The 72,089-nt window shown below is 36.9% G+C and overlaps 1 protein-coding gene across 1 annotated transcript; it reads right to left on the minus strand.

Annotated features, from left to right (window-relative positions):
• Nucleotides 1-26,840: 26,840 nt before the first annotated feature.
• Nucleotides 26,841-56,244, minus strand: LOC106085593 (uncharacterized). Its single transcript, XM_059360681.1, has 2 exons — nucleotides 55,750-56,244; nucleotides 26,841-29,303 (listed from the first exon to the last, which is right to left on the minus strand). Exons 1-2 carry the CDS (start codon nucleotides 55,907-55,909, stop codon nucleotides 27,100-27,102), a joined length of 2,364 nt encoding a protein of 787 aa, XP_059216664.1. The 5' UTR covers nucleotides 55,910-56,244; the 3' UTR covers nucleotides 26,841-27,099.
• Nucleotides 56,245-72,089: the final 15,845 nt, after the last annotated feature.

The raw sequence follows: 72,089 nt of genomic DNA on the forward strand, positions 1-72,089 counted from the left end.
CTATCGAAAGCTGTTTTAAAGTCTACGAAGTAAGCATAAACCTTTTTGTTTTCGCTTAATTTAAGACGGACTACTGCTGCAAGGTAAAGATATTATCGACAGTGCAATAGCCTTTTCTGAAACCCACCTGGTACTCATTTAATATATGATATCTGTTCATCCATTCTGTTATTCTGCCGTTGATCATTCCAATCATGAGTTTTCCAATACAATTCATGAACATGATTGTAAAATGTTAATGAAATTGTTCTTTAATCATTGTTATTTGTGAAGTGTTTCAAAAAAGTAATAGCGAAAAACATGGGTTTTCACGGTGAAAAACGAACATAGTACCAGCCATTAAAGGGTAGAAAAATACCCAAAATACCAGCCATAAGTTTGTATGGAGAAAATGCCATCCCCGATTACCTAAGCGGCTAGGGAGCATACAACAAACAGCTGAGTAAATTTTTTCTCGCGAAGTACATTATCTGTCAACAAGTTTTGATTGTGTGTGTGTGCATTATAGTTAAGAGCCATAACATACCCAAATAAAGGAAAATCGATAGTGCCATAGATATTTTGCCAGATCTACCAATTACACTGTGGAACAGGGGATCGTGGTCTTAGGTGTGGTAAATCTCGACTTTGGGTGACAAAAGGACCCAAAAGCTCAGCCCTAAAAGGGTTTAGCCTCTAAACTTTAGAGTTCTTAGAGCAAACATTTGTAAATCGTTTTTAATCAAATCTTTACTCAAATGTAGCTCGAGAATAGCTGATCAGCTTCTGTACAGGTATGTAGTGGGTATTCAAAGCTCGGCCTGGTCAAATTTTTCGATAGTTAAGAAGAAAAATATCGAAACTATCGAATAGAGCCTTATGAAATCAGCTGGTTTTGGCATAAGACCGAACGAAACCCGCTCATTTTCAGTAACACAAACCAGTGGAACAGGAAGAAGTGTTTTTGGATGCATAAATAGGAAAGTTTTATAGGAAATAATAAAGATGCTGAAAGAACGTTTTACGCTTTTGGTCAATTAATTGCAACAGCATTATTTTGATAAAATTGGCTGGCAAGGGCTTATGAAAAGTTGTGAATACCAAATAAAAGCTACATTCGTTTCTTTTTAAGTAGTTTTGTGTTTTATTATACCCACCTCCATAGGATGGAGATAAACTAATCTAGTCTTTCCGTTTGTTACACATCCAAATATTGATTTGCGATCCCATAAAGTATATATATTCTTAATCGTCTTGACATTCTTAGTCGGTCTAGCCTTGTCCATCCGTCTGTGCAAAACACGGTAGCGGTCGAACGTGGAAAGCTACACGCGCGAACAGATTTTGCACAGATACTTCTTCTTGATGTAGGTCCATATCGGCTCAAATTTGGATATAGCTCCCATGATTTTTTGGTCTCTAGAATCTGCAATTATTTTTCGATGGGACTGAAATTTCGCATTTAGGGTTATGTTACAACTTTCAACTAACATGCCGGGAATGTTCAAAATCGGACAACAACCTCTCATATAAACCGGTCTCCCGATTTGGTATTTTGATCCTATATAAGCCGCAGTTGTTATTTCTTACATCTATGGTAGAATCGTACAAATCAGTCTACAAGCTGGTATAGCTCCCGATTTCACATTTTGAGCCCCTAGAAGCCGCAATTATTATTCGATTGGGTTGAAATTTTGCACGTAGTGCTCTATTATGACTTCCAACATCCATGGTAAGTATTGCCCTCGTGGTGTGTTCGCAAGATTCGCCCCAGATTAACTTAGGATATTTGAACTAGTTATTTATTTATTCAGAAGGGTTGGGTTTTGGTTGAAACACATGCATACATGAATTTAAATACGAGCCAGAAACTCGCATGTGTGTATAGTCATGCACATAAGCGGCTGATAAATTGGTGGGTGCCATATTAATATGTATGCGTTAATGGCAACATTTTGGTCAAAGAAAGCCAAAAACAATCAGACCAGCGAAAGAACGAATTTCGAAAATTTTCCGCTAATTAAAACAGTGTTTTAATTTTAGACCATGATGACAACCCACTACCATTGGATAGGGGGTATATTGATTTTGTTACGTTTGCAACACATTGAAATATACATTTCCACATATACATGCTACAAAGTATATATATCCTAAATTGTTTTAAAGTTCGATCTAGCCATGTCCGTCCGTATGACTGCCTAATCACGCTATAGTCTTTAAAAATAGAGATATTGAGTTGAAACTAAGATTCTTTTTTGGCCACATGCAGGTTATGTTAAAGATGGACTAAATTGGACCATGTATTCAGGAGTTCGACCTGCATGTTTAAATCAGATTATTTTGATTGAATCTTCAAGCTCGAAGACAAGGGTTAATTTTGATTTTTAGACCATCGATATATGTATCAAGTTTGGTCCCCATCGAACCATATTTGCATATTAGTCTAATTTAGATTAGGTTTGAAAAATAAACTCTAAGTTTGGAATTCAATGTTAAGCTGGGTGTGCGCCTCTAGCGAAACTTTCGGTTGCAGCCAAGACATTTATGTCGCCACTGAAAAATACAATAGTTGTGGAGAATACAAAATGGCGACAAACATCGATTTATAATTTTGGCCGAATTTGAATTATTTTTGGCTAACGAAGTACATATGGACTAAAATTAATCTTTTTTTTGCAAATAACTCAATTTCATATTGCTAGGGCTTATCAAAACTTACATTGTTAATCGTAATGGCAAGAAAAAATGCACCAAAGTCTGTTATGCCACCCTGTTACCCAAAGAAAATTTCATTCGAGATGTGTACCTGCAATCGAATTTGTCGGTATCGAAAATTTCGCTTAGCATATGTCAATGCATTTCTTATGCTAACGAAAATTTCGCGTGAGGTGCATACTGGCCGTTACTTACAAAATCCCTAATTGTTTTCCATGCCCCAAAGCTGGTTCATGGGTGATATTGTGTCCCTACCTAAGTGCCGGTGTCTGTTAGCTGCGGAAGCCTGGCAACAATTTTGAGTAGTCCTAGTTTTGATACCGAAAGCTACTTCCTGACCTACTTCTTACTTTCTCTATATAGCTGCCATATTTATCGATCTCCCAATTTAAGTACCTGGACCTATTAAAGGTGCGTGTATTACTCCATTCCGCAATTTGATACAATGAGTTACGCTAGGCCTCTCGACACACGTACTGTACTGCCGATTTAGGGTCTTAAGCCCATAATTTAGTATGTAAAAGTTTTCATGAATATTCCATTGATGAACAATGGATGTTTCTCTCATATCTATGAGTGCAGTCCTATTTAAGTTTTAACTCAATGATAAGGGGCTTCGTTTTTTTTGGCGAGCCTGAACGTGGTGCACTTAGCGACACCACTTGGCAGAGAAGTTTTAACACGGATATCTCACAAATGTAGCCATCATTGGCAAGGAGAAAACCAGCGCTGAACCATTTTTTTCTGATGTTCCACACGGATTTGAACCAAGGCGTTCGGCGTCAAATGCGGCAATTCTAACCTCTGCGTCATGGTAGCCTCCATAAGGGGAGCATTTATTGCCCGATTCAGCTGAAATTTGAAACAGTGGTTTTCAGTCCTTCGATTCGCATAATATTTAGATATACACTGATAGATGTACACTGATAGCAATTCTTATCCATTATCCTTTGTTTGCTTAAAACGATTCGATCCATGGTGGAGGGTATATAGGATACGGTCAGGCCGAACTTAGCACGCATTTACTTGTTATACCCACCACCATAGGATAAGGGGTATATTCATTTAGTCATTCCGTTTGCAACACATCGAAATATCACTTTCCGACCTTACAAAGTATATATATTTTGGATCGTCGTAAAATTCTAAGACGATTTAATGATGTCCGTGTGTCAGTCCGTCTGTCCGTCCGTCTGTTGTAATAACTCTACAAGCTTCAATAACTGAGATATTGAGCTGAAATTTGTCACAGATACGTCTTTTTGATGCACGCTGATTAAGTTTTTGAAACGGCCAAGTCGGACCATATTTGGATATAACTGCAATATAGACCGATTTTCCGATAAAGGGTCTAATGCCTATAAAAAGTGATTTTTTTATCCGATTTTGCTGAAATTTGAAATAGTGAATAGTTTTAGGCCTCCCGACATTTGACCCAAATATGGTTCAGATCGCACTATATTTACATATAGCTGCCATATAGGCCGATCTGCCGATAAAGGGTTTGAGGCCCATAAAAGCTTTATTTATTGTCCAATTTCGCTGAAATTTGAAACAGTGGGTTATTTGAACCCTCCCGACATCTGACCTAAGTATGGTTCAGATCGGACTATATTTAGATATAGCTGCGATATAGACCGATCTGCCGCGAAAGGGTCTGAAGCCCATAAAAGCTTTATTTATTGTCCAATTTCGATGAAATTTGAAACAGTGGGTTAATATAAGCCTCCCGATATTTGACCTAAATATAGTTCAGATCGGGCTATATATAGATATAGCTGCCATAAAGACCGATCTCTCGATTAAGGGTCTGAAGCCCATAAAAGTTTTTTTTTATTCAATTTCGGTGAAATTTGGGAAAAGTGGGCAGTTTTAGGTCTCTCGACATCCGACCCAAATATGGTTCGGATCGGACTATATTTAGATATAGCTGCGATGTAGACCTATCTCCTGTTAGAGAGTATGAAGCCCATAAAAGCTTTATATTTTATCCGATTTCGCTGAAATTTGAAACAGTAAGTAGTTTTAGGCCACCCCTCATCTGATCCAAATATTGTAAAGAGCAGACTGTATTAAGATATAGCTATCATATAGACCGATATGCCAATTAAGGGTCTGAAGTTCATAAAAGCTTACCCGATTTAGTTTAAATTTGAAATACAAAAATTCAACAGTGATTTAAATTTATTAGCCCACTCAATATCAGTGCCGAATTTGGGTGCATAAGTTGTCCAATTTTCACAGGATTGTGGCGAAAGGGGGTTGACATATATACCCGAGATGATGGGTATTCAAAGTTCGGCCGGGCCGAACTTCTTACTTATTGGTATTACGTTTGTCGAAATCGCCTATCAAATTTTGCAAAAACTGTCGATCGGAATTTTCATTAGGCCTGGTTTTAAAAAGAGCAAAGTGCCTACTTCATATCACGCACTCGCGTAAGCAATTAACATGAGATGGTGCCGCTGGCCTCATTTCTTTGAAATTCCCAAAAAGATGTATATATTTCAATTTTACAAAAATAAAATAATGGTACTAATCTATACACAGAAAACAGTTATACATATCAGAGGACTTGGGTTTATGAGCGTATAAATTATTTTACGACTGAAAATCGGGTGATCGCTCTGAGTTGTATATTCCGTGTGATACATACGAAACTAACATATGAAATTCCCTTTTCAATATAGCACACACAATTTTCTTTCGTTTGAGGTTGGTACTATGTTCGGTTTTCGCGGTGAAACTCCATATAAAAAAAAAAATTTTAAAATATTGATGAAAAGTATTCGTTTCGCTATAACTTGTTTTTCCACCTTCCACCTAGGGAAAATTTACATTTCACGACACCCAAAAAGAGCACAACCACAGTTGCTACGTAACAAGTCGTTCTCGTACATAAAACAAACGCGATCACCAAACTTCGATTTGTAACTTAGTGTTACTCGGGGTGGAAAGAATTTAGTATTTGTGAATGCATAAATAAGAAAGTTTTTGTATACAAATAAATATTCTCGTAAAATTAATACAAAATTGATGTGCCTTTCATAAAAAGCTATTGCAATAAATCAGTACGAAGTAATAACGATGGTGAAGGAACGTGTTTTGCTTTTGGCCTTGCAATCACAACGACATTATTTTGTTACAAGTGGAAGATGCTGCCAAAGGCTTTTGGCAAGTTGTCCCAATTTAACTTATGCCAACGAAAAAAAACACAAAATATAATTATATTTACAAATAAAAGATGTATTCGTTTCTTTCTAGTTTTTTGTTTTTCATTATTTATTATTTTCGAAGTGGTGGGTTTTGTTGAAGTTACGACAACACATACATATGAATTTGAGTACCGTTCACACACTCGCATTTGTGTGTACACATGCTCGTAAGCAGCTCATAAATTGATATTTGATTGGGGCCGTATTAATTTTTATATGTAAATGGCAACATTTTAGCCAAAGAAACCCAAAAAAACTAAAATGTGGCAACCTTATCAAACCACCGAGAACGACTTTCGGATAAATTTCCGCAAAAAAAAAGTAGTACCAGCCTTTAGAGCGTGCTCTATTCCTTCTGACAAAGAAATCAGCTGTTTTTGAAAACAGCTCTCTTTCATTCGTGGTTGCTATTTAAATTGTTAAATTAAATTGTTTTCACAAATTTATGATTTAACCAGCTTTCTCACAACTTTAACAATTATTGCGCATAAAAAATTCATATTAAAAGATTGTAGAGTGATTACACCTGCCAGGCATACGGACAAGGCTAAATCGCAAAGAACGTATACGACCAAAACATACGGTCTGCTTGGTCTTCCTAATATCATAAAAGTGGCACAGATTAGATTCATGCAAGTTGGCATGTCGAATGCTGCGTTTTAACCAATTCCTCTTTTGTTCCTTCGTAAATAGAAAATTAATTTGCAAACTATAACGAAATTGTGCTCAATTGTGTTGAAAAAATTTGATAAATATACAAATAAAAATTTTTAACTCGTAAAAGTTAAACAATTTGTAACTTAAAACTGAGTATTCTGTTTGGCTTTTCAAGCGGAATCCTGTCAAACTCCGTATGAAAAAAAAGTCGTCGAAACGTTGGCTAAAAATAGGCGGAAAGGTACATTGCTTATAGTGAGGAAAATGTTAAAAAAATCAATGTGGCAACACTTGAAAGCATTGCGGGCATCGTTTTTCTATGTTTTATTGGTTTCAATGGTTCGCTTTTCTTCATTTACTTGCGATAAAATATATTAAATGGAGAATGCAATAAGTGCAGATAAAAAATATGTTTTGGTATGGAAACAAAACCATTTGATTGCTGTCAATTTCCGCTCGCGGATCAATTAAAAATTTTAGTGACTATTCAGAAAGCAGAATAGAATACCAACTCTTAACGACCAAATACACTACTTCAAGTGTGGCAACACCGAATGCCGCTCGGTTTCAAGCGTAAAGGTTAGGTTAGTTTGAAAAGAGGGTGCAGATATTAATCCGCCCTATGCCACTATGGACATACACGGTCTAAAGACTATAAAGTAAACTCTAAAAAGAAAATTTTAGGTTAGGAACTCCGTGCTACTTACAAAATCTTTAATTGTTTTCCCCTAAGTTGGTTCATGTGTGGTATTGTGTTCCCACCTAAATGCCGGTATCTGTTAGACGCGAAAGCCAAGCAATGACAAAGGAAATGCTGCAACGTCTTATTATTTGCCCTGCATGCCCTACTATGCTATCACTTGCCGCACCGATCCTATATAAGTGAGCTCGTTCCACAATGAACATTCGTCGCTCACGCCCTTAACTCGGACTGCGTCGACCCGAAAGGCTTCGGGTTAACCAAGTTTATTGACGGCAGACCACAGGCCTTCACTGCCAAATCATCTGCCCTTTCATTCCCCTGGCAAAATCCGACATCCAATCGATGCGGATTTTGCCATCCTCAGAGAAGACGTTAATCTCCTTCTAACAATGTAAGACTGTTCGTGACCTAACCGTCCTGATCGTTATTGCCCTTATGATAATTTTAATGTTCGGAAAGATGTTCACACTCGACGTCGCGTTAGCACCGCACCACTTCACAAATTCCTTGATCGCACGGATCTCCGCCTGCAGGACCATATTATGGTCAGGCAGTATAAAACAGATCTCAGTCCCTGGCTTCTCAATGTAGACCCACTTTGTCCTCTAGCTTTGATCCATCCGCGTAACATGACTTTCCAGATGGATACACTAGGGATCCGTCAATCCAAGACTGGGCCGATTCCAGCAGTGCCTCGCACTAGACTTCAAGGTTCATCTCAAGCATCCGATCGGAAACCTCTTCCCTTCCTTCGAGGTTTCCTAACGTCGCCTTGATTATACCGCGATGGTATGAGCTGCTCCCATCCTCAATCCATTCTCCCATCGCCTTAAATCTGGGTGGGTTCCTCACACTTAATCTGTATGTCAAAGGGTCGGATATCTAGAATAGTCTCTAGTGGGAATGGTCCTCATCGCTCCGCCTATACCAAGACAACATGTTCTCTGAACCTGTTGTATGGTCCTTATGTTGCATTTTTTCTCCATAGCAGTCCACCAGACTACTGCGGCGTAAGTCTTTATTGGTCTTATCACGCTCCTGTAGAGCCAGTGGACTATCCTTGGACATATAGAGGATCGGCCCATAGTGCCCAACATTTTTTAGCCTTCTCAGTACGCTCCTGAATGTGACACTTCCAATTCAGTTTACTGTCCAAGATTACACCTAAGTATTTGACCTTGTCAGATATCGAAATCGTCTTATTGGGGAAACGTGGTGCGTTAAATTGGCCCTCCTTCGGCTTTCTCGTGAACAGGCATATTTCAGTCTTCTCTGGGTTAATATTGAGACCTCTGGGTCCAGCCCAGTCATATACCATATGCAAGACCCTTTTGGCCCTTCTGCATAGCTCGTTCGAATCCTTACCCCTTAGAAGTATTAAAACATCGCCTGCGTAGCAGACGGGCTCAAATCCCTCCTCAGTCAGCATCCGTAATAGGTCATTTATGATGGTCCCCCTAGGAGTGGCGATAAAATGCCCCCCTGTGACGTGCCTTGTGCCACTTGCTCCCTTATATTTATGCCATGGGACACACAATTTATCCTGTTCCTTAGCATATGGTTTATCCAGTCTCTAAGGACCGGATCCACCCGGTACTGGTCTAAGGATTGAATCAGTGTGTCGGTTCGCACTTTGTTAAAAGCCTCCTCGATGTCAATGCATACCGCTAGTGTGTACGTTTTCGCATCGAAGGATTCTCCTATTTTATGCACAACCTCGTGCAGGGCAGTCTACACCGACCTTCCCTTGACATAGGCATGCTGTTTGTATTTGAGCAGTTCGCTGGATGTCATACTCTTTATCATGATGTCCACAATACGTTCTATGGTTTTGAGTAGAAAGGATGTAAGGCTTATGGGTCTGTAGGCCTTTGGTGCCTTGCTGGGCTTAGGTATAAACACCACCCTTGCCTTTTGCCAGGCTTTCGGAGTATATGGAAGTCCTAGGTACGCTGTGAAAATTTTGGTCAGGTGAGGCGTCAGATAGTCTGCCCCATATCGTCCACCAAAGTTTCAGTTTGGACATGGATTTTTGAGAGAAACTTTTTTATACCCTGCACCATAGGACGGGGGGTCCTATGGTGCAGGGTATATATATATATATATATATATATATAAAGTATATATATATATATATATATTTTTTTTTTTTTTTTTGATCGTCGTGACATTTTATGTCGATCTAGCCATGTCCGTCCGTCCGTCTGTCTGTCGAAAGCACGCTAACTTCCGAAGGAGTAACGCTAGCCGCTCGAAATTTTGCACAAATATTTCTTATTAGTGTAGGTCGGTTAGTATTGTAAATGGGCCACATCGGTCCATGTTTTGATATAGCTGCCATATAAAACGATATTGGGTCTTGACTTCTTGAGCCTCTAGAGTGCGCAATTCTTATCCGATTAGAATGAAATTTTGCACGACGTGTTTTGTTATGATATCCAACAAGTGTGCCAAGTATGGTTCAAATCGGTCCATAATCTGATATAGCTGTCATATAAACCGATGTTGGGTCTTGACTTCTTGCGCCTCCAGAGGGCGGAATTCTTATCCGATTTGAATGAATTTTTGCACGAAGTATTTTGTTATGATATCCAACAACTGCACCAAGTATGTTTCAAATCGGTTCATAACCTGATATAGCTGTCATATATAAACAGATCTGGGGACTTCACTTCTTGAGCTTCTAGAGAGCTCAATTCCTATCTAATTTGGCTGAAATTTTACATGACGTATTTAATTTTTACTTTCAACAACTGTGTCAAATAAGGTTCAAATCGGTTCATAACCTGATATAGCTGCCATATAAACCGATCTGGGATCTTGACTTCTTGAGTCTCTAGTCGCAATTATTATCCATTTTGTCTGAAATTTTATACGACGGATCCTCTCTTGACCATCAACATATGTGTTTATTATGGTCTGAATCGGTCAATAGCCCGATACAACTCCCATCTCTCTATTTTACTTCTTGAGCCCCCAAAGGGCGCAATTCCTATTCGAATTGGCTGACATTTTACACAGTCTCCAACATAAAATTTAATTGTGGTCCAAACCGGACCCTATCGTGATATCGCTCTAATAGCAGAGCAAATCTTTTCTTATATCCTTTTTTTGCCAAAGAAGAGATGCCTGGAAAAGAACTCGACAAATGCGATCTATGATGGAGGGTATGTAAGATTCGGCCCGGCCGAACCTAGCCCGCTTTTACTTGTTTTATCTTGGCGGCGTTTTTAACGCTATCGACCTGTTCGCAGAAAAGCTTCCAGGAGGCACGTTTTGCCGCTCTGGAAATCTTATTATATTCCTTGAGCAGTGTGTATGTAATACACATCCCAATAAACTTCCGCCTTTCTACGACGTGCTCTGTTAAAAAGACTGCGGACTTCTTTCCCAATATTGCGAATCTCCCCGGTCATCCAGGGTTTTTCTTGAGCTGATTTCCTTTCCCGAAGAGGACAACTATCTTCGAAGGACCCCACCAGTGCAGTCGTAATCCTGTTGACATTTTCGTCAATCTCTTCTATGCTTGGACAATCTTAATTATCTTGCCCAAGTCTTCTTTTGAGTAGCCTTCCGAATTTTGTCCAGTTGGTTTTCATCTTATTCCGGAAGCTTATCGGATTCAGCGGTGTCTTAGAGTCGAAAGGCACATAAAGTCTCCCTGTCTCACCATTGTTGCATCCGACGTTGACAACTCTGGGGAAAATATATAATTCAAATTTTTATGATAAATACAGCAGGTCCTCGGCCGAGTATCATTGTTAGCATAGAATAATTGGTAGTTGATATGGTTCCAGAAACTTTGTTCCGGGTCGTCCGTGGCTCCTGAATTAAGACAATATGAATCTTGCCCTTGCTGATTTTGTCCATCAGGGCGTGTGCAGCAGTCTCGCGCCGGTGGAGGTTTATCTGGACTACCACAATCATTAGTCCTCCAGTAAATGGGCATCTTGGGAGTAGGTGATGATCTCATCGTCTGCTCCCTGTTCTTTAGTCTGCATTGACTTTCCTGTCACTGCACTGCCTGATGTCATCGTTTTAGGTTTTTTGCCTTGTCTAGTCTTTCGACTGTTTATAAAGTCGGTAATGGTTCCATCGTCGGGTTTCTGTTAGTTAAGCTGTATGGGGTTTCCATTCCCTGTACTGCCTGATGTTTCAATACTAGGATCTTTGACTATCTTAGCCTTCCAAATCTTAAGTAAATGGGCTTCTTGGGCGTAGGTGATGGTACCATCATCAGCTCCCTGTTCGTTTGGTTGGTTTCAATATTAGAATCTTTACCTATCCCAGTATTCCGAATCATGAAGTCGGTGATGGGTCCTTCGTCGGGTTCCAGTCACCTGCCACTGCACGGCCTGATTTCTCAAAATGAGAACTTCTGCCTATACTAGTCTTCCCAATCTTGAAAAAGAAAGCTTTGCTCCCGTAGTGCGCCATGCCTTTAGTCTTAGCCAAATTCGTTACGGAGATGTTCGAAAATCCGATCGTTAACTAGATCCTCCACTTGGGACCAATGACTTGGTGGAATCCTACCGGATGCACAGCCGATATTAATGACTGCATAAGTCAGCTCACCTCTGTTATACTTCCTTGTCACTCTGGCTCCTTACCATTCTCAGCGACCATCTTCCCTTTCCGTAATGCCTGTGGCATCCTATTGGAAGTCACAGTCCTCCATGAAGACTCAGGGGCAGGTGCGCGCTTCCTTCGTTGTTGTACGGATTTTGTCTACCTCCGCAGGACACTGTCTGGAGTCTCCATTACGGGATGGCTGGCTTGGTTTTCCCAGAGTAATTGAAAGCGGGGAGCTTTTTTTCTTCTTCAGCATTTTAGCAGTGCTATGCTCGTCGGGAGATCTGACTCTTTTTCCAGCTTCCGTAGAAGTGCTTGGAATGTCAGTTCTATCCCTTCCAGCACCCTGCACTTTCGCCCGATTGCCGGTACATACTTCGCCGTGCACCGGATCGCTTTCTCGGTCTGCTTGTGAGCTTAGCAAAGGCATCGCTCACTTCTGCCGTCATCCCGATGCACTCATCTCTCGATTCGGCTGCGATGACTGTTTCATTGACACCGTCGCTGTGTAAATCCGAGTCAGAAACACCACCTTTACTTAAAGCCTGGGGACGAACTGTGCATCCCTCTGGTATATCCGTCTCTTCCTCATGAATTAGTCTGACGACTACTTGTGCGCTTGAAGTATTACTCTCGACTACAGGTGCCAAGGCACACACGCCTATAGGAGGGGAGGACAACACGCTACGGTCTGACGCCAACGCCGCAGATGTTAAGTCTTTGGAGTCCATTTCTAGCCAAAAGGCTTTTTATCTTATCCGAGATACGGATATATTTTTATTTCTTTGAGGAGCGAAATAAAAACACGCCCGCTCCACTCAACGGCTACCTAATAGAGCCGTCAAAGTTAAAAATAGTTTAACTTTTCCGCGTTGCTTTTGCGAAATTTGTGTGCAGTTGCTTTTTTGCTACGCGACGCTCAAAACCAAAGCTCAACGCGCTTATTCTGTTTTGACCTTAAGTGTTTTCGCGTACACTATTTGCCAGCAGAAGAGAGCGTAAATGTTTTGATATTGAAAAGTTTGAAATTTCTACTAGGGGGTTTAAAAAATGTTTTACTTTTGTGGGATTTACTTGCAGAGTTGCATTTTCCAAAGCAATGCTCAAAAACAAAGTCCAACGCGCTCATTCTGTTTTAGCCCTAAAGGTTCTTACTCGCCTGCACATTTTTACTGGAAAACATGACGAGCACACCTCCTGCCCATTTACAAACATATGTTTTGTGTTTTGATTGATTGGACATTCTTTTTCACTTTTGGTTATTATGTTTTTACTACTAAACCGTCGAAGGCAATAACTTGACGTGAAATTCGCCATCAACTGCGACTGCGGTCGATTTTTGCCTTCGACAACAGGAACAAGAGTGAAAATTAAATTCAGAATCTTCAACAGTAGTGTGAAACCTATTTTATTATATGGCTGTACAACTTGGAGCTTGACACAAGCGACTACCCGCAAAATCCAAGTTTTAATAAATCGCTGCCTACAAGAAATACTTCGGATTTCCTTGCCAAACCGTATTTCAAATGAAGAATAGGAAATTAGAACAAACCTTCCCCTCGCGGGACGCCCGAGAAAAACATGGATCCGCAGAACCAAAAAAGAGTTGGAATCAACCCATATATCGTGGAATGATAGAGCTAGATGGAGAAAGCTTGTTTATGCCCTATGTGCACAGTGAACATTTTGGTCATATTTTATTGCTATTTAATTTAATATACTCCTATTGTAAGTATAAAAAAAACTAATTTATTATTGTTAAACGTGTACTCGACACAGGTCAATGAAAATTACCAGACGACTTCTGCACCAATGGAAGTTTGCATCTCTAAAAAAAATTTCCGCGTTTTGTAGCTATGTTGGCCCATAAGCCTAGTACTGACTTTGCCGTTTTACAACTGTCAATATGCACTATAAAAAAATGGTGACGAAGATAATACGAACACATTCCGTACAAGTGGTACTGAGTTCTATGAGGAAAATAGTAGCGACATGTCGCTGCATCAGGATAAGTGTTGCACAATTTGAATTGCAAAAAAATTTGCACACATTTTTACTGGAAGTCGTTCGCGTACTTTATTTGCCAGCAGATGAGAGCGCGAGAGAGAGCAAATTTTGACAGTTCGAAAACAGAAAACCTGCAAATACCTACTGGGACTTTTTTTTGCCAGCAGAAATTTGCAACTTTGAACAGATGTTTGGTAAAGGTCAGCTGTTTTATGAAACGCAGCCGTTACGTAAAAATACAAAAGCTGAAACCAAAATGGACCCAAAAAAGGGAGAGGTAAGTAAAAAAATAAAAATATTGTTTAATGGTAATTATTAAATTTGTTTCATTATACCCACCACCGAAGGATGCGGGTATATTCATTTTGTCATTCCGTTTGCAACACATCGAAATATCCATTTCCGACCCTATAAAGTATATATATTCTTGATCAGCGTAAAATTCTAAAACGATATAGACATGTCTGTCCGTCCGTCTGTCTGCTGAAATCACACTACAGTCTTTAAAAATAGAGATATTGAGCTGAAATTTTGCACAGATTCTTTTTTAGTCCATAAGCTGGTTAACTTCGAAGATGGGCTATATCGGACTAAATCTTGATATAGCCGCCATATAGACCGATCGGCCGATTTAGGGACTTAGGCCCATAAAAGCCACATTTATTATCCGATTTTACTGAAATTAACGATAGTGAGTATTGTTAGGCCCTTCGACATCCTTCGTCAATTATATAGACCGATCCTCCGATTTGCGGTCTTAGGCCAATAAAAGCCACATTTATTATCCGATTTTGCTGAAATTTGAGACAGTGAAATGTGTTAGGCTCTTCTACGTTCTTCTTCAATTTGGCCCAGATCGGTCCAGATTTGGATTTGGCTGCCATATAGACCGATTGGCCGATTTAGGGTCTTAGGCCCATAAAAGCTATATTTATTATCCGATTTTGCTGAAATTCGAGACAGTGAGTATTGTTAGGCTTTTTGACATCCTTCGTCAATTTGGCTTAGATCGGTCTAGATTTGAATATAGCTGCCATTGCCGATTTCTCGATTTAAAGTTTTGGGTCCTTAAAAGACGCATTTATTGTCGGACTTCGCCGAAATTTGGGATAGTGCGTTGTGTTAGGCTCTTTGACATATTTCTGCAACTTGGCCCTAATCGGTTCAGATGTGAATATAGCTGCCATGTAGACCGATATCTCGATTTAAAGTCTTGGCTCCATAATCGGCGCATTTATAATCCGATTTCACTAAAATTTGCCACAGTGACTTATGTTAGGCTTTTCAACATCCGTGTCGTATATGGTTCAGATCGGTTTATTTTTAGATATAGCTACTAAAAAGATTAATAATTTGTCATACACAATTGAACAATGACTTGTTCTTATTAGTATTTGGTCCAAATCGGAACATATTTCGATATAACTGCTATGTGACATAAGGTTTGCAATTTTCACCGGATTTTGATGAAAGGTGGTTTACATATCTAACCGAGTTGATGGGTATCCAAAGTTCGGTCCGGCCGAACTTAACGCCTTCTTACTTGTTTTTATTTACTTCATGGCAGCAGCTAGTATTCAGGTACAGAAAACTCGACAAATGAAGTTGTAATTTTACCTCAAGTCGGTTGTTTTACATAAGAAGCTAAATGCAAAATTTGTGGAATTGTTTGAAAAATTAGAACATTGTATCTTTCCAGACACCAAGAAAATAGCAATGAACGGTTTCGTAAGTGTTTTGATGGAATCACCCTCATCAGAGAGCTACGATGGAACCAACACCATTCCTTTGATTTTGTTAAGGAGGGAAGATACTGCCAGTTAAAAGTTAAGCACAGTGGAATTGAAAAAAATTAGTGGAAACTAGTCTGCCAATTGTAAACGGATACAGATATATTCAATGATAACGCAGTATCCGTATTCGTCACATTAAAAATTGAAAGCTCGATTAGCCTCACATCAGTGGTTGTAGCAATTTGTCTAGCCACTATATCCAGAAGCTTAGATGGTTAGTCCAAGGTTTCTTTGTCAGCACAACAAGTGTACTTTTGTACATGGTGATAGAATGTAAAGCAGTAGTTCAATGCAGCCTTCGAAATTCATGCTGAAACTCGACGAAGGGGAATTGTCCAACGGGAGGATCGGAAGGAGTAGTCCCTCATGGGTCTTGGCTACTGATGAAAGAAGACAGATCGGTTTGTACGACTTTCCCATGCTCGTGTCCTTTCCAGGTTTCAGTAGCGAGATCACACTGCTCATCTTCCAAACATCGGGTACTCTAATAGTGTTCTGACAGGCTGAGAACAGTTGTAAGGTTCTTGACTCCAGTCAAATCCAGATTCTTCAGCATCAGTGTAGAGCTTCCGTCTGGGACCAGCGCCTTGCCCGACTTGACACTACGGATGAAATTCGTAGCTTCGTGCACTGTAAATTGTGATGGCTGTCCAGCGACACGGAGATCACGGACATTACGAATGGATCCCCTTCCGGCCTTGTCACTCTCGGGCCAATAAATTGAGGTTTATCTAAGGAATATACCTCACAAGAATTGTTTTCCTAAGCAAGCAAATAAAAAAACCCAACCAAAATAAAAATCAGCTGTTGTTCTGCGAATTTTTACTGGAAGCCGTTCGCGTACTTTTGCTTGCAAATTTTTTAAAGAGAATAAATGGGCTTCAAGACTGTTGTGTGTTGTTGTTTGCCAGTTGTTTGTGTTCTGACAAATAAAAGAGTCCGTCGGATTTCGCAATAATTTAATAGGCTGAGAATGAAATCAGAACTAGGCCAAAGATGTAAAAATATGTGCAAATAGTCCAAAAATGAGTGTGCAAAACAAAAGCAACGCTTTATACTTTTAGTATAGGTGAAGAAAAAATTTAATGATTTTAATGAAATTTTTATGAACAATTTTATTCTAAGGATTTTTGAGCAAGGAGTTACACAAAATGTCCCATGTCTTTTTTACATTTGGCAAACAATTTATAAGTCCCGATAAAAACGGTTGAATTTTGTCGAATTTATTTCGATCTTTGAGTTCAAAAAATTTAATTCTCATACGAAGCAGTAGAATATTCGTCAACATCTTATTTGTAGTCGTAATTGTAGTGATATTTGTGTGTATACCGCAAAAGTAAAGCAAGTAGGACACACATACGACATAACAATGTATCCGAGAAGAAGTTATTGTTCACAAACTGTCCTATTACCAAGTTTGATGGACTTCGGTGGACGTTTTCAGATGGCTTATTAAACAATCCGTATCAAATTTCGAGCAAATATGTTCAAACTGTAATAAATCCAGTTGACAAATGACAACATTATTGCAAACTAGTCAAAATCTGACGAACATATATATGGGAGCTACATCCAAATCTGAACCGATTTTGACCAAACTTCTTAGATATTGTGGTAGGCATTGAGGAAAGAGTTGTGCACAATTTTAGCAATGTTTGTCAATAATGCGCTTGCAGTGACCTAATTCCAATAGGCTTCGCCTCTAGGCCGAAAAACGTACCAAATTTGAAGACGATCGGATGAAAACTGCAACCTGTAGTTTGTAAACAAATTAACATTGACAGACGGACTTAGCTAAATCGAATCTGATGGTGTTTCTGAGTTGATGGGTATACTTATCAATGGATCTATCTCTCTTCTTTCGGGGCGTTACAAAAAAATGCACTAAGTAATAATACCCTGTACCACAGTAGTGGTGTGGGGCATAAATAGGTTGAAAACATGCCTGGGTTAGGCAATTATAGAACTATGCTCTACAGAAGACCTACAGCCAAAAATACCGAAGTTACACGCCAGACAAAAAACGTATTATCAAGAGATGAAACCAAAAGAAAAATACTCGTATGAATTTTCGTACGATCGATGTCATATTGAAATTTTTTAAATTTGATTTTTGTTACACCGTTATGCTCCATGAAAAGTCGGAAGACTAGACTAGGCAAAGAACCTAAGACGATGACATCAGGCAGTGCAGTGACAGGAAATTCAATGCAGTCTAAAGAACAGAACAGCAGGCGATGAGATCATCACCTACTGCCAAGATGCCCATTTACTGGAGGGCCAATGATTGAGGTAATCCAGATAAACCTACACACGCTCTGATGGAGAAAATCAGCAAGGGCAAGATTCATATTGTCTTAATTCAGGAGCCATGGACGACCCGGAACAAATTTTCTGGACTGAACCATATCAACTACCAATTATTCTATGCTAACACTGGTACTCGGCCGAGGACCTGCCTTATTTGTCATAAACATTTGAATTATATATTTTCCCCAGAGTTGTCAACGTCGGATGCAACAGTGGTGAGACAGGGAGACGGCGGAGCATACCTGGCATCACTTTATCTGCCTTTCGACTCTCCGACACTGACACCGACACCGCCACCCACGTCGGTGCTGCAACGGCTGGTGAGGAAAGTAAAACAGACAGGAAACGAGCTACTAATAGGGTGCGATGCGAACTCTCACCACATTTCGTGGGGCCCTGGGAGAGTTCTTGAATATTAACGACCTAATAACACTTAATATTGGTCACACCGCTACCTTTGTTAATAGGATTAGGGAGGAGGTATTAGATGTGACGATATGTTCCGAAAACCTGATCGATGAGGTTCAGGATTGGAGGGTCTCCATGGAACACTCTTTCTCTGACCATCGCTTCATTTGGTTTAGAATAGCACGGCCAGCGCTGAATCCGATAAGCTTCCGGAATAAGTTGAAAACCAACTGGACAAAATTCGGAAGGCTACTCAGAAGAAGACTTGGGCAAGATAATTAAGATTGTCCAAGCATATAAGAGATTGACGAAAATGTCAACAGGATAGATAGTTGTCCTCTTCGGGAAAGGAAACCAGCTTAAGAAAAACCCTGGATGACCGGGGAGATTCGCATTACTGGGAAAGAGGTCTGCAGACTTTGTAACAGAACACGTCGTAAAAAGGCGGAAGTTTATTGGGATGTGTATTACATACGGCTCAAGGAATACCATAAGATCACCAGAGCGGCAAAACGTTCCTCCTGGAAGCTTTTCTGCGAACAGGTCGATAGCGTTAATGGCGCCGCCAAGATAAAAAAGTTCCTCTCAAAAACCCATGTCCAAACTGAAACTTTAGTAGTCGACATGGGAGTGAGAGCAGATAAAACGGAGGACATGTTGAAGCTTTTAATGAAAACCCATTTTCCACAGAATACGAAGGGACTCACGGAGACACCAGAATCTTGTAATGATGACGTTGATCGAAGGTTTCTAATAACACAATTTATGGTGAACGAATCCTTGAGGAGCTTCAAACCATTTTAAGTCACTCGGACCTGATGGAATATTTCCCGAGTTACTACAGAAAGAGGCAGACTATCTGGCGCCTCGTCTGGCCAAAATTTTCACAGCGTGCCTAGGACTTTCATATACTCCGAAAGTCTGGCAGGAGGCAAGGGTGGTGTTTATACCCAAGCCCAGCAAGGCAAGTTATGCGACACCAAAGGCCTACAGACCCATAAGCCTTACGTCCTTTCTATTCAAAACCATGGGACGTATTATGGACACCATAATAAAGAGTATGACATCCAGCGAACTGCTCAAATACAAACAGCATGCCTATGCCAAGGGAAGGTCGGATGAGACTGCCCTGCACGAGGTTGTGCATAAAATAGATGAGTCCTTTGATGCCAAAACGTACACACTGCATTGACATCGAGGGGGGCTTTTAACAATGTGCGGATCGACACTGATCCAATCCTTAGAACAGTGCCCGGTCCTTAGAGACTGCATAAACCAAATGCTAAGGAACAGGTGGATAAATTGTGTGTTCCATGGCATAAATATAAGGGAGAAAGTGGAACAGGACACGCCACAGCGCGTCACCCGAAAGGGTCTTTCATATGGCATATAACTGGGCTAGACCCAGAGGTCTCAATGTTAACCCAGAGAAGACTGAAATATGCCTGTTCATGAGGAAGACCAATGTGGGCCAATTAAACGCACCACGTTTCCTCACTAAGACGATTTCGATATCTGATAGGTCAAATACTTAGGTGTGATCTTGGACAGGAAACTGAATTGGAAGTGTAGTAGTTTGGTGGACTGCTATGGAGAAAAAATGCAACATAAGGACCATACAACAGGTTCAGAGAACATGTTGTCTTGGCACGCCCACTGTGCACTGGAGCCTATTCTAGATATCCGACCCATTCAAATACAAATAAGGTGTGAGGCAGCTACTGCGGCTATGCGACTTAAGGCGATGGGAGAATGGATTGAGGACAACCCTCATATAGAACCCCTCCCCCAAACGGCTGTCTACATCAGTCTTGAGAATATGGGGTTAAATTAAAGGTATAAGGTTGTGGACTGCAAATCTGATATCTTCACTCTGCTCATATATCTAGCGGACCAGTTCACCTCAAAACAGTGTATCAATCATAATGACCTAACACCGTGTGATTTAATTAATGTGTGGGTACACATGAATGTACGCGCCATACACCAAAAATTATGACGTTTTGCGTGATGGTAGGAGTTGCAAACCGCGAAGTGCACTATCTGGCAACGAGTTTCAGTTGTGTGTGTGTGTATTATAGGTAAGAACCTCACACACACAAACAACAAGAAATGGCACGAACTAGTTGCATACACAAAATCAGAGTTGCACTAAGCGCTGATTTTGACAGATAGTGCATTCAATATTTTGTTGTTGGGCAACTGCCACTACCTGTAAATGAATATATCTTGCTTAACGTAAAGATTGCAACCATTTTTAGCTCATAGATAGACAATTCAAACGACGTGCTGCTGGGCAACACACAAAAGTTTTACATGGTTTAGTAGTAAGAACTATCGCCACCGCACCAAATATATGGACTGACAAACTAGTTCTTCACCACAGAAAATCGTATAATATGGCAATTTGATTTGATTTAAAAAAAGACTAAATGATGGCTATTTAATAGGTGGTCATATAGTCATTTATAGAGAACTAACACATGATGATCTATGTTATAGGCGTTGAGCCACTCCAAGCGAGTAGTATCACTAACATTTATGTTAGCGCCATCTACTGGCTGTATTCAAATGGATTTAGTTGATCTAATTATAAACAGGCAGTAAATGGCGCTAACAAATTTGGAGAAGTCAATATGAACAAAACGAGGGCAGAGTGGTCAAAATTGATCATACAGCATTTTTTATTATTTATTGACTTTTCCACTCCAAGACTTTCTTTTCCAGACGGGCCTTCACAATAATTTTCAAAAACAACAGATCTCGGAGATGGGTAGGGCGATTACGAAAATTGTATTAAAAATTGAGCCCAATTACCTAGGCGGCCGCCTTAGGTCCAGAACCACAAAATCAAAAGTGGACCAATCGGGACAATATGGGACTAAAATGAATGGTATTTGGAAGTATGAATATGATATTTAAAATTAGGTACAAGAAGCTAGGGAGCCGCCACAAGCCCAAAATCGTCCCAAAAGTTACTCCAGAAATCAAAGTGGACCGATCGGGACATTATGGGACTCAAATGAAAGGTTTTCGGGAGTAGCAGAATATGGTGTCCAAAATTAGATCCAAATACCTAACACGTCGCCCCAAGAGTACCGCCCAAAATAGAAAGAGGACCGATCGGGATAATATGGGAAACAAATAAAAGGTATTCGTAAGTAGAATACGAATATGATGCCAAAAATTTAATCCAAGTACCTAAGGCGCCGCCCCAAGCCCATAACCAAACCGAAAGTACCGCCCAAAATCAAAAGTGGGCCGATCGGGTCAATATGGGACTCCAATGAGAGGTATTTGAGATTAGAGTATGAGTATGAATATCGAATATTAAAAAATTGGGTTTAATTACCAAGGGGCCGACCCAAAACCAAAACTGTCCCAAGTGGGCATATTAGACGATCATGATAATATGGGACTCAAATAAAAGGCATTCGCAAGTAGACTGCGAATATGATATTAAAAATAAGGTTCAAGTGGAGGAGGTTGTCTACCCCTCAAAACACCTCCCAAAATCTGAATATTTGTCAATCATGGCTATATGGGGTTCAATAAGAGGTCTTTGGAAGTAGATAAAGTTGTGGGGGACGCCCTACCCTACTCTAAAGGACATGTTTACCGATTGGGACGATATGGGTATCAAATAAAAGCTATTAAGGGGAAAAGCTATTAAGGGGACAATTTGACTCCAAGTATCAGTGAGCTCGTGCCAACCCTAAAATCCGCCTAAAGAAGGCATGTTTACCGATTGGGGCAATATGGGTATAAAATAAAAGGTAATTGGAAGTTGAATTCGAAATCCCAAATGGACATAAAGGCTGTTCGGGACAGTTTGGGATCTATTTCCACAATTCTGTATCAAATGGACATATACACCGAAGGGAACTAGATTCGTTAGAGTTCCATCTTGTCCCGTTGTCCCAATCTTGAGAGTACAATATGAAAATTATGTAAAAAAATGGGTCAATACCCGGGGAGTCCCCCTACCCCAAAATTATACACCAATTGGAAGTGTATACCAAAGAGGACAACGGGATTTCAATGAAATAATTTAAGAGTTAAATGCGAATATAAATAATATTCTAATTTGGTCTATGTCAAAAGGGCTGGAAGCACTTATGGGTGTAGCGAAGCACACCGGGCCAGCTAGTATATATATTTATATACATATATTGTACATGATATGGTACAACTTTTAAACTGATTCATTGTTGCTGCCACAAAGCTAAGCTATTTCGTACTATATTGCACTATTTTTGGTACCAAAATGTACGAATTTCGAAAAAAATCACTGTCGCCCTAAATTTTCTAGCTGCGTCTACATTGGGTTTGTACGTTTTAGTATCTAAAAGTACGAATTTCAAAAAATCTTCTGGTCGCCCGACGCATACCGTGAAGGTGTACCTGTATCGTAGTTTGAAAAGCTTTTGCTCAATCCATAAAGAAAGCATAATTTTGTACGTTTGGCCAATAAATGTTATCAAGGTGTACCTGCATTCCGAATTTAAGATTTCTAGCTCAATCTGTAAAGAATCTACCAAATACAATAGTACCAACTACACCATTATAAGTAAGTTTTTCCCCAATTCTGGTACACCCAGAGAAAAAATGATACAAAACGTGCCCATTTCAGTACCATACGGTACGGTACAAACACAATACCGGATGGTATGGAAGAAACATAAAATGATCATTACCGTTTGGTACTAGCCTTATTACCGAACTGGTATCGGTTTTAATACCAACCTGATATTGGTTTTAGCATCAGGCGATTATTGGTTTTAGTACTAAACCGTTATTGATTATTCCACCCCCTAATGAACCAAAAAAACAGCCGTTGAAAATAATTTTATCTAATTTTATTTTGATTATATATGTTAAAAATTACAAAAAGTAATGTTACACCGTGACCAACCTCAATTCTTTGTATTGAGGTTGATACCCAGAAGTGGTTGATACCCAGAAGTGGTTTTCATATTAATACATCAACACAGCATCCTTTGCCACACAAGAGACTATCATGTTTTTGTATAAATTCCATTTTCACCGCTTTCGAGTATTTGAATAGGTTTTTACGCACTCAAATTGTATTAAAACAAATTATTTGTTTGTTAAACAAATATTTAATAATGGCGTCAATATTTTAAATACAAAGCTCAACAACACTTCTGGTGCGATGACAAGAATACAAATGTGACGCCGTCAACTCTTAAAAGCTTCCTTTGTCTGGTATTGAACTGATAGCAAGGCTGTATGTCGAATGGTAGCAAAGTTGTAGGGATAGTAAAAATATGACGTTAAGTGTGGTGAATAATTTTTGAGTAGCCCAGGGGCTAGTAAGATTTTTGACAGCACAGCTAATTTGAACGTTTCATTGAGCAAAGCCCCATGCCAGTAATTGTAAATTCATTAGCGTTTTGGTAACTTGCGTGCGGCATAACTTAGCCGCCTACATTGTGGGCAGACGTCACTAAATTTAAACGACTTATTTGGCATATGATAAATAAAATTATTGTTTATTACCATTGGCAACGGGATTCTAAAAGGTTTTTATTTAACAATAATGGACAAAAGTAGAGTTTTGTGTTTGTAGTTTATTGAAATGATGGCGCCGCCGTTTAGTGATTTTTCTATTACGGCGTCAATAGTTTGTTTACCTGGCATGTAAACAATAGAAGAAATTTGCATTTGCAATACAACTGCTAGCAGTTATGGAAAATATTTTTGAAAAATATTCATTACGCAAATAATTATTATTTTCTGGCTTTTTTCTGTATCAAATTTGTCAGTCTAGAAAAAGTGGTCGATTGGCACAACAAAATGAATTGTTTTTCTCATCAGTGTAAAAAACAACCCCCTACGTCATTTATGCATCTCACCATAGGAGATTGCTATTATTCCACACACTCTCCAAATGGCATAAAAAATCTTTGCCAATGAAGCGAACAAAATAATACCAGGCGGTATTGGCAATGTACCGTAATTTTTCTATCAGTAATTTTCCAATTCTGGTACGATTACCATATTTCGTATTAGGTGTTTAATTGGTACAACTTATATTTTTTTTGTCAAGACTACGATCATTTTTACCAATTTGCTTAATTCCACCTGCCTCTGTTTGCTGTAGACGAACATAGGCTATTTCGTACTATTTAGTACTTCTTGGTACCTAAATGTACGAAATTTAAAAAAATCATGCAGTCACCCTAAATATATTTCCTAGTTGTGCCTATATGACAAAATATATATAATTTTTTTTTACGGCCGTATTCACAAAACTAAATGAAACCTTAAGATAGATTTATTTGACATTTCTGTAAAGGAAATCTGTCAATTAAACCTATTTCAAAACTACTGTAGTGTTTTATTTATCCATTGAGCGGATTTTCTTGCTTAGTTTGTATGGAGAAAAATGCTATACCTGATTAGCTAAGCGGCTAATCGTATCGCCGTTTCTTACAACATGTGTCATCATTCAATCTGAATGACAAAACTAAAGGAGGCAGAACGCAACATATTCATTTTATGATTAAACGTAGGATTTTAATAAAATCACATTAATGAACTCCGAGAAACATTTATTTACATTAAAATGACTCATTTTGTTGATATTTGATTATTTTGCATGTGTGTCAGTGCTGCCAACGTTTGAAGTTCAAAGCATTAAGTGTTGCTACTCTATTCTGCTTTCGGAATACTCGCTGAATTTTTTAATTATTGCGCGAGCGGAATTTGACAGCAACCAAATGTTTTTGATTCCATACCAAAAAAACGTTTTTTTAACTGCACATATTGTTTTCTCCATTTTATTTATTGTTTCGTAAGTAAAATAAGAAAAACGAACCATTGAAACCAATAAAACATACAAAAATGATGCCTGCAATGATATCAAATGTTGCCACTTTAACTTTTTTTGCCATTTGGCTCACTATAAGCAAAGTACTACTTTTCCGCCTGATTTCAGCCAACTTTTTTTTATGCAGTTTGACAGCATTCCGCTCAAAAAACCGAACAGAATACTCAGCTTAAGGCTGATAAATAAAATGACTCTTACATTAAGTTTTGTAAATAATGGTGTAAAGGCTTAAAATCACTTGAGATTCTTCTTGCTGAATAGAAACTTGATTAAATTGTGCATTCGAAGTTTTGTGCCAAGGGTTGCTAAATTTAAACCAAAGAAAATCTTTCGTATTGCTTTTTCAGGAAATCAAAACAAGCCTGTATATGTTTAAACAATTTTTAAAAATTAAAATTATTTTTCCTTATGATTTCGCAGGCCACTATGTTTGCGCCGCAAAAAATAATATTTTTCATTCTGTTTGTAACTCCTCGAAATATTCGTCTCAGACCCCATATCATGACATTTTTTGTCGATCTAGCCATGTCCGTTCGTCCGTCTGTCTGTCGAAAGAACGCTAACTTTCGAAGGAGTAAAGCTAGCCGCTTGAAATTTTGCACAAATACTTCTTATAGGCCTAGGTCGGTTGGGATTGTAAATGGGCTATATCGGTCCATGTCTGCCATATAAACTGACTGAAATGATGAATATGTTTTTTTTTTGATTTTCAACAACTGTGTTAAGTATGGTTGAAATCGGTCCATTACCTGATATAGCTGTCATATAAACCGATCTTGGGTCTTGACTTCTTGAGCCTCTATATGGCGCAATTCCTATCCGAATTGGCTGAAATTTTGCACGACGTGCTTCGTCATGACTTTCAACAACTGCCCCAAGTATGGTTCAAATCGGTCCATAACCTCATATAGCTGCCATATAAACCGATCTGGAATCTTGACTTCTTGAGCCACTAGAGGACGCAATACTTATCCGATTTGGCTGAAATTTTACACAATGACTTCTACTGTGGTCTCCAACATTCATTCCATTATTGTCCGAACTCGACAAATGCGATCTATGGTGGAGGGTATATAAGATTCGGCCCAGCCGAACTTAGTACGCTTTTACTTGTTCTATTTTAACTTTGAAGCTTAATTTGTTAGTTATAACAAGTCAATTAAAATTGACGTCTGCTTAACTAACATAACCTTAAGTTACAGGAAAATTTTAATTTAACTGCTTTCATTGGTGTTCTATATACCAATGATAACCGTATTAAGTTAGTTCTTTCCTATCTCGAGCTAGAATTCTTTTCTATTACATCTCTATTTTTGGATATTTTTCTACTTTTTCACTCGTCGTTAATGGCTTAGTATAAAAAATTGTATGAACTGATATATGCATTGCTGTTTTTGGTTTTTGTTCTTTTGATTTTTCTTAGTGTGGCAACACTGATGAGAGTAGTTAAAAACTTGAGTACTTACGTAAATATCCATTTGTTAACGAACATAAGCTACACGAAGTTCCACCAATGCCGAACGAAATAAAACAGTGATGCCAATGAGGTCCCATTCTCCCAGTACTTACCATTAGCACGCCAATTAGTATTCGTACAAGAAAATAATAAAATCGAAAACAACTACGCAATCATACGTAAAGCATTTTTTATTAACATGGAATTACTTTGAATGTTGTTGATGTTTTTATTTTATTTCAAATTGAACATTGGTGAGAAATATTACGGCTATGTACAGTGCAAAATTTGTAGAGTTCAAGAAAAAAACGAATTTCCTTTTTTTATGAGGATAAAACATGAAATGAAAGCCTATTCAAATTAAATTATGATGCAAAATAAAATAGAATTATGATTCATTAAAAAAAAATATATGGTCGAAAATTCTACTCCGAGGGTTCATCTTTGATTAGGGATTTAATGAAAAGAGGATCGTAACCATCGCCTGTTATTAAATTGCCTGTATCCTCCTCATCAACCATACCACCATCGGGCAAAATTGTGTTGGGTGAGTTGTCGCCGGGCCCCTCATTTTCCCCAGCCGATTCTAAGAATGTCTTTACACTGCTCGATGAACTGGCGGCAGCATTCAAGCTGATGGGCTGAGAGATTTGTATTTGGGCTAGGCCAGTTGAAGGCGCTGGCTTATCGTTGTCATCCCAATTAACCACCTGCTGCTGTTGCGGCTTGGGGGCTCGGGTCAATGCGGGCGGTGTCAGTTTCTGCGCATTGGTTGAAGTTACATTTTTGTTTTGCAAAGCTGGTATGGGTCCGATATTTGGTCCAGTACTTCCCTGAGACGAACGGCGCCTTTCAATCATCATATCCGCAGCCGTAGGGCGTGCGCTTAACCTTGGACGGCCAATTACAGGGTTTGCAGTGGCCACCGCCATTGGTTGTGATGATGATGATGATGTTTTTACGTGGCTGACAAACTTACCATTGAAAGTAATCGGTTTACCATTCACAGTTCCCAACGTGGCTGTTGGTGGAACGGCCACTGTTTTGGTTTGCGGATTTAAGGCGGCCGTAGTAGTTTTTGGTGGTGTCACATAAAAAGTGCCTATGGCCGTTGAAGCTACATTGGAGTTGGTTGCACTGGCCACACTTGGTGGCAAGGTTCCCTTGGGGTATATGCGGTAGACCCGTCTCTTTTCTCCCTCATGTGCTAAGATGGTGCCTCCATTGGACCCTGCTACCTTGACTACTTTTTGCAGAATGTGACGTGGCAACCCTAGAGTTTCTTTGTTTTTTAATACCTGCACAGTAGTGGTGGATTTACGTTCGGCTGCCACCACAATGTTGCCCTGATTTTTATCTGATTTATCCCCTTTGTCAGAGGGCGAAGATGTGACTGAACTTTCAATGGGAAGTTCCACTTTTTCGTTGGCCTCCATTATTTCTGGAGTTGTTTTGGCAGCTTGCACCAAATGCACCAGTTCCCTTATCAAACGCAGTTCTCCCAAAGTAGTGTTTTCGTAACGTGGAGCCCCGGTGGCTGGCAAATCGATAACCTCGCCTTTATTGGGGAAATTGGTGGCGTCATCAAAAACGTCCATGAGAGCTTGAAAAACGCGCTTCTTGAAATTGAATTTCTGTCGGCTGTTCATAAGTTCCATTTGTGGTTTTATGGAATCCAGAAATTCTTCATCCAGAGTTTTGGGTTTATCATTGTCGCATTGGGTACTTTGGTTGGCACATTTCTTGATTTCCGCCGGTGCAGATATTGTATAACGTTTTACAACGGTGCTGTCTGTGTTTTCCGTCGGCTTGCTTACCTTTATCATTACAGTGCGACTCTTATCGGTTGAGGTTACTTTAAACTTGCCAGCTGCCTCAGGGGTAGGTTTTTTCGGCTCCACCGGTTTTGGTTCGGGCTCATTGATTTTGGTCTTTACCAGCTTTACTTCCACCCTTTTATTTGGTAAGTTTGCTGTCATGGGTGTTTTACGTTTTTCCGGCTCCTGTAAAGCTGGACTGGAGCTGTGGGATTTTTTGTTGTTACTTTCAAACGAAATGCGAGGACGTTTTTCATCTTGTCGCTCTTTTTTGCGACTATCGCACAGTCCAGATTCTAGATAGCGTTTGGTAGCTTTACGAGTGCGTGAAATGCGGCGTCCTTGTTGGCTGTCGCCATCCTCATCATGGGTGTCGTCTAGTTTTGAGGCGTTTGCTCGGTTGCGACTTGCTCTTCCAGTGAATTTGTCTTTGACAGTTTCCTCAGCACTTGAGGTCTCACTTTCCTGTTCATCTGTGTGTTGATCCACTTTAGGTCTATATTCTCGTTCCTCATACTCCTCTTCATTTTCTTCTTCCTCTATGTGTTCGAATTCTTCGGCATCATCTTCAATGTGATCTTCTTCATACTCCTCGGCCTCGTCACCTTCGCTCTCTTCTGCCTCCTCTTCATGCTGCATGGTTTCGACCCTTTCAGCGCCACTGACTCTTTCATTTATATCGATGCTGTTGACATGCGGCACCAAATACTGAAGATATTCCTTAAGATAATGCTTATTTTTGGCTCCATGTTTGCGATAGGCAATGGCGAACGATTTTCGGATGACACGCCAGCGAAATTTGCAGTTGGCCACTTTGGCAGAAACATTGAAATGAAAGCAAGCAAGTTAATATTGATTAATTTTAACAAAAAAAAAAAATTAAGAATGCAAAAGTTGTCTCTAATTTATATTTATTGTAAAACTTTGTCATTATAAAATTATTAATCTGTTTGTATATTGTTGACTTTTTCAATAAAATAAGTTCATAAAAATCTTACTTAAAAACTAAATTAATTATTTATTTATTATTTGTGAAAAAAAAACTTTTAAACTGATATGGAAAACATAATGGTTTAGGATATCAAATGCTGTTTAGGTGCTATTCCAAGATCTGTTTTTTTGTCCACCTCCTTTTATTTGATTGATATGGCAACAGTGTTTCAATTGTTGACGCAATTTTTGGTTTCCGCCGTTAACAAAACAATGTTGCCAACCGCACAAATAACTTATGTACTACAACTCTTTGGAGCGATTTAAATGTCATGATATTGGACTCGAAAATCCCAAGTTAGGATGATGGTATTGGGTTGGTAAGGCAAAACCCCAAAAGGACTTTGAGATGGGCACTCTAAACCGAAGGCGAGGGGAGAAATAGAAAAACAATAACACCGGAATTCTCAAAACTTAAACCTATCTTAAGGCTTCATTAAATGTTTGTGAAAACGATAGTAAGATTATAAACAAGTAACGTGTACTGTTCGGTAGGAAAGAGTTTTGGATAGTGGTATATGGGCAGGTCCCAGAAACAGTTTACCAAACACCAAATTTTCAAATAAATCCAAATGATTTTTTTGGTTAGCACAATGTTGGAGTAGGTATTGAATTTTCTCAATTCATAAAAAAATTTTACTTTCATGATATTTAATATAGAAATCATCCAAATTCTGCCCTACCTAAGGTCCCATAGTAATATTAAAAAAAAACAGTTTTTAATGTTTTCATATATTACACTCAAGTTAGCACAGATGGACCAAACTAATTAAATATTTTTATCCTCTTAATAGTCTGCAGTTTTAGTAAAAAAATAAATTAGTATATTATTTCAGAAACATATATTGGGTTGCCCAAAAAGTAATTGCGGATTTTTTAAAAGAAAGTAAATGCATTTTTAATAAAGCTTAGAATGAACTTTAATCAAATATACTTTTGTTACACTTTTTTTCTAAAGCAAGCTAAAAGTAACAGCTGATAACTGACAGAAGAAAGAATGCAATTACAGAGTCACAAGCTGTGAAAAAATTTGTCAACGCCGACTATATGAAAAATCCGCAATTACTTTTTGGGCAACCCAATATATTTGACATGAAAAGCTCCAAAAACGCTCTGTGGCTCCATAATTAAATATAGCTGCCACACGAGCCAATGTCCGTTTTTATACCCACCACCGAAGGATGGGGGTATATTAATTTTGTCATTCCGTTTGCAACACATCGAAATATCCATTTCCGACCCTATAAAGTATATATATTCTTGATCAGCGTAAAAATCTAAGACGATCTAGACATGTCCGTCCGTCTGTCCGTCTGTCAGTCTGTCTGTTGAAATCACGTTACAGTCTTCAAAAATAGAGATATTGAGCTGAAACTTTGCACAGATTCCTTTTTTGTCCATAAGCAGGTTAAGTTCGAAGATGGGCTATATTGGACTATATCTTGATATAGCCCCCATATAGACCGATCAGCCGATTTAGGGTCTTAGGCTCATAAAAGCCACATTTATTATCCGAATTTGCTGAAATTTGGGACAGTGAGTTGTGTTAGGCCCCTCGACATCCTTCGTCAATTTGGCGCAGATCGGTCCAGATTTCGATATAGCTGCCATATAGACCGATCCTCCGATTTAGGGTCTTAGGCCCATAAAAGCCACATTTATTATTCGATTTTGCTGAAATTTGGGACGGTGAGTTGTGTTAGGCCCTTCGATATCCTTTTTAAATTTGACCCAGATCCGTCCAGATCTGATCGATATCTCGATTTATAGTCTTGGTCCCATAAAGTCCTTTTAGTACATGGTTCAAATCGGTTTAATTTAAGATATAGCTACAATACTTAAAAGACCAATATTTTGTTACACGCAATTGAAAACTGACTTGTACTTATAAGTATTTGGTCCAAATCGGAACATATTTCGATATAGCTACCATGGGGCATAAGGTATGCATTTTTCACCGGATTTTGACGAAAGGTGTTTTACATATATACCCGAGGTGGTGGGTATCCAAAGTTCGGCCCGGCCGAACTTAACGCCTTTTTACATGTTACTACTTATCTTCTTATATATAAAAATCAATTTGTGTTTGTTTGTTTGTATGTTTATGTGTTCCTTATAGACTCAGAAACGGCTGAACCGATTTTCTTGAAATTTTCACAGATGGTGCATAATGATCCCGTGGTGAAAATAGGGTAGTACATTTCTTGATATCTGAATGGGGGGCGGACCCTTACCCTAATTTTCAGAAACATCAGATCTCGGAGATGGGTGGTGCGATTTAAGCGAAATTTTGTGTGTTCTAATATAGTACCCCAAAAATAAAAATTTGGTATCCAAATATCGGATGGGGTACCTAAGGGGGCCGCCGCACCCTAAAACCTACCAAACATATATTTAGACCAATCACGACAATATGGGACTCAAATGAAAGGTATTTAGGATAAGAAAACGTATCTGATATCCAATTGTCGGACCAAGTGCTAGGGGGACCACCCCAACCCCCAAAACACCCCAAAATCGAACATATTTATTTACCGACCATGGCAATATGGGACTCAAATGAAAGGTATTTACGAGTAGAATCTTATATCCAAATGTGGGACCACGTTTCTGGAGATCCACCCCTTCCCCAAAACACTCTCCAAATAGGACTTATTTACTGACCATGGGAATATAGGGCTTAAATAAAAGGTATTTTAGTGTAGAATTCGAATCTGATATCCAAATATGATTCCAAGTGTTTGGGGGGCCGCCTCTCCCCAAAAACATCCCCCAAAGGGGACAAATTTGGGACCATAGAAATATGGGGCTCACATGAAAGGTCTTTGGGAGTAAAGCACGAATCTGATATCAATATGGGGCAACCCCACAACACCACTCAAATTAGAAGTATTTGCTGACCATTGCAATATGAGGCTCAAATAAGAAGGTTTTTAGAGTAGAACACGAAGGCTCAAATAAGAAGGCTTTTAGAGTAGAACACGAAGCCGATACATATTTTTAAAGCCAACTTACTGAATGGCCGCCCATCCCCCAAGTCAGTCATATTTGCCAACTATGGAAATATGGGGCTCAAATTAAAGGTATTTGGGAGTAGACCACGTATCTGATATCAACATTAGGGACCAACTGTCTAGGGGACGTCCCATCACCATGACAACCCCCAAATAGGACGTATTTGCTCACCAAGATAATTTATATCATAAAGAGAGTGGAACTATATATTTATAGTTTTTAGGGTCAATACCCCAAACCGGACATATTTGTAGACTTTTGCAATGAGAAGTTTCAGTGAAATTAGAAAACGAATTTGATATCCAATTTTGAGGCCAATGGGAATATGGGGTTTAAATAAATTATATATAGATATATGAGAATAGAGCACGATGCTGTTATATTTTCCGGTCTTAGCGTTAGGGGAACCACTCCAATCCCCAAAACACCCTTAATTGGGCATATTTACCGACCATGTCAATGTGGAGCTTAAATGAAAAGTATTGGGGGGTACAGCAAGAATTGATACCCATTTTCGGGACCAATTTTCTGGGGGTCTACCCCTACCCCAAAATACCCCACAAATAGCAATTTTTACTGACCATCGCAATATGGGGCTCAAATAAAGGTATTTGGGAGTAGAATACGAATTTGATAATCTATTTTGGGGCCATGTGTTTGGGGGACGCCTCATCGTGTAAACTCCGCTGAGCCAATGGCAATATGGGGTTTAAATAAATGGCATTTGAAAGAGGAGCACGATGCTGATATTTTTTCAGGGCCAAGTGTCTGGGGGATCACCTCACCCCCGAAAACACCCCAAAACAGCGTAGTATGGAATTTCACTAAAAGCTCTTTGTCGAAATTAAATATTCCAAGGAAAATTTTGCTCCATATAAAGTAAAAGAAGGCTATATTGGACTATATCTTGATATAGCCCCCATATAGACCGATCAGCCGATTTAGGGTCTTAGGCTCATAAAAGCCACATTTATTATCCGAATTTGCTGAAATTTGGGACAGTGAGTTGTGTTAGGCCCCTCGACATCCTTCGTCAATTTGGCGCAGATCGGTCCAGATTTCGATATAGCTGCCATATAGACCGATCCTCCGATTTAGGGTCTTAGGCCCATAAAAGCCACATTTATTATTCGATTTTGCTGAAATTTGGGACGGTGAGTTGTGTTAGGCCCTTCGATATCCTTTTTAAATTTGACCCAGATCCGTCCAGATCTGATCGATATCTCGATTTATAGTCTTGGTCCCATAAAGTCCTTTTAGTACATGGTTCAAATCGGTTTAATTTAAGATATAGCTACAATACTTAAAAGACCAATATTTTGTTACACGCAATTGAAAACTGACTTGTACTTATAAGTATTTGGTCCAAATCGGAACATATTTCGATATAGCTACCATGGGGCATAAGGTATGCATTTTTCACCGGATTTTGACGAAAGGTGTTTTACATATATACCCGAGGTGGTGGGTATCCAAAGTTCGGCCCGGCCGAACTTAACGCCTTTTTACATGTTACTACTTATCTTCTTATATATAAAAATCAATTTGTGTTTGTTTGTTTGTATGTTTATGTGTTCCTTATAGACTCAGAAACGGCTGAACCGATTTTCTTGAAATTTTCACAGATGGTGCATAATGATCCCGTGGTGAAAATAGGGTAGTACATTTCTTGATATCTGAATGGGGGGCGGACCCTTACCCTAATTTTCAGAAACATCAGATCTCGGAGATGGGTGGTGCGATTTAAGCGAAATTTTGTGTGTTCTAATATAGTACCCCAAAAATAAAAATTTGGTATCCAAATATCGGATGGGGTACCTAAGGGGGCCGCCGCACCCTAAAACCTACCAAACATATATTTAGACCAATCACGACAATATGGGACTCAAATGAAAGGTATTTAGGATAAGAAAACGTATCTGATATCCAATTGTCGGACCAAGTGCTAGGGGGACCACCCCAACCCCCAAAACACCCCAAAATCGAACATATTTATTTACCGACCATGGCAATATGGGACTCAAATGAAAGGTATTTACGAGTAGAATCTTATATCCAAATGTGGGACCACGTTTCTGGAGATCCACCCCTTCCCCAAAACACTCTCCAAATAGGACTTATTTACTGACCATGGGAATATAGGGCTTAAATAAAAGGTATTTTAGTGTAGAATTCGAATCTGATATCCAAATATGATTCCAAGTGTTTGGGGGGCCGCCTCTCCCCAAAAACATCCCCCAAAGGGGACAAATTTGGGACCATAGAAATATGGGGCTCACATGAAAGGTCTTTGGGAGTAAAGCACGAATCTGATATCAATATGGGGCAACCCCACAACACCACTCAAATTAGAAGTATTTGCTGACCATTGCAATATGAGGCTCAAATAAGAAGGTTTTTAGAGTAGAACACGAAGGCTCAAATAAGAAGGCTTTTAGAGTAGAACACGAAGCCGATACATATTTTTAAAGCCAACTTACTGAATGGCCGCCCATCCCCCAAGTCAGTCATATTTGCCAACTATGGAAATATGGGGCTCAAATTAAAGGTATTTGGGAGTAGACCACGTATCTGATATCAACATTAGGGACCAACTGTCTAGGGGACGTCCCATCACCATGACAACCCCCAAATAGGACGTATTTGCTCACCAAGATAATTTATATCATAAAGAGAGTGGAACTATATATTTATAGTTTTTAGGGTCAATACCCCAAACCGGACATATTTGTAGACTTTTGCAATGAGAAGTTTCAGTGAAATTAGAAAACGAATTTGATATCCAATTTTGAGGCCAATGGGAATATGGGGTTTAAATAAATTATATATAGATATATGAGAATAGAGCACGATGCTGTTATATTTTCCGGTCTTAGCGTTAGGGGAACCACTCCAATCCCCAAAACACCCTTAATTGGGCATATTTACCGACCATGTCAATGTGGAGCTTAAATGAAAAGTATTGGGGGGTACAGCAAGAATTGATACCCATTTTCGGGACCAATTTTCTGGGGGTCTACCCCTACCCCAAAATACCCCACAAATAGCAATTTTTACTGACCATCGCAATATGGGGCTCAAATAAAGGTATTTGGGAGTAGAATACGAATTTGATAATCTATTTTGGGGCCATGTGTTTGGGGGACGCCTCATCGTGTAAACTCCGCTGAGCCAATGGCAATATGGGGTTTAAATAAATGGCATTTGAAAGAGGAGCACGATGCTGATATTTTTTCAGGGCCAAGTGTCTGGGGGATCACCTCACCCCCGAAAACACCCCAAAACAGCGTAGTATGGAATTTCACTAAAAGCTCTTTGTCGAAATTAAATATTCCAAGGAAAATTTTGCTCCATATAAAGTAAAAGAAGGCGCAGCGAAGCGGGCCCGGGTCAGCTAGTCAAAATATACAATTGATGTACAATTGCGTGTTAATTAATAAATTGATCTTAAAGCATGAAATCTCTCTTAAATTTTGTTATTAAAGGATAACACACATTATCCCGTTAAAAAAATAACACCCTTTTTATAGCGTACACCACTACTGTGGTTGAGATTTGGATATAGGTCCCATATATATGTGTATATATGTATATCAATGTCTATCAATACTTTCACTATAAAACAGAGATTTTTGCAAAGACAACCACACTTTGAAGGCTTCGATTTTTAGTTTTCAATAATGTTGTCATTTGTCAACCGATTGCCATAAATTCTCATACAACTGTTGACATTTTTGTTAAATTATATTACAATCGTTACAGATTACTATTTAGCTTCCATATTCATATTAACATCGCCTTATTTGGACTTACAGAGCCGTAGTTATTACTATTTGAACATATTTGCTCGAAATTTGATACAGATACTATAACCAATCTGGAAACCTCCGCCGAGTTCCATTAAAATTGGTTCAGAATTAGATATATGTAGCTCCTAATCGGCTCCGATGTTTGTCATTCCTTACTGGATCATTTAAAAGTTTGTGGAAAAAATTAAGCGTTCGCCATATAGCGTGCCTCACATAGGGTTCACGGCTTTAGATAAAAAATTCTAAACGTTTTGGGTTGTTTAGAGACAAATTTAAAACCGTCCGTTGTTTATCATGAAATCATAAAATATAATTTCTGAGGTTAACTACACAAAACTCGCTTAAAATTACCAAGATATACACTAATCTCGAATGACACCTCCAATTTTTGTAGCGTGCGTCACACAACCTTGTTACGCTCCATCATAGGATGGGGGTATATTAATGTCGTCATTCTGTTTGTAGCTCCTCGAAATATGTCCGTCCGTCCGTCTGTTTGTCGAAAGCACGCGCAATTCTCGTCCGATTTGAATGAAATTTTGCACATGGTGTTATAATATCACTTCCAACAACTGTGCTAAGTTAAGCACAAATCGGTTTACAGCCTCATATAGATGCCACATAAACCGATCTTGAGTCTTGACTTCTTGAGCTTTTAGAGGACGCCATTCCTTTCCGATTTGACTGAAATTTTGCACGTGGTGTTTTGATATCCCGTCCAACAACTCTTCTTAGTATAGTTCAAATAGGTCAATTACTTTATATAGCTGCCATATAAACCGATCTGGGATCTAAATTTCTTAAGCCTCTAGAGGGCGCAATTCTTATCCTATTTGCAAGAAGTATTTTGTTGTGACTTCCAACAACTGTGCGAAGTATGGTCTAAATCGATTCATAACCTGGTATAGGTGTCATATAAACCAATCTTGGATCTTCCGATCGGATCTTCCAATTTTCATCCGATTTGACAGAAACAAATCGATTTGGCATAAACAATGGCTTCTCCCATGGCCTTCAACATGCATGTCCAATATAGTCTAAATCGATCTATAGTTTAATAAAGCTCCCATATAAACCGATCCAATTCTTATCCGAATGGACTGAAATATTTCACAATAACTTCTACAATGTTCAGCATTCAATTCATTCATAGTCCGAACCGGACTATAACTTGATACAGCTCCAATAGCATAAGAGTTTTTATTCATTATTCTTGTTTGCCTAAAAAGAGATAGCGAAAAGAACTCGACAAATGCGATGCATGGTGGAGGGTATATACCATAGGATGGGGGTATATTAATTTCGTCATTCTGCATGTAACTACTCGAAATATTCATCTGAGACTCCATAAAGTACATATATTCTTGATCGTCGCGACATTTTATGTCGATCTAGCCATGTCCGTCCGTCTGTCTGTCGAAAGCATGCTAACTTCCGAAGGAGTAAAGCTAGCCGCTTGAAATTTTGCACAAATACTTCTTATTAGTGTAGGTCGGTTGGTATAAACCGATCATGGGTCTTGACTTTTTGAGCCTCTAGAGTGAGCAATTCTTATCCGATTGGAATGAAATTTTGCACGACGTGTTTTGTTATGATATCCAACAACTGTGCCAAGTATGGTTCAAATCGATCCATAACCTGATATAGCTGCCATATAAACCGATCTTGGGTCTTGTCTTCTTGAGCCTCTAGAAGGCGCAACATTCGCACAAATGTTGGAAGTGATACCAAAACACCACGTGCAAAACTACAGCCAAATCGAATAAGAATTGCGCCTTCTAAAAGCGCAAGGAGTCAAGACCCGAGATCGGTTTATATGGCAACTATATTAGGTTATGAACCGATTTGAACCATATATGGCACAGTTGTGAGAAGTGATATCAAAACACTACGTGCAAAAATTCAGTCAAATCGGACGAAATCGGACGCCCTCTAGAGGCTCAAGAAGTCAAGACCTAATATCGGTTCATATGGCAGCTATATCAAAACATGGACCGATCTGGCCCATTTACAATCCCAACCGACCTACACTAATTAGAAGGGTTTGTGCAAAATTTCAAGCGGCTAGCTTTACTCCTTAAAAAGTTAGCGTGCTTTCGACAGACAGACGGACGGACATGGCTAGTTCGACTTGAAATGTCACGACGATCAAGATATTACAAACAGGATGACGAAATTAGTATACCCCCATTGTATGGTGGAGGGTATAAAAAATCCTTCATATTAAGGAAAATATTTTTCACCAAAGTGGGTGTTTCCTTAAAAAGTTGGAAATCTTTTCAGTGTAACGATGCAAAGTTCAAAATTTTCCCTAAATCAGCGCTAAAAAGACACACGCCTTTTTTTACCCTTTTTGAAAACGTTAGTTTTTTGTTGTCACTGGGAGAAAGTGCTATTTCAATAGCAATTCTAAGAATGAATAAAGTCCGATTAAAGTTATACACCCAGAGAAATAATTGGTCGGAATTCAATTATAGGTCTAAATAGATGATAATGGTAAATAATTTGTAATTGTCAGCACCAAAGATCAGTCATTTTCTTAGTTCAGTAGTTAACTTTATCACGATACTATTGAAAGCATTAAATAAAGATGTTCATAATCAATCTGTTGGCTGTGATAATCATTTCCATTAAAAATAAATTTAATTTGCCTCTAGTTGTTGTATCAACTATGTACTTATTATTTGAAAATTCCTAACGGAGCACAAACATTTTCCGTTTTAGTTAGTACTTCAACCAATCAGTTATTTTAACCGAATCTGTAACTGTCATTTACATTCGGAAAAGCAATAAAGTTATTTCTCCTCTGCGTTAAGTATGGCACAATATATTAGTGCAAAAGTAAATGTCCAGTATAGACTTAAATTATTATACTACCTAAAAGTTTTAGAAGTCTGTATTTCAATTCGCACACATCATATTTAGAAGGAGCTCACTGAGTTTATTGGATAAGCCTGCATATTTCAGCTGTTGCTTATTGACTGTTATGCAGCTATTTCATCATGTTAACGTAGTCCATTTTGTTATAATATTTCCAAGACATGTGACATAGATTTATGGTTCCTAGCTGGATTTTTCTCTGTTTATTGTAGAAAAGCAGTCATCTTCTTGCATATTTACATACTGCGATTCTTCAAATAAAGAAACGTAAATAAAAAATATAACAAAAGTCTGCTCATTAAATTGTTCCATACAGTACTATTTTTGGTACCAATATAGGGCAATAACCTCAATTCCAACATTGGTTGTGGCCACCGAACTGTTTATGAACCTTCGTAGTATGTGGAACCATCAGCATTCGGATGGCAAAAAATTGGTTGTGGCAACGAATCTGCTTTCTGTGTGTATGCCAATGATCAGGGACCACTTCGTACCGAGTCCGCAGGGCGTGCTGATTAGCCACACCTCTCCGTTAAAAAGTCTTAAATAGCCGATAACACCGCTAATGTGGACAGCATTAATGAGAGGAACCCCACCACTGAGAAATTTTTCTGAGGCTCTACCCAGGATTTGATCCTAGCCGTTCATTTGGGTTAACCAAATGAACAGCTGAACGATCAGAGCGAAGACATTCCAAGTCGAAGCCTTATTAATTTGAACCGATTTCTATGAAATTCACCAGTAATATTAGAAGTAAGAAGCGAATTTTTTCTGCTAAATTTCGAGAGAATCGGCTAGAAAATGAGTACTTTTTTTGCAATATTTGTCAAAATCAGACGAACATATACATTGAAATTATATCTAAATCTGAACCGATTTCGACCAAAATTTATGGATATTGTGAAAGTCATCTAATAAAGCGTTGTACAAAATGTTGGGAAGATTGTACAATAAATGTATTGCAAAATTTTTTTGGAGTTTTCCAAAAATCCAAGTAAGGCTTCTATCACACGATATGTTTGTCTTATATATTGTCAAAGATATATATTGACTCAACTCAACTAAATTATATATAGATAAAGAATTTCAACTTCGCACATAGACTGCTTGGTGGCGTTTGTGAATAAAGATTAATGCGAATTATCTACCGCAAGAATAATTCTGCTCTCAAAGGCATGCAGTTTGCGTAGTTTGCATTTTCTAAATATGCATTATTTCCTTTCCCGTAAAGGCAACTATGGCGTGTATGTGTATCTTTCTTTTCTTTTTGTTATAAATTAGATTTTTTTTATTTTTAGGCAGAGTTGCTTGCTTTGAAGAAAAATAAGCTGCCAAATTTTGAGAGCACAACAATTTCTCCATTATTTCAATCCTCTTGATACATACATATCGTGTGATACGTACGAAAAATTTAGTATAAAAAATGGATTATCCAATAAGTTACCTGCATATTAATTTGTTAATTAATGAATTAGTTGCATACTAATATGCAACTCTTTCGATTAAAGCAAGCTCCTATTCCATCGAAAAGGCAAAAGTCGGGCCTAACCTATAAATACAAAGTGGGAGCTATATCTAATTCTGAACCAATTTTGATGGACCTCGGCGAATGTTTTCAGAAGGGTTATTAAAATCGCCGTATCAAATTTCGAGCAAAGCAAATATGTTAAAAACGCTATAACTACATCGGTTGAGAAATCTGACGAACATATATATGGGAGCTACATCTTAATCTGTGCGTTGTGCACAATTTTTGGCAAGATTGGTCAATAAGTGCGCTTGCAGTGGCTTAAGAAGTGATATACATAAATGGCAGCTATATCTAGATCTGAACCAATTTCTATGAAATTCATCAGTAATATTAGGAGTCATAAGAAAATCCTTCCTGCTAAATTTCGAGAGAAACTGTTAACAAATTAGCACTTTATTGCAATATTTCTCAAAATCGGACGAACATATATATGGGAGCTATATCTAAATCTGACCCGATTTCGAGCAAACTTTATAGATATTGTGGAAGTTGTCGAGGAAAGCATCGTACAAGGTTTTAGCAAGTTTGGTCAATAAATGCGCTTGCAGTGGTTCTAGGAATGAAAATCGAGCGATATACAACATATATGGCAGCTTAATCTAAATCTAAACCGATTTCTATGAAATTCACCAGTAATATTAGAAGTAAGAAGCGAATTTTTTCTGCTAAATTTCGAGAGAATCGGCTAGAAAATGAGTACTTTTTTTGCAATATTTGTCAAAATCAGACGAACATATACATTGAAATTATATCTAAATCTGAACCGATTTCGACCAAAATTTATGGATATTGTGAAAGTCATCTAATAAAGCGTTGTACAAAATGTTGGGAAGATTGTACAATAAATGTGCTTGAAGTGGCTCTAGGAGTGAAAATCGAGCGATATACATATACGAGAGCTATATCTAAATCTGAACCGATTTCTATGAAATTCACCAGAAATCCTTCCTGCCAAATTTCAAAAGAATCGATTAACAAATGACACATTTTATTGCATTATTACTGCAAAACGGACGAACATATAAATGGGAGCTATATCCAAATCTGAACCGATATTTTCCAATTTCAATAGGCTTTGTCTCTAGACCGAAAATGAAAATTGCTACCTGTAGTTTCTACACAAATTAACATGGACAGACGGACAGACAGACAGACGGACATAGCTAAACAGAATCAGAAAGTGATTCTGAGTCGATCGGTATACTTATCAATGGGTCTATCTCTCTTCCTTTTGGGTGTTACAAACAAATGCAAAAATGCAAATTTTGCCAATGAACATTCCACTAAGGAACAGGGGCAAAGTTCTCACATATCAATGAGTGCAGTGCGATTTAAGTTTTAAGCTCAATGATAAGGGGTCTTCTTTTTTACAGCCGAGCCCGAACGGCGTGCCGCAGTGCGACACCTCTTTGGAGAGCAGTTTTACATGGCATTGTACCTCACAAATGTTGCCAGCATTAGGAGGGGAAAACCAACGTTGAACATTTTTTCTGATGGTCTCACCAGGATTCGAACCCAGGCGTTCAGCGTCATAGGCGGACATGCTAACCTCTGCGCTACGGTGGCCTCCAACAAATGCACTAAGTTATAATGCCCTGTACCACAGTAGGGTGTAGGTGTAGGGTACAATGACGATATAATGGACATACACCGATAAAATGGAACGCGTTTTCATACGCATGCGTGTTACATAAAGTCCAATAACTTCGGTATTGTTTTTGAAACATCCTGCACGAATTATTAACCCAGTAGCTCGACATGAAAAAATTGTGGTAAGTGTTGGTGAAATACTGTAACTGAATAGTGAATAAGGACCATGAAATTGAACATGGGAGGCATCAACACAGAAGTTTTCAAAGTCTTTAGACTTCAATGATGTAATTGTAGTATTCGGAACTCCGTATGCAACAGACTGACAAATATTCGACCACTCTCTCACCCAAAAAAAAAAAACAATTCAATAACTCTCTCGGTCAGAATACGTGGTAGGCAATGTGAGCCAAGCTTTAGTACTCTATCGATATGTCTAAAGTGTGGCTTTGAAGTCGATGAATACATGGTATCATACCCCATTTCTAGATGTAAAAAGTAGTTCGGAGTAGTTGGAGGAAGGTATAGCATTCCCTTGACAAAAAACCGTAATTACCTTTCAGCATCTTTACATTTCTCATATTCCCAGATCTAGTCAGCGTAGCACATAATGGAGCGAGAACAAGCTTTAAATATCCTCATCATATTTTCCTTCGAAATTCCAGGATGATTAAAGTACTTGCCCCAAGAAAAATTTATAGCCAATCTTTAAGCCAGAAAGCTTCTTGTGAATATGTTTCATAAACGAGAGATTGAATGATAGTATGATACCTCAAGGTAGACATAACTGTTAACAATTTCTATGACCTCACCACCAAACAAAACAAAAAACCTACACATTTTTTTGGTTTACAAATTTTTATTTTGACGAAACAAAAATTTTAAATTATTACATTACATGAGATAACTTTAGAGTTAATTTTCGTTTAATCATTATATCGAACAGGGGCCAAATTACCGCATACGTGATCGAGTACGCTTTTGTAACCAATGAGATTTCGTACTTAATGCATTACCGCATTCGAAAGCTGTCGCATCGAAATTTTTCAAATGGTTACCAATTATTTTTTACCTCAGAGTTGATTTGAACATATGTTTGTGGCAAAACAAAACAACACAAATGGCAATTACCATCTTCCCGCCTTTTGAATAAAATGTGCATTTGTTGAAGTTTTTGGAAACAAACGTGAATAAATAATTAAAAAATTTGGATACATTTCGTTTGATGTGTTTGCCGTTCTCTGATTCTGAAGAGGACAATAACATTGGCTTGTTCCTAGAGAAATTATTGAGAAAAGTGATCCAATGTTATTGCCGAACAATGCGTAAACAATCTAAATAAACAAATTTATATTATAGTAACAAATGCGTGTTATTTAAATTTACATGGCAATTGACACAAAGTGTTACGAATTCAAACTATCACATTTGTTTGTATGAAAATGGTTTGTATTGATTAAAATTGCAGAAATGTGTGAAAGTAATCTAAATTTCAAGATCCATTTACTTTTGCTCGATATGACCACATTTTGTTTAGACTTTTGCTCTGAGTTGGTAGAAACAAGAGTTGCAAGCTACACGAAAGTAATCTGCCGGTATTTTGGTCCATTCCCTTACAATGGGTTTCTTAAGCGCATCCATGCTTGGATCTTGGACCGAAATGTTTGCGTGCCCACGACTCCATAGCATCTTCCAAAATGTTTTTCCGATAATAAGTCGCATTTACTTTGACTGATTTGAGCTAAACTTCAAAAGGCTCATGTCTACCGCTGTACCACCAAAGCTGCAATTGGTTATTTCTTACATTCCCCAAGATTTGGCATCATGGTGTTGTTGGTGGCTTATAGGAATTTAACTGGTGGGACTACTCCTCCCATCGTCTTTTAGATGTTGCCTTCCCTTGGCTAAAATTTGACAATGTATTTTTGTCAAATTCGGATTGTCATGAATTGAGCCATTTCATCCTTTTCCGCCCATTTATTTTGTGTAAATTAGCCCTAAACACGAAAAAAGTGTCTATTTCCTTTTTTCATATTATAATACACTAAAATACTTTTAACTTTTGTTTTGAATATTCTATTCGATTGTTCCTGAGCTGACGAGTGGATTTCGAACAGCTGACACTCGATTATGCACTCGTGAACGAATGCCATAATCTCAAATTTCGATAGTGCTTATTCGATAACGAATGCGGCAATGCCAAAACAAAAATGTTCGAAGAATTTTACTCGTTCACGTATGCAGTAATTCGGCCGCTGATTAAAAAGTTTCGCCTTAAAGTGAAAGCGAGCTAAGCGCCGATAGCGCCGATTATTATATACCATCCACCATTGAACGCATTTTTCAAGTTCTTTTTATATGCAGAAACTAAAATGGATCAAGCAACAAACTCCATGGATTTTTATATCCACCAGCATAGGAAAGGAGGTATATTCATTTAGTCATTCCGTTTGCAACACATCGAAATATCCATTTCCGAACCTGCAAAGAATTCTGAATCGTCGTAATATTCTAAGATGATTTAACGATGTATTTGTGAATGGCCGTCTGTTGTCGTCACGCTACAGCCTTCAAAAATTGAGATATTAAGCTAGTTTGGCACAGATCCGTATTTTGTCTATACGCAGGTCAAGTTCTTAAACGAGCAAAATCGTATCATATTTAGATATAACTGCCATATGGACCGATCTTCCGGTTTAGGGTCATAAGCCCAGAAAGCCGCATGTATTATCTGATTTCGTTGTATTATTAACCGTGAGTTGTACTAAGGCCCCGACATCCGAACCGAGTTAAGGGCGCGTTTATTACCCGATTTTATTGAAATTTAGAACATTGACATCCGCAACCAGTTTGGTCCAGATCGAACTATATTAAGATATAGCTGCCATATGAAGCGATCGGTCAATTAAGGGTCTTAAACCCATAAAAGCCCAGTTTGTGACCCCATTTCGCCTAAATTTGGTCTATAGGCCTCTCGTTGTCCGACCTGAACATTTTCCAGATCGTATTATAGACCGAACAGAAATGCAACTCGGCACACAAATTCCACAAAAGCAACACGGAAAAATTTAAAAAATTTCAACTTTGACGCTTGCAAACGAGCGTCATTTTGTGTTGCCACGGGTGAAGTAGTGTTTTTGTGTGTCAAAATAAAATTTTAACTTTCGCGAGTTGCTTTTTTAACATTTGCTTGCAGAGTTGCATTTTTTAACGTGACGCTTCTCAACGCCTTTTATTGGGCCGAACAGATTTATTGCCATAGCTTGTTATGAAAGAAAAATGTACGGCCTTATTTTCAAAACGTAATGAAGCCTTAAAATACCCAACAGTCGAAACGTCTATCATAACAATGTCTTCAAAGACTTCTTTAAGACAATTTGAATTTGTCACCGATATGGCATATCTGCTGAGATGTCTTACGTATTGTCTTTTATAAAATTTGATTGTTGACGGATTCACTAACCGTGTCCAAGAGCAAGTCAGCACAATTTTTTATTATTGAGAAATTTAATTTTTTTTAAATTATTTCTTCAAAAACGATGATTTTTAGAGCTCTCAAACAGACCTGTCACTTGAATGTTTTTTGCGAAAATTATATGAACGATTTGTATGGGCTGTCGGCTATATGTCTTCAACGATTAAACATGCCCATGCATCCTACTTTTCAGACGTCATGACGACGCGGCCTGCTGGGTAGGTTTACTTGACAGTTCTATAAAAGAAAACTGTCAAAAAAAACCTGTTTCAAATCTACGTTAAGTTTTGTGAATAAGGCCGTTAACTTTTTATTTACATGTGAACAATTGTGAATATTATTTAATTTATAAATAAAATCTCTCTTAAATGTTACTAATAAACGATAACATACAGTGTAAGTGTATTGTATGTACACTGTATGTTATCGTTTATTAGTAACATTTAAGAGAGATTTTATGCTATAAGATAATTTTATAAATTAATATTCAATTTATATTTTGATTAGTAGTGGAGACCATAAACCTCCAAGGGTTGGTATTCTATTCGGTTTTTGACGTGAACAACTGTCAAACTCCATATAAAAACACGCTTTTACGTGCTAAGTTCGGCCGGGCCGAATCTTATGTGCTCTCCACCATAGATCGCATTTGTTGAGTTCTTTTCTTTTTCGGCAAACAAAGGATAAAAGAAAAGAATTGATTTAATATTGGAGCTATATCAAGTTATGGTCCGATTCGGAGCATAATTGAATGTTGGAGACCATAGTAGTAGTAGAAGTCATTGTGTCAAATTTCAGCCAATTCGAATAAGAATTGCGACCTTTAGGGGCTCAAGAAGTAAAATAGAGAGATCGGTTTTTATGGGAGCTTTATCAGGCTATAGACCGATTCGGTCCATATCTAACACGTATATTGAAGGTCATAGGAGAAGCCGTTGTACAAAATTTCAGCCAAATCGGATAATAATTACCCCCTCTGGAGGCTCAAGGAGTCAAGATACCAGATTGGTTTATATAACAGCTATATCAGGTCATGGATCGATTTAAACCATATTTGACACTGTTGTCGGATAAGAATTGCGCTATCTAGTGGCTCAATAAGTCAAGATTCAAGATCGGTTTATATGGCAGCTATATCAGGTTATGAACCGATTTCAAGCATACTTAGCACAGTTGTTGAAAGTCGTAACAAAACACGTCGTGCAAAATTTCAGCCAAATCAGAAAGGAATTGCGCCCTCTAGACGCTCAAGAAGTCAAGACCCCAGATCGGTTCACATGACAGCTATATTAGGTTATGGACTTATTTCAACCATACTCAGCACAGTTGTTGGAAGTCGTAATAAAACACCTCATGTAAAGTCTCAGCCAAAGAATTGTGTCCTCTAGCGGCTCAAGAAGTTAAGATCCAAGATCGGTTATATGACAGCTATATGAAAACATGGACAGATTTGGGCCATTTACAATCCCAATCGACCTACATTAATATCAAGTATTTGTGCAAAATTGCAAGCTTCTAAAATGTTTAGCATTCAATTAATTTATGGTCCGAATCGGATAACAACTTCATATAGCTCCAATAGCATTATAGTTCTTATTCATTATTCTTTGTTTGCCTAAAAAGAGATACCGAGATAAGAGAACTCGACAAATACTATCCATAGTGGAGGATATATAAGATACGGTCCGGCCGAACTTAGCACGCTCTTTCCTGTTTTTAATTATATATGTATGCATATATATATATATATATATATATATATATATATATATATATATATATATATATATATATATATATATATATATATATATATATATATATATATATATATATATATATATTGGGTTGCCCAAAAAGTAATTGCTGATTTTTCATATAGTCGGCGTTTTTAAGCAAATTTTAAGCATTAATCGAATTGGATCGTCATGTAACTGAGCGTGAGATAGGAGAGAAGTTAAATATACCAAAATCAACCGTTAATTATCACATAAATAGTCTTGGACTGGTTAAAAAGCTTGATATTTGGGTACAACATGTATTGAAAGAAATTCATTTAACAAACCGAATCAACGCTTGTGCACCTTATGCACCTTAAACGCAATGAATTCAATCCGTTTTTAAAACGAATCATAACTGGAGATGAAAAGTGGATTGTTTACAACAACGTTAGTCGAAAACGATCATGGTCCAAGCATGGTGAACCAGCTCAAACCACTTCAAAGGCAGAAGGTTATGCTGTCTGTTTGGTGCGATTAGAAGGGTGTGGTATATTTTGAGCTGCTTCCAAGGAACCAAAGGATTAATTCCGATGTTTACTGTCAACAATTGGACAAATTGAATACAGCCATCAAGGAGAAGCGACAATTGGTCGCTCGTAAAGGTGTCATATTCCACCAAGACAACGCTAGACCGCACACATCTTTGGTCACTCGCCAAAAACTGAGTGAGCTTGGTTGGGAACTTTTGATGCATCCACCATATAGCCTTGACCTTGCACCATCAGACTACCATTTATTTCGATCTTTGCAGAACTCCTTAAATGGTAAAACTTTCGGCAATGATGAGGCTATAAAATCGCACTTGGTTCAGTTTTTTGCAGATAAAGGCCAGAAGTTCTATGAGCGTGGAATACAAAATTTGCCAGGAAGAGGGCAAAAGGTTATCGAAAAAAAAAAAAAAAAAAATATATATATATATATATATATATATATATATATATATATATATATATATATATATATATATATATATATATATATATATATATATATATATATATATATATTGTACATGACCTCAAGCCAAACGTAATTATAATCGAAGAAGGTCAACAATACACAATACAAATTTGTTTTATCAAACCGAAGTCGTAACTACAAGCTTGGACTAGTATTGCAATTATTTTGCCCTTATGACTCCCGGTATTGCTATTGAATTAAATAGAAATCGGTTCAGATGTAGATGTAGCTCCCATATATATATTCATCCCAATTTGAATAATAATCAATAATTTAGTAAGTTGTTAACCGGATCTTCACAAAATTAGGCACGATGAATTTTGAATGATGAATTTCATAGAAATTTGTTTAATTTAAGATATACATCCCATATAAATGCATCCCCCGATTTTCACTTTAAAGGTTTTTCCTAAACCATTTATCAATCGATCTTCTCAAAAATTTGCACAACGATTTACTCTATGGCTCTTACAATATGTACGGATTTTGATCGAAATTCTACATATCAAATTTCAGCAATTTTTAAATTCGACGACTTTGCCTGCATATTCAATGTGGTGTAGGGACAGCTGTAGCAGAAATGAGTCAAATCAGGGAGATCAGTTTATATGGGTGCTGTGTCAAGCTATAGATCGATTCAGACCATATTAAACACGAATGTTTAAAGTCATGAGAAAATCCGTTGTACGAAATTTCTGCCAAATCTAATGAGAATTGCGCCCTCTAGAGGCTTAAGAAGTCAAAATCTCAGATCGGTTTATATGGCAGCTATATCAGGTTATGTACCAATTTGAATCGTACTTAGCACAGTTGTTGGAAATAATACCAAAACACCACGTGCAAAATTGCAGCCAAATCGGATAAGAATTGCGTCCTCTAAAAGGTGAAGATGTCCAGATTCCAGATCGGTTTATATGGCAGCTATATCAAAACATAGACCGATATGAACCATACCAACCACAGTTGTGGGAAATGATGCCAAAACACTACGTGCAAAATTTCAGTCAAATCGGACGGGAATTGCGCCCTCTGGAGGCTCAAATAGTCAAATACAAGATCGGCTTATATGGCAGCTATATTAAAACATTGACCGATTTGGCCCTTATACAATCCCAACCGACCTACACTAATAAAAAGTATTTGCGCAAAACTTCAAGCGCCTAGCTTTACTTCTTCGAAAGTTTGCGTGCTTTCGACAGACAGACGGACATGGCTAGATCGACTTAAAATGACATGACGATCAAGAATATATATGTATACCTTATGGGGTCTCAGACGCATATTTCGAGGTGTTACAAACAGAATGACAAAATTAGTATACCCCCATCCTATGGTGGGGGGTATAAAAATAATTATACTTCATTGTCAACATTTGTTCTTTTTTGGTTTTGGAATTCTATGATGATAAAATGCAAAACGAAAATCATATTTTGCCACGCCACCGCTTCTTATTCTGACAGGCACAATTCGTTGCACGCAGGGTTTTAATAGCTGGTAAAAATGGCAAAAACAGAACAACAGACCAAAATTTGCCAGATTTAATAGAAAACGCCTTGCAAAGGCCCGAAAGCATTTGTACGAATTGAAAAAAGCTAAAGTATGTCCTTAATTTAATAATCGTTTATATATTTTTAATTTTCTGACGTATTTTGCAATATTTTGAAGGAAAATGTTATCAGCTGTTTATTTTCCTATGTGTCTGCAATGGATTCGCAAAATGTACCAACAGCGACAGCGATGAATTTGGAGTGTTGTTAAATAAATTTAAATCAAATACTATGTAAAAAGGGCTTAAAAATGGATTATAAAGATGTGATTTAATTCTATAGAAATGCAGCAATGCACTATATAGAACAATTTTAAAAAATAATTATAATGCAATCAGTGCATTTATTCTGAATTCTCAGAGACAAGTCTGACCGATTTTAATTTTTTTGCGATTTTCGATTACCGGAACAGGCCTGTACTAATTCATTATATAACAAATGTCAACAAAAGGTATGTTCGCGTAATTTTCCAGTCAAAATTAGCAGGAAAGTAAGAATAGCCTTTACCATTTAATAGAATTGCTTCAAATTTCCGCTGAAAAAAACCTCCAGTAAAATTGGCAAGCTCTCAATTATCAAATTCTCAAAACTAAGCTTGCTCTCACCCACTGTCCGGCTCTCTTCTGCTAGAAAATAGTCAGTAACACTTTGTGCAAAATTGCACAAATTTTTGAGTACACAAACACACTTAAAGATACCCAACAAAGACAACGACTATGGAATGAAGTTGCTTGTGACCCAGTTCGAGAGCAATTAATTAAAGCCAAATTTGTATTGGCGCAGCGACATGTCGCTTCTTTTTTACTCATAGACTCAGCACCACTTCTACGGAATGTGTTCACATATTCTTCGCCACATTTTTTTTATGCTCCGTTTTGACAGATGTTCGGGCGAAAAGACGAACTCAGTATCAGGCTTACAAAAAAATATTTGGTATTTTATCATAGCAAAACAATAAATTGCCCGATTTTTTAAAGAAGTTATTTCGCCTTCCGCGCTATCTGACACTATTTCCAAATTATAAGGCGCCTGCACATTTTTTACCACTTAAAAAAATTCTATGTAAATAAGAAAATGTGATTTTTTCAACAAAAAAAAATTTTTTGAGAATTTTTTTGAAAAAATTGTTCGACAAAGCAATTTTAGCCTTGGTTTTTGAAAACTTTTTTGTCTGCAACGCTTTCTGACAACAACAAAAAAATTTAAATTTACAAATTTGCCTGGCAACTGATCATGCCATGCGGTCAATTGAGTAAAGTTTTTTCACAGATGTGATTCTATTGCTTTATCTGATATTCAAGATCTAAGCAACAAAATAGTGGCCAAAAATAATGAGCGCGTTGAGCTTTGTTTTTGAGCGATACATAACAAAATTCACATCTGCAAACAAATTTCAAAAAGTAACGCGCATAAGATAAACACTTTTTAACTTTGAATCCTAAAAACACTACTTCACGTATGGCAGCACATAATAACGACCCATTTATATTGTCAAAGTTGAAAATTCTTTAACTTTTGCGCGTTTGTTTGCAGATTTCCATTTTCAACGCAACGCTCAACTCATTCTGTGTTGGCCGTAAAATTAATATGACCCTTAAGGCCTAAACAGAATGAGCGCGTTGAGAGGCATCGCGTTGAAAAATGCAACTCTGCAAAAAATTTCAAAAATCAACTCGCAAAAATTAACAATTTTTTGACGACTTAAACTTTATTTCACATGTGGCAACACAGAATGACGCTCGCTTTCGGGCGTCAAAGTTGAACATTTTTTAACTTTTCAGCATTTATTTTGTGTGCAGAGTTTCATTTTTGCAGCGCGACGCTCAAAAACATAGTTCAACGCGCTCATTCTGTTTTGCCCGTTAAACTACCGTACCAATCAAGGTTGTTTTATTTGGGTATATATTTTTGTTGTTGAGAAGGTAACCCAACCCTGGCGCACAGTGGGATATAAAACATATAGTGGAAATAAACTGGACAGATATCTTCTTCAGATATTTTCAAGAAATTTTAAATGGTTGTAGCTGAAGTTTGAACCACAATTCTATGCAATATTTCAGGGCCTTAGAAGTCCAATTGCTGCGCGTGTCCCCGATATTCGACTAACAAATATCTTCGCAGAGGCCATATCTTGTGTTTTTCGGAGACATTTCTGATCAGATATTTAATTTTTTAACAGCCGCGATATTTTTGCAGCAATATAGGTCAAGGTCAAATCCTTTGTAAAGCCGCGATATTTTTGCTGCAATATAGGTCAAGGTCTGATCCTTCAGTCAAAAGTTATTGGAGTTACGAATAATTTTTTCAAAATCGAAAATTGGCAAAATTCTTCTGTTTCTGTGAAATTGATAAAGATAACTCAAACTTTCTTTGAAAATTGTGGTCGCTACTAGGTGCAGGATCTGACTTATCGGCGGTGACATTTGATTAAAGTCAAAGCTGAATTTTATACTACTTGTGAACACACTATTTATAGGCCGATCCTAATATTTCAAAGTCTTTAAAGTGTCGTTGTCTTTGCGAATATCTTAGTTTTATAGTGAAGTTTTCGGCGAATCCCCTCCAGTATTTTGATGAAATTTTTTCTTTTGCTCTAATTTTAATTTGCTCTCAAACTAGTTTTATGATTTCAGGAGGTTATTGTTGTGTCGGTCAATTGGTTTTAAATGACTTTTATTTCCATAAACATATTGAAAAAATTTTGCAACTATAAATGTTAAATATTTCCAAAAAATAAATTTTGATCAATTTTTACGACCAGCTCTTAACTGATGCCGTTAATATCTCCTCCAAACTTTATTGAAATCGATCGAAAATATGCTTTTGATGGAAAAGATGTGCGGTAAAAATTATATTCAATTATTGCCGTGTGTGGTAGAACTAGAAATCAGAAGTACGAAGAAATTTCCACGTCCAATAATTTTTACTCGGTAGATGAAATCAATAAATAATTGATGTCAAATGACCTAGCGAGAACCGTAAGTGTAATATAAAATAGGCTCTCATAGATAAAAGTTTTCCGACTGATATGATTTTAACACATTTCCTTACTTAAGGTGGGTATTCAGATCTTCTCATTGTAATCTTTTTATTGTTAAAAAATTCCCATTATATAAGGTTATGTTTTGGGGGAAATTGATTTGTCGAAAATCGGCAATTTTTTACATCCAAAAATAGCCAACAAAAATTTTCTCAAAATTCTTAGGAGTTAGATTTCTGGAATTCATTTTTTCATTTGATGGTTTCTATATTAAAAAAATAAATTTATGGCGATAACCCAGCAGATGCTACTTTATGTCAATGCAAATAAATCCACCTTTCTTTGCTAAATGGTTATAAAATTCATTGCAAGTTCATTGTGGCGTAGGAAATATAAAGAAGATCTTTTTTTTCCAAAATTTTTACAAATTTTCTTAAAAAAAATTGTTGTTAAAAAAGTTTAAAAAAATTACTACGTCAATATAAATGCTTTAAATTATGAATATATGAAATTTCATCCAAATTGGGCAAGGAAATCGAGAGTCAAGCGTAATGGGTTAAAATTTTTTCTTTAAAAATATTTATTGAAAATTGTCTATGGAAATAATGTTGGGAAAATGTTTTCGAGTAAAAAGATGCTATTGAAATTTATCGAAATATTTCTTTTAGAAAAAATAATTTTGGGGATGCCCGGGCCTGAGCACATTTTGCTCATATTTCATTGAAATTTTGCCTTTAGAGAAAATGTCTTTCAATTTTGTGATTTTTCATTTCTTTTTTGTTTCTACTTGGGACAGAAAAGCATAATAAAAACAATCTCGAAATTAAAAAAAAAAACTTAAAAAATGTTTAAGCAAAATGCAGTGTCGGAAAATGCATTGAGCAGGCACAAAAAATTTTATTAAAATTTTGAGCACAAGTTTGTCTTTAGAAAAATTTTCACTGAAATATAGTCTTTAGAAAAAATTTAGTATTTAGAAAAGCTCTTATAGAAATGTTGCCTTTAGGAAAAATTTTAATGAAATTTTGTCGTTAAAAAAAATAATTTCGTGGGAGATCCGATCAGGGCTTAAGAGAATGTTACGCTGAATTATTGAAATTTTGTCGTTAGGAAAATTTGTAAAATTTTTTTTTTTAAATATTATGCTAAAGTTTTGTCTTTAGGAAAAATTTTATTAAAATTTGTTTAGAAAAAATTTTATTAAAATTTGTTTAGAAAAAATTTTACTAAAACTTTTTGCTTAAGAAAAATAATTTTGTGGTGGTCCTGGTTTGATCAAAAGTTTGTCTCTATAAAATATTATATATATGAAATTTTGCCATTTAAAAAGTTTTACTAAAATTTTGTGTTTAGAACAAATTTAATATAATTTTTTTTTCTATGGACAAAATCATATTTTGGGTGGGGGACGGTCTCGAGACCCTCCCCCCCCCCTGGCTACGTCCCTGGTGGTACCTATATCCGAATATGGATCTATCTAGACCATACTCAGCAAGAATTACGATGGGCGTAATACAACTCATTGTGCTAAATTTCAGCCCAACTAGCTGATAAATGCGAGTTTAATAGGACTAACACTTTAAATCGGGAGATCGGTCTATATCAAGATATAGCCATTATCTGCCTATGGACAACACAAAAAATCTCGTTTCAGCTCAATATCTTCATTTATAAAGACTGCAGCGTGATTACAAAAGACAGACGGACGGAGATGGCTATATCGTCTTGGTTTGTTTTCCCAAGATCTAGAAAATATACAATTTATATTTATAACGGAATGGCATAATAAATAATACCCCGTTTTTTGGACTTTGATTCAATTTGAATAAAATCTATATCTTAGCATACATCTTAAAAATATCACTTGTAGGATGGCCCTACGTAAATTGAACGTTTAAAGTCTTTATTAAGTGTAGTACTATCCACTTAGGGCTGTACTATGTTCGTTTTCCACCGTTCAAAACCCATGGTTTTCGCGATTACTTTGATGAAAAACTACACAAACAACAATGATCAAATTACACTTTATTAAAATTTTACCATAAGTTATGAGGGAATGCTTTGAATGAACTCAGCAATTTTTTTTTTGCTTTACCTAAAAAAAGTAATCGGCGAAACAAGGGGATAAAGTACCAGAAAATTTTTTAAGGAAAAATATATATTTCTCTTCCGACTGTGTGACATTGTACATAAGCTGATCACATACCGCTATCTTCATAACTGTAACCTGAACAAATGTATTTAACTTGAGATTATATTTTTAGGAGTTTTTATTTTATAAAGTTTGGACTATTATATTTTATTAAGCCAAACAATATATTCATTTTATTTAGATTCAGTGTAAACACGTTGACAGTTAAAGAATTGTTAAATCGAAAACACACTTCATTCCTAATGAAATTTAAAATTTCCATCAAATTAGCAACCCTGCACGGCCTTACTTAAATCGCTCACAGTTTAAAAGCCCCTAGTTGCCATTTGCAGTAACACACAAACTGCGATAACACAACTAGAATGCTAGCACACACAAAACAATCGGCAATAAGAGAAATGGGGTAAAACATAAAGTACGCCAAAGCGAAGAACTACAAAAACAAACGTGTGTGTGCCAGAGAAACAGCTCGAGCACATATGTGTGTAAGGCGATTACTTAAAGAAAATATAATTCATATCTACCCTACACTCATCAGCTGCTCTTACCTGTATCTTCGCATTCATTTGCTATAGAGCGCCAAGCTGCATCGACCGCATGTTTCATTTGATACACTTTTGATTTGGAATCATAAAGGCAGGGATGCCATTTAATGGCATCACATAAACGGGCGCTTGCCTGTATATTTTGCTGTTCATTTACTTGCATGTTGACACAAAGTCTTTGAGAGGTTTACTCTGCTGCTAGTCTTTGGATATGTGGTAACCGTAACGATGATAACCAAACACCAACAAAAGTGTAGGGTTCGTTCGCGTTTAACGAGACCGCAACACTGCTTCACACTCACAGTTGCATAGGCACAATATTCACTCACTCGCGCTGAGTTGTTGTTAGTGTTATGGGAGAAAGATGGTATTTTTAAAAGCTAAAACAAATTCTCATCGCGATCGCTCAAAAATGGTAAAAGAAAAACACACACTACGCTTAAATTGTTGAACAATTCGGATTGCAAAAAAATATCGACTGCTCTCCAAGTATATACTGACACATTTGACAGCAAAATGTCAATTAATGACATAATGTTGCCATATTACTTTTTGTGTTGCCACTTTATATCTTGAAGACATAAAGAAGAAGCATAAAATGTGATAATACCATATCGATTTAGGAAATTATTTTAGAAAATATTTTGTTTAGCGATTTACACCACATTTTTATTACATTAATGTACAATAGATGTCACCAAACTCTAGCAATTTAAGAAAAAAATGTGCCGTTTTTGGGCATACATAATTGTAAAATATTTTCTAACAATTATAAAAGTCCACCATCTTATCTTTACATTTCAATAGGAAGTTCCCTTATTATTTATGAATATTATGTCCATATCCGCCTATGACGCTGAAGGTCTGGGTTCGAATTCTGGCGAGAACATCAGAAAAATGTTCTCAGCGGTAGTTATTTCCTTCTTATAACGGCTGGTACTGTGTTCGTTTTCACCGTCGAAAACCCATTTTTTCGCCATTACTCTTTTTAAAACTGCTCAGTTATCAATGATAAAAGAACAATTTAATTAAATATTTACCATTAGTAATGAAGGAATGTACTAATAAATGAAATTACCAAGTTTTTTTTGCTTTAAAATCTATTAGTTTTGTGTTTGAAAATATTAAAATCTCATCTAAAAAAGTAATCACAGAAAAATATCGCGAAATATATAGTTGGCCATGTCTAGACTCGGCTATACAAAATAGGGCCCCTTATCATTGATATGTGAGAATTTTGCCCCTGTTCCTTAATGGAATGTTCATGGGCAAACTTGTATTTACAATTGCTTAAAACAAACATAGTAATGTACTGCCATTAATATCCAAAAACGATTAAAGCAACCTACGAGAACGTAAAAGAACATCTGATACCTTATTACCGTCAAATCTAGCCAGCTGTTCGTTGGAATTATTTAGTAATGCCGTTTGCTTCATTGTTCATTCAAGTCGTCGTTTCCATTGTACAGAACAGCAAATGAATTAAGTGATAATTTTTTTTGGTTTTCGCATATGAATATGATTTTACTTGACAAAATTTTAAAGAGTGCACATCTGAAGTTTTGGGTTCTTATTTTTAATCGAATTCTCATTTTGTTTTGTTTTATAATTATATAACAAAAATTATACAAGAATATTTTAACTATAAAGTAACCGTGATTGGTTCAACTGATTCCATAACTGGGCCAAAAAAGGCCTCGTAAAAGTTACATAAGCATCAACTTTAATTTGTGGTAGCCCATATGTTATGCAATAGAATATTTAAAATGAGAAAGAAAAAAATAATAAAACCAAACCTATGTATATATTTTTTTATTAAGAAATTGAAATAAATTCTTCAAAAGTTTTAGAGATTTTTTTTACTTTTACACATTATGTTCGCCCAGCGTCACTACTGGTATAGCTATTATAGTGGCAACACTTGAAACTATTGCCGGTATAATTTTTGCTTGTTTTATTGGTTCGTTTTTCTTAATTTATTTAAGAAAGAATATCTAAAATAGGGAAAACAGTAAGTGCAGATAAAGAAACGTGTTTTGGTATGGAAATAAAAATATTTACTTGCTGTTAAATTCCGCTCGCGGAACAATTAAAAATTTCAGCGGCTATTCCGAAGGCAAAATTGAACACAACCCTAATCTATGAACGCAATTTCTTTGTTCAAATGCAAATTTGGCCACGAACATTCTATTGGGAAGGCAAACTTCTCATATATCAATGAGTTCTGTCCGAGTGCTACACCTCTTTGGGAAGAAGTTTTTATTTGCCATAGTACCTCACAAATGTCGCCAGCATAAAGCAGAGCTGGCAAACTATCGACAATCGCAGCATTCGATAGTTTTAATAATAAATATCGATAGTATCGATACTATCGTTTATTTCCCATCACCTTTATTGCAAACAAAAATGAGAAGGTAAAATCTGGAGGTCGATCTCATATAGAAGCAATATCAAAGCACAGAGCAAATAAAACCAAGGTATTAACATTTGGAAGTCATGAGAGAAATCATTGCGCAAAATGTGAGTCTAGTCGGATGAAAATTGCGCTCTCTATAGGCGCAATGCATATTATAAGATACTTTTAGTGTCGCATCGGTTATTGTTGTTTAATTTTGCAAACAATTTAACTTTTGCGGAAAAATAACAATCGATATTCAGTCAAAAAATTAAATATCGATAGCGCCATGGATATTTTGTCTGCTCTAGCATAGCCAAAACAGCTGATTCTTTGTTTTTAAGTGTCGCGTTGAAAAATGCAACTCCGCAAACAATACCACATAATTTTCAACTTTGACGACTCGAATCGAGCGTCATTTTGTGTTGCCGTACGTGAAGTAGCGTTTTAAAGCGTCAATGTTAAATATTGTTCTACTTTTGCACGTTGCTTTTGTGGGATTTGTTTGTAGAATTACATTTTCCAACGCGACACTCAAAAACAAAGTAGGACGCGCCCATTCTGTTTTGGCCTTAGGCGTTCAGCGTCATAGGCGGACATGCTAACCTCTGCGGTACGGAGTTCCCTTGCAATGGTTTAATTGTTGGAAATTTGAGCTTAAACATAATAGTGGACTCTCGGCGCTTGTTTCTTTTATAGACATATCTCATAGTTTTAGTTGGTCTGTCAATTTTAATTTTTTGTGGTTGCCAAAATGTCTTGCATGTGTATGTGCATGTTAAAATTAAAACAAGTTAAAATCTTTAATTAGTTTATTGCATATGATCATATTCAAAAGTTTATAATTACAAATTTATATTTAATAGGTGCGTATACGAATTTTGTTTGTTGCATCTGGTAACATTTATTTCATGTATTTTAAGGTAAATGTCATAACACACTTTCAAGTGTTTCATTACCAATTTAATTAAGTATAATGAAGAACTTGGATGGTATATGTTAAATGATTATAATATGACCTTTAATATTTTCTGCAAATTATTTCGCCTAATTAAGTAAACAGATAGCTAAATAAGTTTCTTTTAAGATAATATGTCTTCTTCTTCTGACCTGGAACTATTTATGTACACTACATGTTAATACTATCGTGTTACCGTATGATCCAAGTACACGTTTTTTTCGTAGCATATATGGCAACATTTATTTCGTGTATTTTAAGGGAAATGTCACGACACACCTTCAAGTGTTAATAGTTAAATTATTGTAATTAAGTATAATGGAGAGCATGGATGGTAAAGGTAAAATCATTATGATATTGCCTTTAATATTTTCTGCTAATTATATTGCCTACTTCAGTAAATAGGTAGAAAAATTAATCTCTTTTTAGGTAATTCATCTTCTTCTTCTTTTGACCTGGAAAAATATATGTACACAATATTTTCATACTATCGTGTTACCATATGATCCAAGTACCAGTTTTTGTCCCAAAGTGTCATATCTACGTACGGCAATACTTTTTATACTTCTGAGTTACCACATCACTATTCATAACATATCTTAATTGACGTTGCCACTTATGTCAATGGCAATACAGACTGAAATCGTATAAGTGGTAACACTTAACACAACAGTTCTGGTAACGCTGTTGAATGCAAAAATGGGATGTCAATAAAATCATTGAGTTTTATGGGTTGGGAAAAATATGTTATATCTATTAGGATTGAATTGAAAATTTAAAGTTGTAGAGTTTATTTTTATATGTTAGCCTGCTTTTATTCTTAGATAAGAAATTATTTGCAAATAATATGTGCGTCGTGTTCCATAGTGCTTACAAATCTTAAGAGAATATGCAGTTTTCAATGGATATACACATCTCACATCTGGCAACATTTTCCATGCATGTGAATATATATTTTGTCAAATCTTTTATACACTAAGTTATGTAAATAAACTCTGTTGAAAAAAACATAAAAATTTTAAATATATTACCTTTAAAAATTCAAGTGGTATTTTCCGTTTTATTATTGAAAAATAATTTTTGCTTTTGCGATGCTTCTTCTTCCTCCGTTGACTTGCATATATGTATTCATACATTACTTGGGTTTGTGGCGTGTTACCGTATTGTATAGACGTTGACATTTAACAGCAAATGGCAATACTTTTCTCATTAGGTTATTACCATATCACCTATTATTTGATCGACTATGCAACTTATGTAAATGGTAATACCTATGTTCATTGTGATGGTGGTAGTACTTAAAACCACATGTCTGGCAATTTTCTGCTTGGGGTAGATATGCAGGCCTACCACAACACTACATGTTAAACTGTGTATTCTATTCAGCTTTTCACGCTGAATGCTGTCAAACTCAATATACACTAGTCAGAGCGTGCTAAGTTCCACCATGGATCGCATTTGTCGAGTTCTATGCGCGGTATCTCTTTTAAGGCAAACAAAGAATATTGAATAAGAACTGTTATGCTATTGGAGCTATATCAAGTTATAGTCCGATTCGGACCATAAATGAATGCTAAACATTGTAGAAGTCATTATGTAATATTTTGTGTGTAACATATTCGGACTGCACTCATTGGTATGTGAGAAGTTTACCCCTGTTCCTTAGTAGAATGTTCATGGGCAAAATTTGCATTTGCATTGTGTAATATTTTAGTTCATTCGGATAAGAATTGCGCCTTGTTGGGGCTCAAGAAGCAAAATTGGGAGATCGGTTTATATGGGAGCTGTATCAAGCTATTGATCGATTCAGACCATATTGAAAACGTATGTTGTAGGTCATGAGAAAAGCCGCTGTACAAAATTTCTGCGAAATCGGATGAGAATTGCGCCCTCTAGAGGCCCAAGAAGTCAAGATCCCAGATCGGTTTATATGGCAGCTATATCGGACCGACAGACGGAAGGACATGGCTGGATCGACTTAAAATGACATGGCGATCAAGAATATATATACTTTATGGGGTCTCAGACGCATATTTCGAGGTGTTACAAACAGAATGACGAAATTAGTATGCCCCCATCCTATGGTGGAGGGTATAAAAAGCGTCGGCGAAACGAAGGAGAGAAATAGGCGAAAAAGTATTATTCTTCTCAGAGTGAGGAAACTTTAAAAAAAATTTCAGTGGCAACGCTTGAAACCAATGTCAGCATTATTTTTGTTTGTTTTATTGTTGTCAATGATTCGTTTGCCATTTTTGTTGTATTATTTATTTGTGAAAAAATGTGGATTTTATGAGCAGTATAAACGGGGTTTAAGGCTTTCCTCTCTCTTGCTGCGCTAAGGAGAGTTGGAGGGCTTATTGAGCCCTGTTTAAAAACAATAGCGTGTTCAAGACTTTACTCAATAGTCTTTTGGGTATGTAGGGCACCTTAATCAATTTGACAAACGTGCTGATTAAGTTACGTGGCGTAACCGAAATCTTGATATAGTAGCCTACTAGTGTTTTGAATAATAACGCACACTTGCTCAACGTTTATAATTTCTTTGCTATGCTATTCTTTGAATAAAAAGCATTGAATATGATCTCGAGATGGAAGATGTTCGAAAAATCCCAAAAAGATTTTAAAGATCAAAATAAAAGAGCGCAAACAGAAATTTGTTCTTAAATTTATTTATATATTTCCTTTCATAGATAAATATTTACGTTTAGTAATTTTTTTTTGTCTATCTTCCGATCACTACTATTTTTCAAATAGTCGTCCGGCCAATGCAAAACTTAATTTAAACTGATATTATTCCTCACACACCACTGTATTTTTCGTTTCTCAATGAGCAAAGAATCGTTTGGTGTATACGAGAATCTAGGCGTAGTATTGTAGTTATTGAAAATGTAACGTATTTTACAGCAATTATTAATTTTGTGGCTGTCTGCCGTTTATGATCAACATTGAATGAATTTAGTTTTGTTCCTTTTTTTCTGTAAACTTCATCAAAAAAATGTTTGCCAACAATTCGTTACAGTGGGATTAGTTTGTGTGAGAATTTCAACTTGCTCTTAAAAAAGAATTCGTTTTAGAGAAATTCGGTATAGAGAGGTGAAAATGGTTGAAAAAGAAAGTTGTGTTTTTAATTTTTTTTATTCGTTAAAGAGAAGTCCTACTGTAGTACAACCCTTTAAGCTGAGTATTCTGTTCAGCTTATTAAGCGAAATGCTGTCAAACTCCATAAAAAAAACCTCGCCGAAACGTTGGCTGAAAATAGACGGAACAGTAGTACTCTGTTAATAGTGAGGAAAATGGCAAAAACTATTATAGTGGAAACACTTGAAACTTTTGCCGGCATCATTTTGGTTGTTTTTAAATACATATGTAGATAGATAGAGACTTTTACGTTCGTACATTTATATACTGGTTGGTGGCGCTTGTGAATCTAGATATAAAGGGTGATTTCTTTGAGGTTAGGATTTTCATGCATTAGTATTTGACAGATCACGTGGGATTTCAGACATGGTGTCAAAGAGAAAGATGCTCAGTATGCTTTGACATTTCATCATGAATAGACTTACTAACGAGCAACGCTTGCAAATCATTGAATTTTATTACCAAAATCAGTGTTCGGTTCGAAATGTGTTCATTCACCGTAACGTTGCGTCCAACAGCATCTTTGAAAAAATACGGTCCAATGATTCCACCAGCGTACAAACCACACCAAACAGTGCATTCTTCGGGATGCATGGGCAGTTCTTGAACGGCTTCTGGTTGCTCTTCACTCCAAATGCGGCAATTTTGCTTATTTACGTAGCCATTCAACCAGAAATGAGCCTCATCGCTGAACAAAATTTGTCAAAATTTGAACACATTTCGAACCGAACACTGATTTTGGTAATAAAATTCAATGATTTGCAAGCGTTGCTCGTTAGTAAGTCTATTCATGATGAAATGTCAAAGCATACTGAGCATCTTTCTCTTTGACACCATGTCTGAAATCCCACGTGATCTGTCAAATACTAATGCATGAAAATCCTAACCTCAAAAAAATCACCCTTTATAAGAGTTATTTACGAACATTCCGCAGGCAAATTAAAATGCAACACTACGTTTGTATTGAATACCGGTTATTATTATAAAAAAAAATTATAAAATTTTTTAGTTAAATTTAAAAAAATCGTTTTAGCCAATTTAATTGTTAGTCACAATTAATATGCTGAACACAATAAAATGCAGATCACAATAAAACGCTTTCAAAAACAACCCTGTTGACAAATGCAAATCACTTGAATCTTAGTGTAAAATCATGTTTTCACTTAGAGCAAATGTATATTTTCGACGAGATTTCGGAAGTTTCGTGTTTTGCAACGAGCTTTCCCATACATTTTCGATGTAAGAAAATCTACTTATTTGAGAAGATTTGCAGCAAATCTCCTTCCAAATTCAAATGCAACACTGCGTTTGTATTGGAAACCGTTTATTATTTGTAGTGTTGGTCACAACTTGTCTCAAGATCTGATAATTTGGTGTTCAAATTATAAAATTTAGGTAAATTTCATAATACCAATTTAATTGCTGACCACATTAAAATGCAGATCACAATAAAAACGTTGCCAAAAACAGATACAAATCACTTGAATAGTAGTGTAAACGGGTTTTGGAGATTATCTCAAATCAAGTGGATTTGTGATAATCTCCAAACCCGTGGTTTTGAGACAAGTCTTATGAATACAGAAAGTGGCAGTTCATATCATGACATAATTAACAGGTAGTGTGCCATAAACAGCTGAGTAAAATTTTTTCTCGCGAAGTGCACTATCTGTCAACGAGTTTTGGTTGTGTGCGTGTATTATAGAGAAGAACCATCACACACAAACAACGAAAAATGGCGCGGACTATTGGGTTGCCCAAAAAGTAATTGCGGATTTTTTAAAAGAAAGTAAATGCATTTTTAATAAAACTTAGAATGAACTTTAATGCGTTTCGCGCGTTTCGTCTTTGGTTAGAAAACTTTTCCACCATATTATGAAAAGTTTTCTAACCAAAAACGAAACGCGCCCCTTAGTGGTTGGTGTGTGTTGCTGTCTCTGGCTTTCCTTTTCCATTTGCAAAGAAAATCTCCGATTAATTGTAAAAATTTATGATCTTCGCCATAGCATGCAAAAAACTTGAAAAAGAAAAAAAAATTGGTAGAGCCCGGCCGGGATTCAAAGCTGGGCACACGGAGCAACAGCGTTAGCCGTTGCTGTTGTCTAGCGTTCGAAGCCATCAATGCAACTTCCAACAGATGCACAGAATCATGTGTACCACCGAAGTATTGTAATTGTCACAGAAAACAAGTAAAAGGCGTTAAGTTCGGCCGGGCTGAACTTTGGATAATATATATATATATATATATATACCGGATAATATATATATTGGGTTGCCCAAAAAGTAATTGCGGATTATTTAAAAGAAAGTAAATGCATTTTTAATAAAACTTAGAATGAACTTTAATCAAATATACTTTTTTTACACTTTTTTTCTAAAGCAAGCTAAAAGTAACAGCTGATAACTGACAGAAGAAAGAATGCAATTACAGAGTCACAAGCTGTGAAAAAATTTGTCAACGCCGACTATATGAAAAATCCGCAATTACTTTTTGGGCAACCCAATAGTAACATACACAAAATCAGTGTTGCACTAATCAATGATTTTGACAGAGAGTGCACTCAATATTTTGTTGTTGAGCAACTGCCACTACCTGTAAATAAATATATCTTGGTTCATATGACATGTATGATATGAACCAAGATATATTCATTTACATGATTGTACACTACGATTCAAGTGATTTGCATATTATGTCAACAGGGTTGTTTTTGACAGCGTTTTTATTGCGGTCTGCATTTTATTGTGTTCAGCATATTAATTGTGGCTAACAATTAAATTGGTTAAAACGAAATTGTCAGATGTTGAGAAAAATACTGCCCAAAATTACCTATAATAACCGGTATTCAATACAAACGCAGTGTTGCATTTGAGCTTCGAAGGAGATTTGCTGTACATGATTGTACACTATGATTCAAGTGATTTGCATATTATGTCAACAGGGTTGTTTTTGACAGCGTTTTTATTGTCATCTGCATTTTATTGTGTTCAGCATATTAGTTGTGATTAACAATTAAATTGGTTAAAACGAAATTGTCAGATGTTGAGAAAAATACTGGCCAAAATTACCTATAATAACCGGTATTCAATACAAACTCAGTGTTGCATTTGAGCTTAATTATTCTCAAATAATTATATTTTCTCACACTTAAAATGTATGGGAGACCTTGTGGCAAAACACACGATTTCCGAAATCTCGTCGCAAATCTAGTTAAGCTCCCAGTATAAACTAGATATTATGAACGTCAAATACGAGTGGATCGCGTTCTAATCGGCATGTTTTCTCACATGTATTGTACCTTTTTTATAGACATGTGTTTACATGCATGTTCGATGTAAAAGAAGCTCGGTTTAAACGAAAAAGTTGCATATTTATTCCAAAATCCATTTATCATATTACATTTTTCGTCATTGCCTATGAATCCATTCGTAAAAATAATGCATATTGTCGTCACCACATCATTTCACAACAACAGCATTCAACACTGCTCATAGAAAGACAAAAGCTGTTCAATGAATTGCATGTCTTTTCATATCTCACATAACATTCTCAAAGGCAACGAATATACAGCGAATGTTGTGAATCAATCCAGTGTTGATTGAATAAAGCCTTATACTCAGAAAAAATGGAAATCTTGGTTTAGTTAAGAAATTTGCATAATCAATTAAACATTAAGCTGAAATCGGACCTATAAACAAATTTGTATTATTAATAAACGATTTTGTAATTTGCTTTTATGACAAGCTGAATAATTCAATTAAAGCGGTTATTAACACTATTAACTAATTTATTAGGAAATTGTTTATTCTTTCGAAAACACGTTTAACTCACCCAATTAAAGTTAATAATTTTATTAAAATTAATAATTTTATTTAATTATTCCAATAAATAAACCACTTTTTTCTTCAGTCGATTAATTGCGAACACAAAATGGAATCCATTGCATTAAAATATTGGTATTACAAGCGGATAAAGTCTTAATTGTACAACTAACAAAATCTTTTAGATGCGTGGGCACTTGCATTATATATTCATTTACAGGTAGTGGCAGTTGCCCAACAATAAAATATTGAGTGCACTATCCATCCAAAACAATGATTAGTGCAACTCCATTTAGAGTATGTTACTATTGGGTTGCCCAAAAAGTAATTGCGGATTTTCATTTAGTCGGTGTTGACAAATTTTTTCACAGCTTGTGACTCTGTAATTGCATTCTTCCTTCTGTCAGTTATCAGCAGTACTTTTAGCTTGCTTTAGAAAAAAAGGGTAAAAAAGTAAATTTGATTAAAGTTCATTCTAAGTTTTATTTAAAATGCATTTACTTTCTTTTAAAAAATCCGCAATTACTTTTTGGGCAACCCAATATTTATGGTTCTTAACTATAATACACACACAACCAAGATATATTCATTTCCAGGTAGCGTCAGTTGCCCAACAACAAAATATTGAGTGCACTCAATCAGTCAAAATCAGAGATAAGTGCAACTCTGATTTTAAGTATGTAACTAGTGCGCGCCATTTTTCGTTGTTTGTGTGTGGTATGATTATGATAATTATATAATGTCTCTAAGTATAGATCCACGTGAAGGGATGTATTGGGTTGCCCAAAAAGTAATTGCGGATTTTTTAAAAGAAAGTAAATACATTTTTAATAAAACTTAGAATGAACTTTAATCAAATATACTTTTTTTACACTTTTTTTCTAAAGCAATCTAAAAGTAACAGCTGATAACTGACAGAAGAAAGAATGCAATTACAGAGTCACAAGCTGTGAAAAAAATTGTCAACGCCGACTATATGAAAAATCCGCAATTACTTTTTGGGCAACCCAATAGTTATGTTTCTGTTAGTCAATATTATGAAGCCTTGTATTCAGATTTTCTTGTCCAATTATATTTTATTAAATTTTATCTTAAACTCTTTAGACCTAAGTTCCGTAGATGAAAATTCATTTCATTTCATTTGCCCCAACGTTTCGTCAATTTTTGTTGACATCTTCAGGAGATACATATGTCTATTTAATTGAAACATTACATCAATTCAAATCTTCATAAAAATATAATTATCTTACAATAAATTGCGATATATTCCCATGAATTTCTTCGTCAAAAGCTTATTTTTGTTTGCAGCGTTCGTTTCGTTTTTCCTACATATGTATACTAAGTCACAGCTTTGTTCGTCAGTTCCCTTACATTCTATTTCGTAAACAACATTGCTTTGTTGTTGTTTGTCGATTGGAGTTTTGATGTTGGAGAATACTTTGTTGTTTGTTTGATTTGCCCTGTATGCTTGTTTTATGTTGTTTGTTTTGTTCATAAAAGCTTTCAAGCTTTTGTTAACTGTTAATCCAGGGATTCCGATGTTCCGATTTGGACCAAATACTAATAAGTACAAGTCATTGTTCAATTGTGTATAACAAAATATTGGCCTTTTTAGTAGCTATATCTAAAAATAAACCGATCTGAACCATATACGACACAGATGTCGAAAAGCCTAATATAAGTCACTGAGTCAAATTTCCGTGAAATCGGATTATAAATGCGCCTTTTATGGGGCCAAGAATTTAAATCGAGAGATCGGTCTACATGACAGCTATATCCATATCTGCACCGATCAGGGTCAAATTGACGAAAAATGTCGAAAAGCCTAACACAACTCACTGTCCCAAATTTCAGCAAAATCGGATAATAAATATGGCTTTTATGGGCCTAAGACCCTAAATCGGAGGATCGGTCTATATGGCAGCTATATCCAAATCTGGGCCGATCTGGGCCAAATTGACGAAGGATGTCGAAGGGCCTAACACAACTCACTGCCCCAAATTTCAGCAAAATCGGATAATAAATATGGCTTTTATGAGCCTAAGACCCTAAATCGAAGGATCGGTCTATATGGCAGCTATATCCAAATGGACCGATCTGGGCCAAATTGACGAAGGATGTCGAAGGGCCTAACACAACTCACTGTCCCAAATTTCAGCAAAATCGGATAATAAATATGGCTTTTATGGGCCTAAGAACCTAAATCGGAGGATCGGTCTATATGGCAGCTATATCCAAATCTGGACCGATCTGGGCCAAATTGACGAAGGATGTCGAAGGGCGTAACACAACTCACTGCCTTAAATTTCAACAAAATCGGATAATAAATGTGGCTTTTATGAGCCTAAGACCCTAAATCGGCCGATCGGTCTATATGGGGGCTATATCAAGATATAGTCCGATATAGCCCATCTGCGAACTTAACCTGCTTATGGAAAAAATTTCAACAGACAGACTGACGGACATGTCTAGATTGTCTTAGATTTTTACGCAGGTCAAGAATATATATACTTTATAGGGTCGGAAATGGATATTTCGATGTGTTGCAAACGGAATGACAAAATGAATATACCCCCATCATTCGGTGGTGGGTGTAATAAAAACAAAAATTTGGTATCAAAATCTAGGGTGGGGTGCCAAAACCCGCCAAACGGATTTATGGACCTATTACTACAATATGGGTATCAAATTAAAGGTATTTGAGAGTAGAAAACGAATCTGATATCCAATTGTAAGACTAAGTGTTTCGTGGGTCACCCCACCCCCAAAACCCCCTCAAATCGGACATATTTACCGACCCATGCAATATGGATCTTAAATGAAAGGACTTTGGGAGTGGAGCACCAAATTGACTTTCGTGTGGGAGTTTACCACACGCCCACAACAGGACTTTTATTGACCATTGCAATGTGGGGTATTAGGTATTTGAGTGTAGAAAAATCCACAGGAAAATTGAAACACATTTTAAACTGAAGTTAGGCAGAAATTTCAAAATTTAGAGTACTTCTTTCCACCATAGCATTATTGGTCGCAGCATAGCGCGCCGGGCTCAGCGTGTTATACATAAGTATGTATGAAGACGTATGATAAACCTGCATTTATAGCGGGAAAATATAAACAGTTATGTTAGTTCAAATAATGTTTAGCAACCTCAATATCGTTTCTTATCTGCATAATCTGCTCATTCGTGCAATTGAATTTAAAATTTAGGAATTAAAGACCATAAACACAGTTACACTTTAATGTTTCCTTTAATTTATCAATTTGTGTGTGAGTTTTTTGTTGTTTAATTTTCTATTGGCGATCATTTCGTGTTGGAACATTCATTCAATAATGGTGTGTAATGTGAAATATAATACCGACACTGAGATACATGCTACATGTGTGCCATACCACGCCAGCAATTACGTGCAGCATTTCCAATATCGGCCACCGTATGCTGTTTTGTTGTTGCTTGGCTTTCAAAAAATAAACAGGCTTTGACACTTGCACCAAATTTTACCAATTAAATAAATACTTTGCCCACAATTTATGGTCATGACATAAAATTGTAAACAGCCAATATATCTCTTAATGTGATTACATTTAGAGCAAAAAGCATTTGCAAAAAAAAACAACTGTTGCTAATACATATGTACATCTAATTTCACCCATATGAAAACATGTGCAACATGTACATATTGAAGATATTTGAAATGAAATGGAGATCATAAAATGTTAAACTCCAGAAATTACAAGATAAAAATTTCATTTAATTTGAGATATAAATTGCAAATGTATCTCTAGTTTTTGTGGCGAAGAAGATACAGGCAGGCAGACGTATGAAAGCTTTAAAAATAAACACAAAATGCCAAGCAACTCTCATTATGGTATGTGTTTTAAAGTCACGTTTTACATTTGAAAGCCGACGTTCCATCAGCCGTTAAAGGTTGCCACCACATCTCGCTAATGCCATATGACAATTGAACCCCAGCCGTTGCCTGTCTCTGCTCATACAGGTATATGAAAAGTGTTGCCGCTTCGATATATTTTAAATAAATTTATTGGGGTAGTAGTTCTTTTCAGCAGGAGATACAAGTTGCCCACAGTGGCACCTGTGTGCTTGACAACACTAGTTACCGAAAGCGTAAAATACCTGGCTGTTTTGCTTAAAAGGAAATTGAACTTTTGGAAAGGGCAAGAAAGGCAACTCAAGCCTTATATTGGGGGATTAAACCGCAAGACATACGCTGGTTGGATACTGTAGTTGTCAGACCTATAAAGCTATATGGTGCTGTGGTCTGTTGGACAGCGCTTCAAAAGTCCGTTTATTGTTCAATAGACGACATCATCTGATGCACTGAATTTAATGCTACACCTAATGCTTCTGGACATTGTGGCTAGACAAATTGCTGCCCACTGCTGTGAGGCTAAAGGAGCTTTGAAAACGGGAGTATACCGTTTTAGTGCCGCTGGCTAGAACAGCCGTCTCAGTCATTGTGTCGTTCATGACAGGTCACTGTCATGACAGTGTGAAGGTTCCATGTAACGACCTTTGCAGAAGCTGTGAGGACGTCGGGAAAAAGAGACTATAGAACATCTGCTGTGTGTATGTCCCGCACTGGCAGTCAGATGGAGTTTCACATCAAGTTCTCATTTCTTTGAGAACGTCGTCGCGTTCGCAAGTTGTTGAGCCTTCTAAAGCGATCTGGATGGTTCAAGGGTAAGTACTAGAAGCATCCTCCTTCTCCTGTTGCTGTGGTGGGATAAGATATTTGTCTACACTGACTCTATTTTTCTCATCTGTTTTATTTAATATATAAAAATCAATTTTTGTTTGTTTGTAGGTTTATTGGTTTGTTTATATGTTTGTGTGTTCCTTATAGACTCAGAAACGGCTCAACCCATTTTCTTGAAATTTTCACAGATGATGCATAATGACCCCGTGGTACAAAAAGGGTACTACATTTTTTGATATCTGAAGGGGGGCGGACCTTCCCCCTTACCCTAATTTTCAGAAACGCCAGATCGCGGAGATGAGTGGTGTGATTTAAGCGAAATTTTGTGTGCTTTATATAGTACCCTAAAAATAAAAATTTGGTATCCAAATTTCGGATGGGGTACCTAGGGGGGACGCCCCACCCTTAAACCTACCAAACATATATTTAGACCAATCACGACAATATGGGACTTAAATGAAAAGTATTTACGATAAGAAAACGTATGTGATATCCAATTGTCGGACCAAGTGCTAGGGGGACTACCCCAAGCCCAAAAACACCCCTAAATCGAATATATTTACCGACCATGGCAATATGGGACTCAAATGAAAGGTATTTGCGAGTAGAATACGAGTCTGATATCCAAATGTGGGGCCACCCCACCCCCACAACACCACCCAAATAGTAAATATTTGCTGACTATTGCAATATGAGGCTCAAATAGGAGGGTTTTTAAAATGGAACACGAATCCGATATATATTTTCAAGGCCAACTCAATGAGTGGCCGCCCATCCCATAAAACACCTCTCAAGCCGGTCATGTTTGCCAACTATGGAAATATGGGGCTCAAATTAAAGGTATGTGGGAGAATACCACGAATCTGATATCAACATTAGGGGCCAACTGTCTAGCGGACGTCCCACCACCATAACAACCCCCATATAGGACATATTTGCTCACCAAGACAATTTAGGTCTTAAAGAGAGTGGGACTAAATACTCATAGTTTTTGGGGGCAATACCCCAAACTGGACATATTTGCTGACTTTTGCAATAAGGAGTTTAAATGAGATTAGAAAACGAATTTGATATCCAATTTTGAGGGCAATGGCAATAGGGGGTTCAAATAAATGATACATAGATATATGAGAATAGAGCACATTGCTGATATATTTTCCGGGCTTAGTGTTTGCGGGACCACCCCAATCCCCAAAACACCCCTAAATCGGGCATATTTACCGACCATGTCAATGTGGAGCTTAAATGCAAGGTATTGAGGGGTGGAGCAAGAATTGATACCCATTTTTGAGACCAATTTGGGGACCACCTCTCC

This window comes from Stomoxys calcitrans, chromosome 1 (assembly GCF_963082655.1).
Source record: "Stomoxys calcitrans chromosome 1, idStoCalc2.1, whole genome shotgun sequence".
Taxonomy (NCBI): Eukaryota; Metazoa; Arthropoda; class Insecta; order Diptera; family Muscidae; genus Stomoxys; species Stomoxys calcitrans.

Coding starts and splice junctions, on each gene's coding strand:
- LOC106085593 (XM_059360681.1), bottom strand. CDS start 55,909: ATGCAAGTAAATGAACAGCAAAATATACAGGCAAGCGCCCGTTTATGT. Junction 29,304..55,749: donor AAATGAATGCGAAGATACAG/GTAAGAGCAGCT, acceptor TTTCTGCCAAAG/TGGCCAACTGCAAATTTCGC.